This window comes from Amblyomma americanum, chromosome 1 (assembly GCF_052857255.1).
Source record: "Amblyomma americanum isolate KBUSLIRL-KWMA chromosome 1, ASM5285725v1, whole genome shotgun sequence".
Lineage (NCBI taxonomy): Eukaryota > Metazoa > Arthropoda > Arachnida > Ixodida > Ixodidae > Amblyomma > Amblyomma americanum.
In genome coordinates, this window is record NC_135497.1 from 34008448 (window position 1) to 34080536 (window position 72089).

At 48.0% G+C, this 72089-nt stretch overlaps 1 protein-coding gene across 1 annotated transcript; it reads right to left on the bottom strand.

Annotated features, from left to right (window-relative positions):
• Positions 1-7547: 7547 nt before the first annotated feature.
• LOC144126199 (solute carrier organic anion transporter family member 4A1-like) lies at positions 7548-58106 on the bottom strand. The gene is made up of 13 exons (XM_077660251.1): positions 58084-58106; positions 56018-56101; positions 54266-54664; positions 49417-49625; positions 48121-48220; positions 44965-45086; positions 44742-44906; positions 31299-31388; positions 26031-26223; positions 25830-25968; positions 24194-24381; positions 20249-20313; positions 7548-7837 (listed from the first exon to the last, which is right to left on the bottom strand). Exons 1-13 carry the CDS (start codon positions 58104-58106, stop codon positions 7563-7565), a joined length of 2052 nt encoding a protein of 683 aa, XP_077516377.1. The 3' UTR covers positions 7548-7562.
• Between the last annotated feature and the right edge of the window lie 13983 nt (positions 58107-72089).

Genomic DNA, 72089 nt, shown 5'->3' on the forward strand with positions numbered 1-72089 from the left:
TGTGGGACGAGCGTCAGTGGATTCCTTGAACTGTTCTGGGTATGCCTAAGATACCTGTGCGTGCAGTATGAAGGAAAAGTGTACACACAACGAGGCGCCATATGCATTGGTTCGTGTCTGGCTCCTGCACTTTCGAACCTGTACATGGCAAAGGGCGATCGCACCCTCAAACCAGAGCTTGAAGGCTGGAACGTGTTGGCATGCTTCCGCTATGTAGATGATTTATTGCTGTGTTTTAGTGCGGAAAAAGCAGGCCCGGTTCACGCGGAGGCGATGGTTACGCTTTTTAAACGCATATTCGATGGCCTTGATTTCACGTATGAACTACCTGAAAAAGCGATGATGAGATTCCTTGATCTACAAATACAGGAAACCCCTGTCCATACTTGCTGGTGGTATCATACAAAAAGTGAGAAAAGCATCATGAGATATGGTTCCAGCCAGTCCAAGCTTGTCAAAAGGAGTGTTGCCCAATCGTGTATGATGCAGAGCCTTACGAAGTCCTGCGATCACAAAATGAATGAGAGCATCAGCATGCAAATTTGTCGACTGACCGATAGTGGGTTCCCTGACAACATGATCGCGTCAGTGGCCGAAAAAGTGCTAAAATTTCCGACGAGGAAAGGAATGAAGTCGAAAGAGCGGGGTAATAGAGGAGGATTGGTTGTCATACCGTATATTCATAAGGCATCGCACGGATTGAAGAAAGTGTGGAACAAACACCAAGTGAAAGTTGTATTTAGCGCATCAAAAAAGCTGATAACCCTCTGCAACAAGGTGAATGCGAAAGGAAGGAGTGCAAAGCGCAAGGAATGTGACATTGCCCATAGGGAAAGGTTCGTACCATGCCAGATAGACATCATCTATAAGATACCAATATCATGCGGAAAACAATACATTTTGCAATCGCGTAGATGTGTCAACACGAGACTTCTAGAGCATAATTATGACTGCGAAAAAATTAACCTCCCCGGAAATCTGGCGCAACATTGCAGCAGGTGTAAGAAGAAATGCGAACCAATTTTTCCAAGGACCACAATTGCAGGTAACCAGAAAGAAAGGATTGATTGAGAGATATTCGAAGCGTTTTTAATCGAAAAGGCGGAAAATGGAACGTGTGTGAGCACTAGTTCTATTGCACTTGCAAAAACCGAAATTGACATGGTAAGTGCCGATGCTGTGTCGTGGTGATGGTCACGTGTTTGGTGATGGGAAGGTTGCATTTTTCAAAAAACTGACGTTGCGTATATAAACGCATCTTCCGTAAGGAATAAACAGTTGTTAGTTTGCGCTTGTGTCGTGTGTGTGTGTATTGTCTTCTTGTGTCGCTTTTAGCGCATTCCTTCGCATAATGATCAACCAACTGGCCTCGGTAATAGCTTTGCTATGTTCTGATTCTATTGACTACTGTATAGATTTAGTAGAACTCTTCGGCTATTTTAACTATCTTATCCGTATTGCTAATCACATTGTCCTCTTTGTTTCTTAACGCACAGATCTGTTTTTTGCCTATGCATAGTTTCCTGTTCATCGCTTTAAGGTTATCTCCGTTCTTTAATAAACTTCCTTAAGTCGGTTACCTTGCGCTTATTAACTTTGATAGCTCTGCCAGTTCTGTTATGTGTTTGGGGTTCGATGCTTTCATGGTTTGACGTTTCTTAATGAGACCTTTCGTCTCGTTAGCTTCCCGGCATGCTGCGAACCATCCTACCACCTACTTCTACTGCGCACTACGTAATGACAGCTGTGAGATTATTGCTCATTGCCTGAACATTAAAGTCGTCATTTTAACTTAAAGACGAATATCTGTTCTGCAGCGAGGTCCTGATTTCCTCTAGTTTGCCTTTTACTGCTCTTTAATGGACTTCCGCTTCGCTATAGTTTCTTGCGTTCACTCAAGCCAAGGCTAATTCGAGGCATTTCCATCCTGTAATTGCTACAGCGCGTTTTCCTGAAGACCTCCATATCCTGCACGATGCCAGGGTGACCGCATAATACAGTCTATTTCATTTTTGGTCTCACCACAAGGGTTTCTTCGACGTCCACTTCCTGTTTTTTCGTTTGTGGAAGAAGGCATTGATGACCCATAAATTATTTCTCTCTGTGAACCCTACTAATAACTGTCCCCCTGCTATTCCTAGAGCATGTACCACAGCCGCCTACTGTGTGGTCTGCAGCCTGCTTCTTGCTGGGCGAGTAGAATCAAACGAAACAGGAACAGCATCAAGATGCCAAAGGAAAATGTTTAGAGGGAGAAGACCCTGAGAAATGCATCAAATATTGCTCAGTCATTTAGGATCGACGATAGGGTTATCTCCCCGAATGAAGGAGGAAGACAGGACAGCGTAATAGCAAGCAGCTTAGGGATGACCAGTCTTAACTTGAAAAAGGAGGAAGCAAGTATTTCGAAATGCACATCCGCAGGGATACCCCAAATTCCAATCAAACTGATTAATGAACTTCATTTAAGAAGCAAGGCAACGTTATTAAAAGCATTGGAAACAGTCTTAGCAAATAAGCATTCTGGACAGCTGGCGACCGAGTAAAATGAGTTTGATTTATAAAGTGAAAAGAGATGGCATGAACATAAAATATTTCAGACCGATTACGATAATATCTGTTATATACCGCATTTACACGATTGTAAGTCGACTCGAATGTAAGTCGACCCCCCCGCCCCCAAATCGCATGTTCGAAAAAAAACACCGGTGGAGCGCTTCAAAAACGAAAATTTATTGCATAGATGGGCTATTCATCCTCACTTGAGTCATCTTCAGTGGTACTGCTGTCGTCGTCGTCGTCGTGGCCGCTGCGATCCCAGAGCACATCGTCCTCCATGCCCGCACTTCCTAAATGACCGCACCACGACATCGCGTGGAACGGCCGCCCAAGCGGAAATCACCCACCCGCACACAGCCGCCAGGGAGGCTCTCTTCACGCGCCACGCGTTGGCGTAAGTTCCCGCCCTTCTGCCGCCAGCCACTCGTTGTACTCACGCCGGAGCAAGTCCTTGAATGGCTTGTTAATGCCAACGTCTAGCGGCTGCAGCTGCCCCGTCAGACCGCTGGGAATCACCAGCATATCTGTATCTTCTTTTCGGAGCTCTGCCTTCACTTTAGCGGTAAGGTGGCCGCGAAATGAGTCCAGCACGAGGAGGTTCGGATTGCGATTTTTGAGGGATGCCCCTGGCCTCAAAAGCCACACCCGACGGTACCAATAAAAAACTAAGTCGTCCGTCATAAAGCCTTTTTCGCTCACTCGCACACTCACACGTTTTCGGAACATTTCCTTTGGCATAGTTTTTGTTTTGAAGACGATGTACGTTCGGAGCTTTGTGCCATCTGCCAAGCATGATAGCATAACAGTGAACCGAAGTTTCTCGTTTCCTGTTGCGAGAAGCTCAATCTCGCGAGCTCCCCTCACGCTCACTGTTGTGTTGCTCGTCATGTCTAAGTAGACGGGAGTCTGGTCCGCATTGCCGATTTGGCCGAGCAGGTATCGCCGCGAGTCGCGGAGCTTGAGGTAGTGCCTATGGAAGGCGAGAACTTTCTCCTCGTAAGCAGCACGCAGCTTCTGGCATACACTAGTACGCCGACGAAGAGAGAAGCCAGCCCTCTTCATAAATTTCGAAGCCCAAGCCCTGCTGGCTTCGAAGTCTGTACGGAGTATTCCAGCTTCCGCAGCAAAGACCCGGGCTTGTTGCGTGATCATTTCGCATGTCACTGGAAGGGACCAATCACGTATTTCGGTGACATACGCTGCAAGCTTGACCTCCAGCTCCAGAAATCGTCCCGACTTCGACCCGCGGAAACCTTTTCGCTTGGAGTCGCAATCGAAAATTTTGTCTCGCTGCTTCCGCCACTCCCGCACCAACCGTTCAGAAACGTCGAACTTGCGGCCCGCCGCGCAGTTGTTGGTTTCTTCGGCGCAAATGATGGCCTCACTCTTGAACGCTGCAGTGAATGAGCGCTGAATGCTTTTCGAACCTGGAGAGCTCATGGCGAAGCACGCGGCCGGCAGTCGAGTCAAAAGCACCAACTCCAAGCACCACATAACAAAGCGATCGGTGTCGGGGCGTCGGCTCTTCCAGCAAACATCGGCATTCCCCAGAAGCGCCGCTGTTACGTATTGCGCAACCAACTGAAATAGCGGCTCTTCCATCAGCTAGCGAAACTCCCGGGCGCTGGCGCAGACTCCGCGATTGGAACAGCGGGACAGCGGCCCTTCCCGCGAGTGAAATGAAATTGGTTTTGAGGGAAAGGAAGTGGCGCAGTATTTGTCTCAAATATCGGCGGAAACCCAGTTGTAAGGGAAGAGATAAAGGAGGGAGTGAAAGAAGAAAGGAAGGACGAGGTGGCGTAGTGAAGGGCTTCCGAATAATTTCGACCACATTGGGATCTTTAACCTGTTGTACTGACATCGCACAGCACACGGGCGCCTTTGCGTTTCGCTTCCATCGAAACGCTGCCACCGCGGTCGAGTTCTAACCCGGGTACCCTGTTCAGTAGCACTGAACTATCGCGATGGGTAAAGGTGTGCGCAGTAAAAATAAAAAAGGAAAAATCCTGGCCAAAAAGCCCGCGGAATACCTGAATGCTACGCTTGGAGCCGTAGAGCAAACAAAAACTTCTAACATCGCAGTAGCGTCCCTGATAGATTGTTTTTCTTCCTTTTATTGGCAGTTCAAGGTTTCGTTTCGATTGTAAGTTGACCCCCCCCCCCTCCACTTCGGAATTTTAAATTTCATAAAAGGGACGGCTTACAATCGTGTAAATACGTTACAGTTTATATGGCAACCATGAATAGAAAGTACAAAAATACTGGCAGAGCTTCAGAACGGGTCCAGAAGTGGTAGGCGATAGCCTGTTCGTGCTTACCAAATGCATATAAATAGGGCGGAAAACTGGCTCTGTATTTATTCTTCCTGGACATAAGCAGTGCATACGACAAGAACAGAAAACTTCTGTGGAACATTCTGAGAGCAAGGTATTGGTGGTGGAATATTTGATATGCCGAGATAATAAATTTTAAATTACATGGGAATGGATAAGAAGTACAACAACTGTCGAGGCACGCAAAAGATTAAGGCAGGGTTGTTCCCTCTCACCACTGCTGCTCATGCTTTATATGATAAATGTGGAAAGAATGCTACAAGGAAGAATTCTAGTCTATAATCTGTCTTACAGATTAGGCGGAAAGGTCGTTCAACAGCTCCTCACCAATTCAATGTATGTGGACGATATTGCACTTTTAGCAGATAGCCAGGAAGATTTGCAAACTATGGTTAATTCTTGTGGAGAGGAAGGAATTGCTGTAGCCTTGACTTTTAGCGCAGTTTAGTCAGGTCAGATGATTTTCGACGATTCCACTGGTCACGTGCATATAGTACAAGTCCATCAAATGCACAGATTGGCACAATACAAATATCTCGGAGTATGAGTAAACGAAGGACAGATATACATCCACAAGCAACATACTGTTAGGGCGAAAGGGCGAAGAGATGCTGCGGTAATGAAGCATGGGGCATTATTTGGGTACAACATATATGTGATGTGCTGAGAAGTATTTGGAAAGGAATAATGGTGCCGGGGCTTACTTCCGGGAATGCGGTTCTGTGTTTAAGGGCAGTTCAGTCGAGCTCAGAAGTAAATCAGAGAGCTGTTGGAAGATTAGCACTAGGTGCCCACGGGAAAACTGCAAACGAGGCAGCACAGGGGGATATGGGCTGGGCATCGTTCGAAGCACGGGAAGATCAAATTAAAATACTATACGAAGAACGCCTCAGTAACGCCACTGATCACCATCTTTAGTGCGCGCTAACGCGAACCGCTTACACACGAAATCTCGTGGGATGACCAAGAATCAGGAAATAAACGGCAAGGAAAAGGGACTGGTGAGGGGGAGACGGATCCCCACGCTCTTGCCCTTTAAGAAGCGTTCCCACGCTTGCGGGAAGGGGTGGGGGGCGTTTCTTTTTTTGTGGTGGCCCTTCGCTGTTGTGGTCGCGCCCGGCAGCGATTTTGGCTCGCAAGACGGGCGAATTAAAAGGTATGGTCTTCTTTGCGCCTGTTCTTCTCAGGGCTTTTATTTTCAGAACCATGGCTGCCCACCCGCGGATTCCACAATACAGAAATGGTGTTGACTCACAGTGGCAGGAGAAGGACTAGGAAACTAACCAGTAAGTGTGCAAGAAACAAGTCCAGAGAAATAAAGAGCTTTAAGCAACAGGTAAAAACCCCACACGATAAAAACTAGATTATTTTGAAAAACTACCAGGCTGTAGAACTATATAGAAATTGGGAAAGACAGATCAGGAAGGAATTCTTCTATTATAACTCGAGAGGCAGTGCCCTACTCATTGAAGCTAGATGACGGTGTCATAGACCACGAAGCTAGAAAAGGAAATTTTAGCAAGAAGAGGACACGTGTGCAGTGTGTGGAAAATCTGCAGAAGCAATTGAACATCTCATACTCGAATGTGGGGTGTCCATCCGGATGTCAGTGCAGGCACGTTCACTCTCCCTGAGGCCCTAGGGTTTAGAAATAAGAATAGTAATGCAAATAAATCTGCGTTAGACGTTAGCAAAAAGCGATTGCAAATTGGTGGTTCAAAAGCAGAGAGGCGCCATGAAGTTACAATTGCAGGATTAAAAGTTTTATTTAAAGGAAATCGCGAATTTATGGACTAGTTTATTACACCGTTCACACCGTGAAATATAAGGAAGTAAAATAAATCCGAGCATAGTGGCAACTGCCACTACCCAGTTTCAAAGGGGACGCTTCTTTCATCTACGTGACTAAGTCGGGCGGCACGCGGCTAGCAGCCGAAAATGGTCCCGCTACCAATTCGCTAGTTGCAGGTTTCGCGGCGCGCCTCGCGTGGTTTTCCGCCCCTTCAAGGAACCGACTGCCCTTTCTGTGACGCGTTTCCTCCGCGGAAGGCGAATTTATGCGTATTACGATTTATATTGCGGTGATATTGCAACTGCTGCATTCGCTCTGTTGCTGCGGCGTACGAGCTAGTGGCGAGTTGGTCGCGCATGCTTGTCGCTTCCGGAGCAGTACACACCCATCTCTCGCATATTTTTTTTTTATTGGTTTTGGGGAAAGGAAATGACGCAGTATCGGTCTCATATATCGTTGGACACCTGAACCGCGCCATAAGGGAAGGGATAAAGGATGGAGTGAAAGAAGAAAGGAAGAAAGGTGCCGTATTGGAGGGCTCTGGAATAATTTCGACCACCTGGGGATATTTACCGTGCACTGACATCGCACAGCACACGGGCGCCATACCGTTTTTCCTCCATAAAAACGCAGCCGCCGCGGTCGGGTTCGAACCCGGGAACTCCGGATCAGTAGTCGAGCGCCCTAACCATTGAGCCACCGCGGCGGGTAAATATTGCCACCGGCATCTTTATCAGTACAGCGGCAAATGATACTGCGGAGGCCCGCATCTTGTAGTGACCACCCCAGCGCTCCGGCTGTGGTGGTCACTACGCGGAGGCCGTCTTAAACAGCTGACGCTGCATCCTCGGTCAGGCGCTGAGGGGGTCCGTTTATTGTCACGCCATCTTCTCGTTTTCATGAGGAGACATTTCCTGGGTCGTCGAGCGCATGTCCTCGGCCGCCGGCCTGTAGCTGAGGCTGGCGCACGTGAACAGCACCACGGACATCGTCTTGAGCAGAATGAGGAGGGTGGACATGTTGCGACTCAGCGATGCGTTGTTGTACAGCACGCAGTTCCCCGACTCGTTCGCCAGGCCATCGAACACGGAGGACCAGATCTCGCACGCCATGTCCACAGTCTTGCCGAAGATCAGCGGCGCCGGTATGGTGCCTGCATCGGTTGGCCAGAAGGGGTGGCTTCGGCCCTTCGTGTTTGAAGGACGCAACCGAAAGATGGAAATTCATCACTGGTAAAGTGAAAATCGCACCCACGAAAATAATTTATCTCAGCTTAAAAAAGCACCGCCTTCCAGCACAAAGTTAAATCCTGGGCGCTGATGAGAGACCTACCTGCAAGGACCACGAACTCCAAAAATGGAGGCACCCATCTCAGTCACGCAGCGACCTGCACAGCAATGTTCCTGTGCCTCGAGTCGCTCCCTCAGACCAAACGAACTTCATACTCTAAAGGCATGTCCTCAGCTGTGTCTGCCATATTAGCGAAGGCAGAGCTATACAAGGTGATCAAGATTAAGCTTTACAGATTTTTAAAAAATGCCACTGTGGCACGTGAAATGCACCTCTGCAAAGCAGTTATGCGGCCAGGGGGCACATAGTGAAATTATAATTTACTCTGTCAGGCACTTAATTAACCAAAATGAATTAATGAGCTTCTTTGTCACGGCGCCTAGCGCGGATGTTTATATGGAAAACATAGAGGTGATCGCATTTCTACACTACTCCATTTAGTAGAATTCTTCTCGAGCACTCGTGTTCCGATGTATTATTTGCCCCCTAACATTCCACTCATATCGAGTAATTACGTATGCAAGGCAGTGGACACGAAATTTTTGCCTAGTGTGACGCAGCTGCTGCATCGGGTGTTTCTTCCATTTCGATGGCCGAAAGTAAAATGGAAACAGTCGTCAGCATGACCGCTCACTCTACGCCGGTGGCAAACGAAACGCCCGTCGCGCCGGGAGGAGTTTCGCGCCGATCGCCACCGCCTTGACGCGAATTTCTCGGAACGCACGCGTGCTGGAGAATTCTGCCAGATAAAATCGCGTGGGAATGTGGCCGCCTCTTGGTGATCAATATAAAAATGCCCGCTTAGTGCAAATTAATCGATTTTACTCTATTAGGCGCCTGACATTAATTTCACTCTTTGTCCCCCACTGCCGCACCTCCCTATTCTCAAGATATCTGCAAAGGATAATTGTAAATGCAACTTTCCTCGAGGTGCGCGTGTCGGCCTAGGGGAAGCCCGGTGGAAGCTGGCATGGGAAGCCTCGATTCTGGCAGAGGTGGCCTTCGCCAATGAAGCGCAGCTCTCGCTCACAGCAAAGCGCATTGCACGACACAGCATCCGTTTGCTTAACCTGGATTGCAAACTGGTGCTGGCTGCTACGTTTTCCTAAACCATCTCCAGCAAGCGTCAAAATACTCGATTATCAGCTTGGCCGAGCGTACTTAGCTCAGTACGGGCCACATTGCTTAGAGCCAAGGAAACGCTGCTATCGCACGTAGGGCGTTTTTAGTTCGCGAGCACTAAAACCCCCGATCCCAGATTTCGCCGAAGTTTTTCTATCCGAAGCCTCTGTCCGTGAGCGTCACAAGCCGCACCGGTGGCAGCACCTGCCATCGCAGGTGCCATCGCGGCGCATCGCTTAACCACTGCACCACTGCGCTAGGGCGGTATGAGCACTCCCAGTGATCTGTGTAAGTAGATAATGACCAATCCCGCATATATAATAATTAACCTATTAACGCTATCGCGTTATACCCCTAACGTGGTGCTTAATCCGATTTCGCCTGTCTTTGTCCTGCTTGAATTTTTTTCGCCGGCTTAAAAATCAAGCCTCGAGCCGAATCTGAAGGGAAAACCGAAGTGCTAGAGCACCTAATTCGCACTGGACCTAACCACGCTAAATCGCCGCCATTTTCCCCATAATATCAGATTTCACCGATGTTTGTCCGCGCGAAGCCTGTTTACCCGTGGCCCACCTGCGCAGCGGGTTGTAGGCATCCTGCCAGCAGGCTTTATGGCCAACTGTGCGATACTTTTTATGGCAAAACACTCTACGGCCGCGAGTGGGCTTCCAACCCACGACCACTGAATGAGGAGGAGGAAGTGAACTTTATTAAAGACGAGGTTTTAGACGTGGGTTTGGGTGGTGTTCCCCTCGCCGTGGTCGGTGGCCTCCTCTTCTGGGCCGGACGCCAGGTGGCCGACCGACGATGTCAGGCACTACCGCATCGCCTCAGCCGAACAACCCGCGTGCTTAACTGCCATTCTCTATAGCGCTGTGCTCTGGATGTCGTCGTATTCATCAACTTTCGTCCGTGCACAATGGATCCAGAACATAGAGCTATCGCATTGCCAGCTTAAACCACGCCTAGAACCGAAAGCAAAATGAAAATCGAGGTGCGAGCGCACCGATAGTCGGATACAACTCAAGTCTGCAGTCAAGCTCCGCCCACATTCAGGATCGCCGCAATGATTTCCTCCACGACAAAAAAGTAGTAAAGTGCGAAAATTTTTCAGGTACCTAAACACGGAGCTAATCACAAGAAAAAATCGAAGCATTAAAATTCTCATCCCTCCGGCTTGTTTGGCATAGTCGAGCATTAAAAAGCTGATTTCGTTTACTGTTCTAATTGGAGAGCGGAGTAATACAGGGCACCGTGGCCGTAGCCCGCTGTTACCAACTGCTGTTTTTTTTTTGTTGTATCATACTATAATTCGCATTTGGCTTAACCACGATAAGTCGTCCGTCATTTTTAATTTTTTCTTTTACAGCGTGGCACCTGACAGCGTGGCAAAAATGGTAGGGTAGGCAAAAAAAAACGTAGTTAACCCGAGCAGGACACGCGAAAGCACTTGAGGCAACACCGGCTCAAAGGCAACCGCATGCTATATCAAGCTCTAAGTTCAAGGTGAAGACCAAAGGTTAAAGGTTGAGGCTTCACCCCGGGTTTTTCAGCTTTGCCAGTGAAGTAGTGCTTTCACACTAAAAAAGAGGTAAAGCTCCACGCCGCGTTGCTTCCGTTATCCCAGGGGAGAGAGAGAGAGGGGGGGAGACGTTATACAAAACCGGTTTCGAGATTTGCATGCCACTGCCATGATTCTACAGCTTGGGCTTGACCGAAAAGAGAGTATTGGGGACCCAAACTTAGGGGCTGCTATTCGCCCTGCGTACAGCAGCCTTGTGGTGTGGGCTCGTGAGAGCTTCAGAATAAGGGGTTTTATGATCCTACAGCTGGCAACTCGCCGTCTAAACAGCGTAGTGTCAAGTTGAGTCTGCGAAAGCTTTCCACGCTTCGCTGGGTGAGGGTGTCCATCCAGGAGAATGGTGCCGGTGGACAGCGAAGGACCCTCGGACGGACAAGGTTGCCGTTCGGGGAAAGAAAGGGATCGGCCATAAGGCCATTCACTCCTCCGTGATGGCCCGTGTTCTACAGAGCTCAGAACGCCGTTGTTCTGAGCCCCTGCCCGCGGCGTCCTCATGTCCTTTAAGGCGCGCTCACATTGGCGGGAAAACGCGCAACGCAGAACTTGTTTCGCGCGCCGCTTCCCGCACAAGCCGGTTTTTCTCCCGCAGACAGCCTGCTGTGCCGTCCCGCAGAGCGATGGGTCCGGAATCTATTTTTCCCGTGCCGCTGACGAGAGCAGCCAATGCGCGCCGACCGTTCCTTGACGTCGGTCCCAGTTCAGTGATCCCGTCGGCGGAGGCGGAGACTGCGCGCGTGCCGGGCACTCGGCTGTTGCTTTTGCCACCATGAACATGCGACTTGAGGATTTTGAGCGGTTCGTGGAATGTATTCGACCCTACCCTTTTTCTCTATGACAAGACGCATTGTGATTATAAGGACATGGATGGCAAGAACAACCGATGGGAATTAATCGGACTGGAGTTCGGCCTGACTGGTAAGTTTATTTTGTTGTGTAGTGTCTAGTATCCGGTGTCGATCCAGGTGTATGTCGGCATGAGGAAAATATTTTTTGCAGCTTCCGAGGCATCAGCAAAATTTAGGAATGCCAGGGACCGTTGGCTTAAGATTGTCAGCGACACTGACGCCACATGTCGGAGTGGGGCACCTGGCAACGGCGGCAACGGCGCGAAAAAGTGGGCGCTCTTCTCCCTGATCGACGGCATGCTGCGAAGCACGCCGCACTACGCCAGCAGGTTAGTATATTCACACCTTTGTCGGCATGTTTTACCCTTTCAGTGTGAATCTTTTTTCTGAATGGTGCACAGCCACAGTTCTCCAAAATGCCTCCGCTACCCTTTTCGCAGTGGGAAGGAGAACTGCACTTTCGCAACCCCAATATCATTGAAAGGCTAGCTAGAATTGGGCACCGCCTCCGGGTCCCTTTGTGCTTGCGGCACTTTGCTTAGATACGCGTCCGCGTACGGTGGTATATATGCATACGCCATGGTTCAGAACATAATGTGAGGTGTGATTTTGAAACATTCTTTGATATCTCCCGCCGAATATTGAAAATTCCATGTTCTCAGTTCGCGTAATCTGAAAGTTTACGTCTGGGATAGTTAGAAGCCTTAAGCATGTTGCCTCACATACAGTGCTGTAAACACTTATGCTTACATTTTTGCGCCTCAGGATCACGACAAACGTACCAAAGAAAACCGGGTATGTATGGTTATGAACTTCAGCTGTGATTTGCATGCATGCTTGAGCACCAAATGTTCTAGTCTGGAGTCTGTTATGCAGGCAATCACCAGGGCTGAGTCAGCCAAGTGGCAGCGGGTTTGCTACCCCAGAAAGGTAGGCATGTATGTTTTGCTGGCAAACGTATGCAATTACGTCAAGCTTCTTATTGTATTTTGAGCAGCGTTGAGGCAAGGTGAGAGGGCACTTCATTGTTTCATGCAGAACTTACACAAGCCAGAGCTCTCCAGGCATGGAGCTTCTCGAAATGTAAGTACACACTCAATAAGCAGGTGTGTACTGTGTTAAACACTACACAGTACAGATTTGGAAATTTTTGTAGCTTAGAATGATAAACAATACATTTGTGCTTCTCATTATGTTTTCAATTAGTGTTGATACAAGGAAAGTACAAAGAATGTCATGTCTCAATACATTTATGTGATGCAGTGCTGTTATAAACAGCCTGAGCCCCGCAGAAACACAACTTCTCGGATTGTAAGTAGACACATCCATGCGTAAGTCAATATCATGCTGCAAGTTCAGTGAACTCATTTTATACAATCCAGGTACGACGACACAGTTGTCAATCCAGATGACGACAGCAGGTAAGCACCTACCATCCTTTTTACTGATATTTGCGTGATCTATATCAGAAAGTTCGGAAGTGCACTGTTTGTCACGCAGCCCAGCACCTGCTCAAGCTAGGTGTGCAGGGCCTGGTAGCCCTTGACCAGCTGAAAACCGGGGGCCACCGACTCTTAGCCCGGCACCAACTGAGACGGAGGCACTTGGGCGATACACAGCGCCAACCAGGCAGACATGCAAGCAAACTTTGTCGTGTAGCCATTCTTGACTTGTTTTTGTGCTTTTTCTTCTCAAGGCTGTCCAAAGGCACACTTTCAGGAGGGCCACCTTCACGGTATGTACTTGCAAGTTTCATGCTTCCTAACATAAGAGAGGTAAAAAAAATGGTGTGAAACAATGCAGTTTTCATCATTTTGCAGAAGGAGCAAGAAGGCGGAGGACAATTTTGAAGATTGTGTCAAGGCGACCCTTGATAAATGTGCCGGCAGTCTTGCTAGCATTACAAGAAATCAAAGGAATGAAGTACAATGTGACGACGAAAGTGACGCCACGGGCCGCTTAGTCACCGTGAAGATTCGTGCTCTACCACCAAGGCAGAGATCGCAAGCTATATTTCAGATATCCAAAATTTTTTACGAAGCTGAGCAAGAAACTCTAGAGTAAAGTAATTTGCCTTGATTTCGAGGGGGAAAAAAGCTTACAATTGTTTGAACTCAAGAGTATGATGCCTGCATTAATTTTAAAGAACATCTTTTAGAGCAGATGCAGCATTATCCTGCTTGTTTTACCTTCTGTCCTGCACGGTTGACAATCGCTTCTTGCTATGGAACTTTGCCATCCGTGACAAAATATTGTGGCAGTCTGTCGTGCACATCCATAGCAGACCTGCAATACAACATCGGAGCAGCTCAACATATAATGCATAAAAATGTTGGTTGACGCAGGCTTTCCATGTTTACCTTGCAGAGTGGCATCCTTGTCTACTTATCCCTGTCATTGCTAGAAGGTCATTGCCGTCTGTCCTCCATAAGCCAGGAGTTTCGCTTCCTTGACAGTCCTCACTGTCGGCATAGCCAGGTGGGCTGTAGGCAGATCTTGCCAATGCGCTCTCCGACATCATAAAGTTATGTAGCACCACACATGCCTTGCAAATGTTTTTTGTTGTTTCCTCTTATGTCCTAAAAGGCCTCCTTAATATTCGCCATCTTGCAGCCATTATACCAAACGAATTTTCAATGACCCGGTGAGCCCGGCTTAAACGGTAGTTGAAGGTTGCTCTCCGCTGGTGCTAATCGCGTCCAGATGGGCTTAATATGTGCTTCTGCAGGTCTAGAAAGGACGACATGAGGCATATTATTTTAAAGACTCTTGCCACTCCAAATCATTTTAAATTTTAACAATAGGGTAAAGGAACAATGAGAAATAAAGTGAATAATGGCTGTGTTTGACAAAAGGCTTTCTGTTAGGATGGTGCATTGCAAAATGCATTGTGTCACCCCGAATGGCTTGTATCGTATACTTGATTTCAAAATAAAGTGAGCATGGTTGCAATAAGTACTACAGCTTTTGAGTAAAAATTTGTTGCCGGTTACTAAAACAAAAAAAGATATTTTAATGTGGACTTCAAGGATCCCAAGGGGAACCGTCTCTTTAAATGTGGATAATGCTGTTTGGTCCTATTTGACCAGGGTATTTTACCGAGATATTTGCCCTAAAATGGAAAACAAATAACAGAAATACTTTCTGGGCAACAACATCAACTTCAATGAGCATCATGCAATTACTGGGTGTAAAATGCATAATGATATTCAAAAACAGGCTCACCACGACGGGCATAGGGACGCATGAGGAATGTTTTCAAAGGGAAGACTTCATCGCCTACAATCACGTGAATAGGGAATGACACCTGCCGACCCGACAGTGGTGGGGGATGGAACACGACACAAGTCTTCGCTAAGAGTTTTGAGCAAATCTGACCGCAAACATACACCAGAATCCCCTTCACCACCATAGTGGCAAAGATCGACATATGTGAATCTGATACAAAGAGGCATAAGAGAAGGAAATCAGTGAGCTAATAATAATGAATGCTATAATAGCTCGATGAGAAATGCACGTTAAATCTCTGCAAAATAAATGACGTCACTATGAGACAATATTTCACGCAGGCATTGATAAAAATAATAAGTGCATGTTATCAGTACGTTATGCAGTAAATAAGCACTTTTAGCACTTTATATATTTTACACAATGGACCCTATTTCTTACCTTACAGTCTCAGAAGAATCATTACAAGTGCCCATTGCCACATATGAATTATAACTATATGTTCTGACAATCATAGACCTTAGAAGCCTGGCATTCTTAATTATATTGCCAATAAGTATGAGCAGCTAAGTATGAAGACCAAAAGATGCAAACTGGAAAACCACCGACTTGCGGCTGCAGTCAAGGAATGTTTCTTTGACAACCACTAAAACAATGCAAAAAACGAAAAGCAACACGGATTTCTTTTTCGACAGTGAGGGCGCCTGTCTAAAGCATATTTACAGTTACAGTAATTTGATCACTAACCAAACTGGCATCGGTGCAGTCCTGAGGAAAAAAAACAAACAATATGAAGTAAGAGTTTAAAACCAATATCATTTTCTGGCAGCCTGTTCACGCATGCTGTTTAATGCAAGGAATAATGAAGCTGCAGTAACTTCAACTGTGACCAATTTTGTCCTTTAATCCCTTCCATTTTTTTCATACCCTTTCAAACAAACACGTTGGCAAACACTTCCTCAACTTCCAATGAGGATCTTGGTCTGGGCTAGTTGGTTCATTGTTTTTGGGACAGACAGAACGGGCGCTGCGCCCATCCTGTCTTCCGTCTTCCTCTCGTTCTTGCTCTATGGCGCTCTGTCGCAAAAACTTTCTCTACAGATGCTCATGGTCTTTTGCTGCATTTCTTACAGCATTCAGTCTGCTTTGCCATTAATGTTTAGCATTGGTGCAACCAAAAGAGCAAAGCACTGAGGCGTACACGGCTAGAATTAAGTTGAAACCAGGTGAAGATAATTTTACCTGTAATGTGCATCACAGCAGGCCAAAAGAACGACACTGAAAGTTTTTTTGTAGTTAAGATTCCTTGACCCAGAGTTATTTGGGCATTCAATGTTTACATATTTGCCGTCAAAGCTTCCAATGCAATTTGGAAAATTCCAATACTGTTCCATGTCGAATGCAATCTGAAACAGACACAAATTTCGAAGCCTTTAACTGGCTTAGGAAACAATTTCATGGAAGTGGGGAGCGGGAGCAGTGTATATAGTAATGAACAACGAAAGTTATGCAGGCATAAAAATCCTCAGCTCTGCTTCCTCTTTGTTCAGCTAAAATCAGTTTCTTTCAGAAGCATGAATAATTTAACGAGCTTCAAACATTTACACATACGTCTTGCAAAACAAAATAATTCATAGAAAAATTAATTAAAAGACCTCTGAAGATGCGGGGTTTCACTGCGTAATCACAGTACAAAACCCACAGGATGACTGGAGTAAAAGAGGCACTCAGTGTAGTACTGACCATTCCATTACACTTGCACTACATGTCACGGCAACATGTATTACGGTTTAGTAAGTTGTGCGGTTCGTTGGAGAAAAGAGATATTTGTTTACCAAAATTTGTTCCTTCTTAATTTCAGATTAAGTGTTATGCTGCGTTGTCACCGCAGGGTGGAATAAAGAGTAACGTGAAAAATTATAGTCGTCCATGCAGTGAGCTAGCACTGAACAGCTTTATATTCCCAGGAATGGGGTGGCAAGGTTCATATGGATGTCACAACACATCATCTGTGGCCTCCATTTTATGTTCTCACACTCCTATGCAAGTGCTGTTTTTTCAGAAAACTAATTTCTCTCACCTTTCTCCATTCTATCTCAGTCTGAGGAAAAGGAACGTATGTATGTCACAGATTCTTCCATATTGCAGCTGTGGTTTCTCTTATGAGAACTGAAGCTGTAGATCGGCCAATTAAAAAGTTGTATGACAAGCTGCGGAATGTGTCCCCATTTGCAAGAAACCTGGAAAACAATCACATATGTAATAGAGATTGAGCAGCAATATATCCAACCGGCATATTTTGTAAAAAACCAAAACTAATTAAAAATTAAAACAACAAGGTGTCTAGTTGTACTGCATTGAAAGATCAAAAATTTAAATTTTGCTCTACAAATTTGAAAATTGCGGTAGGCCACATACAATATTTCCTCTTCCACTTTCATGAAAGAAAAGACTGCTTCACCTTGGTGTTCCATGGCCTGCCAACGGCGGAAAACAAAATTTTTTATACTGAAGATTAAAACCATTATTATCGTGCTTCATGCATTCTTCCAGTCAAAACACACCTTGCACCTAATAAGCAGTAACTTGCAGTTTCTGCACCTTATACTTGTTTTACTTCACATTTCAGAAATAGGCTCTAATAAAATGGTTGCATCAGACACAAACGTGGACCACACGATGGGTTGCAAATAATTATTCGAAAAATACTCGCTCGTGGCGGCGCCACAAAACAGGAAGCCTTCTGCTCCATCAGCTCTGGATCATGGGTTGAAATTCCAGTCACGCGAGACGTAGCCAAAAATATTAATTTTCTTATGCTGTGCGCAATGTAATTAATCTCCAGATGCTTATTTAATAAGCACTATCCATGAAGCAGCTTCAGCAAATAAATCTGCGGTAAGCCCTTAACCATTTTAATTAATTGGATATGATTAGCCATGGACACCCACCGTAGTATCATTGCCAGACGATCGTGGGCCGAAATCGGATCTCTGAACGCAGTCACCTGACGGCTGAGGCTGTGCTCGACGAAACCCAGCAAAGTGTCGAAGGTGCTGGGAGGCATCCGAAGGTAGCTAAAAGGCGACCGGCAATATGTCAGTTGTATCCCATACGACGAGCACAATTTACGAATGCATCATAAGAAACAGTACTTACCCGCGGAAGTAGGCCTCGTCTTCCGCCCGCAGCAGTGGCAGCAATAGGCGCGCCTGCCCTTCTTGCTCTCGACGGCGAAACATGGGTCGCACCCAAAATCGGCGCTTCTGCACATTCCGTGCACGGCGACGGTGCAGAAGCAGCGAACAAACAAGTACGTTTACCGTAGCCAACAGCTCATCGTTCGAACCAGCCACCCTCGAGACAAAAAGGGCGACGAGAGGAGAGCTAGCAGACGATAAAGACGACGATGCGGGAAAAGGGCGCGCTTTCCCATCTTATCTGGTGTCACGTGACTACCCATTTCTCTTCCACACGACCAGCGCTTACTAACAACAAATGCGTTTTATTCAAAACGCAGGTACTCTTCGTTAACTCTTATCCCAAACTGTTCCCAATCCAGGCCTCGCAACATCTTCTGTAAACAGGCGCTGAATAGCATTGGCGAGATCGTGTCTCCCTGCTTGACACCCTTCCTTATTGGAATTTTATAGCTGACTTTATGAAGGACTATGGTAGCTGTGCAGTCGTTAATATATATATATATATATATATATATATATATATATATATATATATATATATATATATATATATATATATATATATATATATATATATATATATATATATATTCCAGTATCTTCACCTAACACTCATCTACACCCTGATTCCGCAATCCTATACATGACTTCTGTGGTTTCCACTCAGTCAAATGCTTTCTCGTAATCATTGTACGCTATATATAGGTGTTGGTTCAAATCCGCGCATTTCTCTATGACCTGACTGATACTGTGAATTTGGTATATTGTCCAGTATCCTTTACGAAAGCCTGTCTGATAATTTTGTTGATTGAAGTCTAAGGTTGCCCTGACTCTATTTGCAATTACATTAGTAAATAACATGTAGACAACGGACAGTAAGCTGATCGGTCTGTAATTTTTCAAGATTTTGACGTTTCCTTTCTTATAAATTAACATAATGTTGGCGTTGTTCCAAGCTTCTGGTGCGCTCGAGGGCATAAGGCATGGCGTACACAGGTGGCAATTTATTCTAGCACCATTTCCCCACCGTCCTTCCAAGAGATCTGCTGTAACCTGATCCTCACCAGCTGATTTCCCCCTTTTCATTGCTCCTAAAGCTTTCTTTACTTTCTCTCTCGTTACTGGCGGGATGTCGCATTGCTGTGCGTTAATCCCTCTATCATTTATGTCCTGATCACACTGACTACTGTATAGATTTTGTAGAACTCTTCAGCCATACCAACCGATGACACATCAGGCCCCTGAGATTGTGGTTTACTTTTTAAGAAGTGAGAAAAAACTCTAAACGGCGCTTGCGGTCCTCAAAGGCTCACCTTCTCACTGTCAGGAGGCCCGAGACTGCTTACGGCATCTTACCCAGCGGCCTCCTCGTATACCTTGTATATACGTCGACCTGAGTGTTCGCCACACTGTCCGTCATGTTTTTGTTCCCAATTTTAGAGGTAAAAATGCTGAAATATGCAGGTTTTATTTTTTAAAGTTCTCTCACGTTGTTTCATCTTGTTGCAACAGACTTACTCCTTGTGAGCACCGACTATGTACAACAGATGCGAATGGAAGGCTGACGTTAAGGGCAGCTGCGTCCGTACTGTTCAGAGCTGCTTCAAGTCGTTCAGGTGTAAAGTGCCATGGTTTTGCACTGCAGCTGGAGCAAGAGCAGCTGCGTGCGTACTGTTCAGTGGTGCTTCAAGTCATTCAGGTGCAAAGTGCAAAGTGCCATGGCTTTGCACTGCAGCTGCAGCAAGAGCAGCTGCGTCCGTACTGTTCAGTGCTGCTTCAAGTCGTTCAGGTGCAAAGTGCAAAGCCACGGCACTGCGAAGAACTTAAAGCGCGTGCAGAAGCGAACCGCACAGCTAGAGGCGTACTACGTCGCCACTGCCATTGGAATTGGACGGGAAACACGCGTGAGTGAACGGTTCGACATCCACAAATATCGTTGACTGTTCCCCACACGCACTCGCTGCCAGGTAAAGCCTGGCTCGTGCGCGGCCTGCGACGAGTGCAGCGATGTGGTTAAAGTGTTCTCGCTGCTCTCCACTTTGGCCTGGACACTGAAGTGAAAGCAGACATTTTGCAGTAGCCTTCACATGATCAGGACGCCACTGATCAGCAGTTTCTGAACATAAGTTTGCGCCCTGAGCAGAACACTGCCGGCACTTTCAATAGTTTCAGCGTTTCTAGAAGACCCTGGGGCGCCCAGCAGATTGGGCCCAGACGTTTGTTTGGGTGGTCGTTCCCGTTTTTTCAGCGCCACACAAGACAGGCGCAGCAGTTTCGCTCAGTAAGTGACGTACCCAAGAGGCGGATCATGGCCCACTGTATTCCCAGGGCAAATGATTTCTGTTTGGCCGTGACGCACCTGCGGAGAGAACGCTTGGTCAAGGCATGGTAGGGTATCATTTCGCCGTTGTGAGACGCTCGGCAAAGGCAGCATTTGCAACGCGATTGTTTGTCGCTATACAGCTCTAACTACTATTGAGTTGCAAATGTGTGCATTGTAACGATCACAGCCTGCTTGCGCGGTGATGCGGAGCCGTTGCTGCCGCCGAATGGGCTCGTCAGTGACTTTTGTTGCCCACATTAACTAGCCCGAGTGCACAGCACCGGAGAAAGCGTTAACTAACAGATAGACAGCGTGTTCTGCGTTTGACGTCCAAGGAGAGACCGCGGACATGCAGGACGCCGCTGCACCCGAAGCTGTGCGGCCGTTAACGGTGCATGCATGCAGTTACACAGCCACAGTGCGGGTCCCGCACTCACGTCTCGCAGTCGCCTTTCGGTGAGCGTCGTAAGCAGCGGCCTGGGAGGACTGCCACAGGTGTCATTCAAGCACCGTGTGCTCTCGGTACGCGAAGGGTTACGAGCGGCGGGTGCGGTGAGCCACTGCATCGCGTGTATCTATCTCACAGGACCCACCCGCCGCCGTTGTGTATAAGTTATCGATGACGCTGGGATGCAGTTGGCGCCCCCCTCCTCTCTTTAGGTGCAACACGCCTTCCACACTCACAGGGGTTAGTCTCCGCGCCTGCCCGGCATACGTGACCTGGGCATCCCTTCTGGGAGGGTCAACATCCAACATAGCGGCGGCACACAGACAAATACATGGACTCAACTGGCAACCTTTTCAGGCTTCTGTTGGATATACGGAGCCTCTCCCAGGACTGCACCCCACAAACGAACCGTCGCCAGGTCGGGATGCGCCTGTACCCATCCGGTGGGTACCCGACGGTGGGTTTCGAACCTGCCACCTCCCGCAGCCGATGCAGACGACCAAACTACTAAGCCACGGCCGCGTGCAGAAGCAAACTCTATATTTGTATCTCCAAGTGATGAAAAGACGTCTATTGTGCACAGGCTTAGGTACATTATTGTAGCCCTGCATGCGACGCCATGCAGTCGTCATGTCATACATTCTGCATGACGACCGTTGAATAATGTAGCGATGGCCTGCTGGTGAAGCTCCCGGTTCTTAGGTGGCCCCGCCCCGAACAATCTACACACATTATGTATATATATATATATATATATATATATATATATATATATATATATATATATATATATATATATATATGTGTGTGTGTGTGTGTGTGTGTGTGTGTGTGTGTGTGTGTGTGTGTGTGTGTGTGTGTGTGTGTGTGTGTGTGTGTGTGTGTGTGTGTGTGTGTGTGTGTGTGTGTGTGTGTGTGTGTGTGTGTGTGTGTGTGTGTGTGTGTGTGTGTGTGTGTGTGTGTGTGTGTGTGTGTGTGTGTGTGTGTGTGTGTGTGTGTGTGTGTGTGTGTGTGTGTGTGTGTGTGTGTGTGTGTGTGTGTGTGTGTGTGTGTGTGTGTGTGTGTGTGTGTGTGTGTGTGTGTGTGTGTGTGTGTGTGTGTGTGTGTGTGTGTGTGTGTGTGTGTGTGTGTGTGTGTGTGTGTGTGTGTGTGTGTGTGTGTGTGTGTGTGTGTGTGTGTGTGTGTGTGTGTGTGTGTGTGTGTGTGTGTGTGTGTGTGTGTGTGTGTGTGTGTGTGGAGGGAGCCAACAGTCACAACCTAAAAAGTTTGAAAAATAATAAGCCCCTGCCTGCACCACTTACGTATAACAGACTTAATTGAATTTGAAGATAAATGAAAAGGCCTGAGGGCAATCGTATAATTTTACCACCCGTAGGTGGGGGAAATAGAAAAAAATGAGAGGGGGAAGGGTAAAAGCTACATAGCGACCCACAGCCGGAGGAGTGGACCCAGGAAGACCCCCTGACCCAACGTTACTAGACTAGCTAGTCTAGTAACGTTACCCTGACCTCCCCTGGGACGTAGCAGAGAGGATGGGTAAAACGGATAGGTTGTATGATTGTCGGGAAAGGAGTGGTGGGTATAGGGATGGGAATGGGGGCAGCGAGTATTTTTCTCTCATCCTTCGAATGTCTTGACTCCACTGCTGGCCTGCCTGGCCAGGACAGGGAGGGCGTCAAGATTGCCCAATGGTGCGGCCCCACTGACGGCATGCCCGACCACCCATCAAACGCAACGGGCTCCGACCGCGGAGAGAACCTAACCCGGGGTCAGCTACCTCGGGCCCCTCCACGACATTCAAGGTTTCTTTCGGACCTGCCAGCTACTAACCATCGAGTGCTTTTCGCGGTTTTTCAGACACCGGAAGTATGTGTGGTGTGATCCGGCTAAAAGAGGCTTAGGTCGTCAGTCTATCGGCCCTCCGGCCCTCGGCACCATGACCTAACACTTCCGGGAAAACGCACCTGTGCGTCCAACCATGCACTTATTTTTTCCCCTAGCTTCCTCCGCTCCTACTGAGGAGGGAGTGTTCAAGGCTGGACTGACAGGGCCACAAACCAAGAACGTGGCATAGGGTGAGATGACCTGGGCCTACTCCGCCGGTACTCCACAACATCGACGGTTTTCGCACTAGTCATACTACGCCCCCTACCTTGGCTCCCCGCAGTGACCCCAATGGCCCCGCGGTCAGCCGTGAAGCTGCCCCCCCCCCCCCAACAACATCGCTTTCGAGGAGCCTGGCTGCTGTAAACCCCCGCGCGGACCTGGCCTCCCCGTAACCAGAAACCAGCGTGTCGGTCGCCAAATGTGCACGCCCCGCATGCAGAGGCGAGTAGCATGTATTTGAAACCCTTTTGACTTTTTACATGCCATCCGTGCCGGATTTCGTGGGTCCATCCTGGTGTACCTTGGACCGCACGAGCGCGCCTTGCCCTCACAGTCGCCTGGGAGTCGCTGACACTCCCCTGGGGTTTCGCATCCCCAGAGGATGGGCCCCGGCCAACCCGTCTCCACCGCTGGCGTTGCATCGGAACCAAGCCTAGTATCCGAAACTACACCGACCCGTATCCGGTGGCAGAGAGGGCGGGGGGGGGGGGGGGGCACGAGCAGCCCACAACATATATTAGTGTGGGCATAGAAAAAATAAAGAAAAATAATGTTGTCCGGCCCGCACCGAGCAGGCCACTAGAGTCGGATACAACTCAAGAGCGAAGCAGCGAACGCCCCTCAAAGGAGCTCCTCCAGCCAATGGCGTCAACCGATTCTACCCCTTGGCTGATACCCTTGGACCTGCTAGCGTTAAATCGCTGAGGGTGGAAGATGAAAGCGGAATACTTATGGCTTAATCGGGTTAACCACGGCATCATGAGGATCGGTTCATGCATTTGGCTTCAAGGCCTCCTTTGAGGGCAATTTGCCGCTTCGTTCTTGATTTATATCTGACTATATTAGATCTAGCCCGGTGCAGTCAGACCCAGGCAAGGTACTCGTTTTTCGAAAGAATTGAAACTGTAGTTAGCAGCGCTGCTTCGTAACGGGCTTAAGGTTGCGCTTCTACAGCAGTCTTTCACTCTACATTTTGGATTCGTTGTATGGTCTCAGCCAAACCATAAAGCATCATGAAACAAGATTTTCTTTTTTCCCGGGGGTGTAATACTTGTGAAATGTTCTAGCTGCAGTCTGTAAAAAAACCGGTGCATCTATTTCTGGGGTACTATCATTTACCCTATTTACTTACTTGGCTCTTCATGTTACCCCAAACAACCTTTTCTGTGGGGTGCATTGTTGCTCTCGCTGCATCGTGTTCTGCATGCCATTTGGAATGCTCTGTCTGCAACTCCGGAAGCATTACAAGACGGAGTCTCCGCGGGGTGACATTTGAGGCCGGAAATTTTCTCGCCGCCACTGAAGTGGCCTATTACGTTCAGAACCTGGCATGATGGGACGTGGGTTGCGCACGCTGCTTACCTAATGGTGACGCTTATGCCGGGTGCGCTGATGTAGAAGGTGCTGAATAGGCAGATGAAGGTGCCAAGCGTGTAGAAGAGGTAGGCGGAGCATTCCTGTGTGCAGCGCACCCTCTCGGCCGCCACCACAAACTCGGTCGAGCTGTTGTCGCTTGACTCTGTCGGGATGCAATCACAGTTGCCGTACACCTACAAAATAAGCACCATGCAGTCGCGTCAGAAGAAAACGAAACACGACCCCGTGACCTAATCGCGCCAGTGTTCGGGGTAATAGGGAAGTAAAAGGCCTATAGCATACATGCACATAAATGCGACGTTGGCACGCTCATACGGAGTCACAGTATGACAAGTTTTACTCGGCTCAACGTCATTGCATTTTCATCTCAGAAGCGTGCTCCGTTTATCTGTGTCCACAAATATGCAGGAAAACAAAAGTCACGAAAAAGTTTAACTACTTGGCGGTGTAAGAGTGTAACCACCAGCTGAAAGGCGTAATGCGCACTTCCCTGCGCGAACTGCGCAGTGTACAGCCCAGCGCCAGGCGGTATGCCTTCGGGCAGCAAGAGCATAGAGAGTTTTAGCACCGCCAAAAAAAGTTAACACGGCAACTACTGTAATTGCGAGGGTACGGCAAATGTGGCTAGGCAAGCCTAGCAACGGTAGCAACGGAAACGCGTTATTTTATTTGCAGTACGGCTCGCTCGCTGTGCTAAAACTCTATTGTTTTCCGTGCTTTCCGTATTTCTAAAACTTCTGTACGTCTACCTGAACGTGAGAGCGTACGTGTACAACTTTAAGCAGTATGCAGCATCAGCGGCGGTCACTGCGTGAGCCGAATTGGTAAGAACGGCGTCGCCGAGTTCTCTCGGGCTTCCATGCGCATCACACGCTTGTCCACATTTTAAATTATGAGATGGTAATCAGAAGGAGAATTTAGACAAAAATGGGCGGAGACCTTCGCAAAAAAAGATATTCGCAATAGATTAAAAGTCGGCGACGAGCACCGGCGAGCAAATCGACTGCACGTGTGACGGGTGAAGAAAACCTGCTTGTCACATCGGGGCTGCCACGAATGTTCAAACCCAAAGAAGAAGAAAAAGAACCTGTCCTTCCCTCCGGGTCTCTGTGCAGTCCAGTGTTCATAGGTTATTTCCCTCCCCCCATTTTTTGGAGGGCCCAGTAAATTTTCATCAAATGCTCATGCAACGCACGCTGTGCAAAAATAGTTTTGTGAAATTATTATTAGTCTATCTACCTTTACTTACCCGTTTGCAAAGTTAGGCAAGAAGCACGCGATTGCTTTCATGGTAAGTAGCTGTTCCCAGTGCTTTCTCCAAAAGGACAGCTTCAAAAGTGGAAGCTATTCAAGCCCCCCCCCCCCCCCCCCCCCTCCCCAGCTGCTGGAAACCAGCAAGGTTGTTTAGAACGTGCTAAAGCTCCACCTACCGGCACTTCCAAGCAAAAAGTAACGCATTGGCTGGCTGCTATTCTTCTCTTCAAGATGAAAATTTTAGATGTGCACAAAGCTCAAGGTCAAGCTAGTTTGTAGATTACTGCTCTAAAGTAGAAGCTGTGAAAGTGCTTTTGCGAGCTATAAATCGTCAAAGTTACGCGCGTGAATGAGAATCGACCCTCACCGTGACGGCCTCCTCATTTTGGGCGGCGTTTCGGCAGCCGGCCAAACACGGAGACATGTACATCTTGAAGTCCCGGCCGCAGATGGGGTTGAAGGTGAGCGGGCAGCCGCACTCGCTGGTGCACTTGGGTGTCAGCACACTGTGCACGACGGGTGGAACGATCAACCCGCGGGGGCGACCACTCGCCGCGCGCGTACTCACAGCTTCTTCGTGATGTCGATGCCCTCGTAGTGCAGGTTGGGGCAGGAGACGAGCAGCATGAAGAAGACGAACCACGTGACCACGGAGACGACGATGCACATGCGTATGATGTTGGCGCAGCTCAGGTCGAGCTTGGAGACCACGTAGCCGCCCAGGAAGCAGCCCAGGCTGGCACTCGGGATAGCGATCATGCCTGCGGGAGCCTAGCGCTTGGGTCCGCCCGCTATTCCAGCGTGTATCGTCAAGAACTAGTGAGCCAGGAACAGATGTGAGCGGTGAAGTCACCCGTTCTGTACTACACTGAAGCTGTTTTGCAAAGCACACAATAAGCACAAAATACATCAAAGGCACGCGATGCATGCCGTAGTGACATTTCTTGAGGGAGAAAAATTGAGTAGAGTTTGAGTTTGCATGTGACGCTTGATATCGAGCTCAATGATCGGTCGTTCCGTAACCGCTACACCTGGCTTCTTTTGGCGTAAACAGGGGAGACAAGGAAGCAAAATAGCGGGCAGAGGAGCGAAGCAACAAGCTAAACGGGCCATAAAAGGGCACAGGCAGTGGAGTCATGCGTAAGAAGAAACTCGCGCTCAGTACAGCGAACACAGAAGGAGTGCCACTCACTGAATTATATTCAGTCATCGAGCGGTAAAGCCTTTTTTTCTGAGTCCTGTGATTGACGCTAAAGTAGACTCAGTCATTGCAGGATTAGACAATAGTGCTAGCTCGATGCCGATGCTCTGAAAATCAAGTCAGTAACGTATGTGCAGAACTTTTGTCACGATGCCTTAGCCACATTTTCAGCATCTGCTTGTCACATGGGTGATTATTCAAGCAAATGCAGCTGGCCAAAGTTACAGCTCTGCACAAAAAGAAAGGAAAAAAACGGCATATTAACTGCAGACCCATATCAGTGCTGCAAGTTTTTTATACAATTTTAAGTTTTATAAATAAGCACGTTATAGAGAAATGAGCTCCATTTGGTTTCCGGAAACCCCGATCAACAGAACTTGACCTATTGATCCTGAATCCCCTCGAAGAAAAAAAACTAGCCTTAAGCATTTACGTTGACTTTTAAAAAGCGTTCGATCGCATCAATCACAGTAAATTCTCGAAAAGTTGCAGAGATGTGGCTTCCGTGGTACCGCTCTCTTACCTTTAAAGTCATATTTGGCCAGCTGCCGACCGTTTGTTCAGCGTGGGACATATTTCTCTGATATAAAGCCAATCTTCTCTGGTGACCCCAGGGTAACTGCTTCTGGTCCTTTTTATTTACTGAATATGCGAACGATATGGTCAACATAGGCGACGTAGCCAAATTTGTTATTTATGCAGACGATATGACATTACTGTTTTCCACTACTTCGCCTAATCAACTAATCAACCATGCGAACACGGCACTCATAAGTATCGAGGAATGGCCTTGACAAAACCGGTAAAATTAAATGCCAATAAAATGAAACCTATTCTCTCTCGTCCAAAAAATAGAAATGTATTAATCGATGAAGACATCCGGCATAACAATAAAACGGTAAAAATTTTAGGAGATGTCATAGGATGCTCAAGAGGATCACACTACATACACACAAGTTGTCACGAGTCATTGGCTTGACTATACAACAGATCCCTACTAAAACTTCCCTTCCCTACTAAAACTAAATTTCTTATTTACCATGCACAGTTCTACTCGCACATAAAATATTGTCACTTGGTCTGGAGAACGACAACCCTAAGTAATATACATAAAATGTATAGCCTGCATAAAAATGCTAAGAAATATTTCTAACGTTCCTTAGGACCATCCATCTCTTCCGCTTTTTCAGAAACATAACATAATGACCATATAAGATATGTACGCTTATCACTTAGATTTGGCTTATAAAAACGACATTAAAAACAATGTCGATATTTCGAGTGAACTGGCTTCCCTACAGTCAAAAGTAGCACATTATCCCGCCCATGACCCACACAAATGGAATCAAGTGCTATGTCGGACAAATTATGGCAAACATACGGTACGATATAACCTTCCAAACTAGCCGCCGCGGGGTTGTCAGTGGTTATTGTGTTCGGCTGCTGACCCGAAAGACGCGAGTTCGATCCCGGCAGTGACGGTTGCATTTCGATGGAGGCGAAGCACTAAAGACCCGTGTACTGTCCGATGTCAGTGCCCGTGGAGGAACCTCAGGTGGTCGAAATTACCGGAGCCCTCCTCTACGGCGTCCCTCATAACCCGAGTCGCTTTAAGCCGATTCACACGACGGACCGTTCGCCCGCGGCCCGTGCATCACGTGTTCGTGCGTCACCGAATTGAGAGGCGTGCTGTCGGCCCGCGGACTGGACAACCATGGAAATTCAAGTGCCTCTCCCCTCGCGGAAATTAGCGGCGGCCCGCGAAGATGCGTTCGCTAGCTTTCGCAACCACCGCCCTTGCCCATATTTCAGCTGCCGCATTTAGCCGAGTGGCTATATTGAGAAGCTGCACTGCGTTCGCTACCATGACGAAGCGATCGAATGAGCTCGCAAGACGGTCCAGGCCATTGAGGAATTTGACAAAGGGCCGCTCCTGCACCATTCAATCGCAGTCATGGGTCGGTAGGAAAAAACCAGTTTGACCAGCGTTGCCAAACACTTCAATATAATCTGGTAACAGTGGTACACCCAGCGCGTCGTCTGCTCTTTTGGTCCGTCGCGTCCGCTTGACGTCATCGGATCGCAGGCCAGTTTTTAGTGGCGCATGAACACGTGATGCGCGGGCCGCCGGCGAACGGACCGTCGTGTGAATCGTCCTTTTGGGACTTTAAATCTCATAAAATCCAAATCACCTTAAAAACTTGCTGTATTTACTGTATAAACAGGGCCTTGCACCCGAAAGAGCGTCGAAAGATATCCGATTAGTTTTATCTGCGACTGTATCTGTTCTTGATATGCTCTTATGAAGACTGCTTGCCCGTGCTCTTGATATGTTTCTGCTAGGAAATGTTTTGTTTGTTTTATTTGCCGCGATCCTGATTTTCTTTCACTTTCTCTTCTGTTTCTGTAAAACCTGCATTTTGTTGTTTAATAAGTGGCATTGTATTGCATTTTCGGGGTGCGAAAGTTTGACACGGGTTCAAAGCTTCAAACCTTCACCTTGAGTCTCAATATTTTGCTGGTACTGGGAGCAAAATCGGTTCAGTGCTTTATTTTTTTTTCCCACAAGCTGCGACTTCGCTTTTCCTCTCAACTATCGCATTTCTGCGCATATATACCGCGCAAACGTTGCCATTTTCGTCCTGTGATTCTTGCACAGACAACCATGATTGTGATATGTCGTCGAGTGCACCTTCACTTTCTCACAGACGCTCACCGTTCTGCTGATGCCTTTTCATTTTGCATTTTTTTCTTCCGGAGCGGGAGCGCGTTAAGCAGATCGCTCGGCTTTTAGAGCGAAAGCTCTACCTCACGACCAAAGGTGCAAAAGCCGGGCCATCGCTGAAGCCTTGATGTTGAATAAAGAAATAAAACGTTGCCGCGACTGGGATTAGAACCCGCGGCGGCGCGAACACATCAGCTTCGCTCGCCACTGCACGAGGGCACTATATATGCTGTCGCCGCAGCCGAACACGCCTCGTGTTAAACTGCAGCACACTCACGCGCTGTGCATTGCACATTATCGTCTGCAACAACTTCCATCTGCAGCGCGACCAGATCATTCAGCTTAACCTCGATCAGAGCTTACTTGTCCTGGCTCTAATATCGTCTCTAGGCGTGCCGACGACCCGACAGAGCAAATACATGAGCCAGCCAGACTAAACACAAGTTTTCGCATGCGTACTCGGTTTAACAACGTTAAAGCGCTACAATTTTTTTTCTCCTTGCCGCCACCATCACCATTATGTAAAATAAAATAGATGTTTTACAGCGTGTGGCCTGCACACCAGGTCTCCGGCGCTTATGTGGAAACACATAGCATTTTTATCGGTTGACTTGGAATTTTTACAGTTTCACTAGAGAGGTAAGTATAATGTCTCAACTGGAGATTCCACGTATGCGCTTATGTCTTGGCCTCGCAGTGAAGAAGGCCGCGCACGAGCTCGACCCGTGCACTACTCTCCCGGCTTAATACCAACGAAGAACGCGTCGCATCTCTCTCCGCGTTCTCACAAGCGCTGGCAGCGCCGCACTCAAAACAACGGAATACATGTCACAAATAAAATGCGGCTTTCAAGTGTCGGATGTTTCTGCGTCACGAAACGGCGGCTCATTCCACGCTAGATGTTCAATACATGCGTGTAGATTGTGGCCGTTTTTCTCGCCATTAATGATTTAGATCCGCTCACGTTCCCAGCGCAAAAATGCAATGACCTGAAAACATTTACGGCATGGGCCAAATTTTTGTTCCAGACCCTCCGGACACGTCGTTTGAAGCGATGGGGCCGCTACGAGAAACGCCTCGGGTGAAAGTGTGGCGGGGCGGCGGTGGGCGCAGCTGGCAAAGGACAGGGAGACATGGGAGAGGCCTTTCTTTGCCCTGCATTGGGCGTATTCAAGCTGATGATGATTATAAAGATTATGATGATGATGACGACGATGATGATGATGATGTCTCTCACCCATGCTGCGTGGTTAACATGCGGTCGTCGCAGCTGGCAAAGGACAGGGAGACATGGAAGAAGCCTTTCTTTGCCCTGCAGTGGTCGTATTCAGGCTGATGATGATGATAAAGATTATGATGATGCTGATGATTATGATGATGATGATGATGGTGGTGGTGATGATGATGATGATGATTATGATTATTATGATGATGATGTCTCTCACCCATGATGCGTGGTTAACATGCGGTCGTCGCAGCTGGCAAAGGACAGGGAGACATGGGAGAGGCCTTTGCCCTGCAGTGGGTGTAGTCAGGCAGATGATGATGATGATGATGATGATGATGATGATGATGATGATCCGTCCAAGCCCGGCATCGTTTCGCAAGGTCACACGAGCACGACACACGGTGTGACTCCCGAAGTACAGTCGTGATTAATATGAGAGGAAATAATGTTCGAGTATTCATTTATTGATTACTCCTTAATTATGCGTGACAAGCACCGTTTTTTTCGGTTTTCTGACTAGTTTTGCTCGTGGCGTCCACTATCTAAAAGTCGCTGTCTAATATAGTGCAGAAATAACCAGAAAATCCGCAATTTCGCGCAAACGGCTTTTCCCCCATAATATTGCTCGCGGCTGTACAGCCGACCGTGAAGCGATGTGCGAACACTCCCTGGACGCGCTTACCCAGCAGCAGGGCTGCCGAGGCCGCGGTCATGCCGAACTGGTTCTCGAACAGCTTGGTGGCGAAGTTGGAGTAGCCAGAGCCAATCATCGCTGTTAAAGAAAGAGAAAAAGGGCCGAATAGCGCGAGCACACATGACCACGGGACGATGAGAGAAACAACACGACACGGAACAACGCTATCCGAACAAATGGCGTTACGTTTCGCTGACGTTACTGGCATGCACGTGCACGATCAAAAAGTGACCGAAGAAGTAAAAATTCAATGAATCCTAAACTAGAAACAGTGCCATGACGAGATTTTCGCAGAAAACAATCGCGAGGATTTTTTTATACCGAAGAACTTTACTGACACTAATTCATTACATTTGCAACCGAGAGGTCACGCTTCAGTTGCGTCATAGAAAATATCATTATCATCAACAGAAACTGTAGAGTAAGATTTCGACATAGTTGTAGAGCAGCAGCCTTTTTAGGGGCTCCAAAAAGGCTCAGAAAGAGGGAGTAAGTAAAGGACATCAATGATATAGCTTACATAGCTATGCAGGGAGGGATAGCGCCAGCGAAGTGGCTTGAAATGAAGGAGCACGTAGAAGCAAAGGCTATAGCAATGTATGCTTCCTCTGAACGGCTCCTTAGACAGCTCAAGGTTCGATTATTCCATGGCACAGTTGGGAAGGGTGCAATGGGCAAGCTGGTGACCGAAAAGCGTAGGAATGCTGATTACCTTACATGACAGCGAGTACACAAACAACGTGAGCAGCATGTATAGGTGCAATGGAACACTGCGAAGAAATACTACCGGTGCACTTGTGAATAGGCAGCAAGAGGAACGCCACAAACGAAGCCTTGATCGAGTGCCTATAGATATAAAGACAACAAATTAATATAAGGGGAAAAGAGAGGTGCTCATACTGGAAGATATGAACGCCCACACACAAGAATTAGATAGCTGTCTGGATAATAACGGAAATTGATGTTGAAAATTCTGAACAGCATGGCTCAACAAAGGAGAGCAATATGAGGGACTAATCACTTGAGAATCGGGCCCTAAACCCTCCTGCGCTCACTGCTGCGTGAAGATTTATTTGCAAGGATGGCCGTCGCTCCATCGCTGCGTTCAGCGCGCCTCCATTCGCTCGCACAGGGAGAAAGGTTCGTCGTGGCTACCACTGCGCTTGGACCGCCCAAATGTCGCGCACACCGCCACTCTTAAACGATGCGGAATGCGTACTGCGAGAGCTGGCGGCGCATAGACATGGATGAGCATATCTCAGGATTTGTTTCACTGATGTCAGGGCAAGCTAGGCATATGCGCACACTCATCATGCAGACGTGTTTCGCGTCTGTTCTTCCACTCTTTTCTCTTGCGTTCCATCGACGGCCTTGTAATGTGCACATTAATAGTGCGAGAGGAAAATGGTAAGGTATGAATAAGGTTTAACGTCCGGCACCTTCAGATGAGCTAACAGACAGAGGCAAGTGGAGGGTTCTAGATACGGATCATTGCATGTTTCCGCTTCAAAACGTGGGAAGGTGAAAGAAAGGGCTGTTGAACAGCAGCTTGACAAGCTCCCACCCCCCCTTGATTACGTAGGCAACAGCATATCCTACAAAATATAAATATACACATCGGCATGCACAAACACTGCCATCCCAAACAGCGAAACAAGACGATCCCATCGATGGGAAGTTAAATACAAGCGCGGGTTAATTTCACTTTGACAGTACTCTAAAGTATTAAAGGACTACAGGCACCGAATTTTTAACGTGAGAACATCAAGGAGCTCGTGAGGCGGAAAAGCCAGCGTCGATCGCCACAGTCTGAGGATTCGCCGCATCCTTTGTGGTCCCAGGAGCACTCGCGGTGGAGGCCTTATTGCGCGCATGCGCAGTTGCTCCGTCAACGCACGGAACCGGCATTTCTCCCCGCGCGTGTTGCCAATAAGCGGCGAATCGTGTTAAGCACTTGTTCCTTTTCGCTGTCATCTTTCATGCACCTCTGTGATTTCATGCTTGTATGCATTTTGTCAGCCCACGTGAATCCGCATGTTAGTATTGGTTAGATATGCCCTTTTTCTCTCCTTGTTTGTTGGTTTGGTTCACGCTTTCTCGTGCAGCCTGTCTCTGGATATCAGCGGCTATATAATATGCGCGCATAGCCTCATTTGTTGGTTATTAAAATCAAAAGTTGCGCTTCTATCTTGTCTCTACTTTTTTTCTGTGGACGACAGTTTAGCGCACAGCTCTTCAAAAAAGATCATGGACCAACCTGACCGTCAGAAAGTCTTACTTAAACCAGGATATGACAAGGGAAAGTTGTTCGCTCGGCAGTGAAGCGCTGCATCTGCGAAATCTGCCACGCTGAGGTGCAGAAATTCCTAAATACGCACAGTATGTGGGCGTTGCGCGATGTCAGTGCACATTAAAGAACAATTCTTATCTCTTAAACACTTAATTACGAAATAAAGCTCCAGTGATAAGTTTGACATTCAAGTCCAACTGATTAAATTCATTGCTGCCATTACTGCTGTCCCTCTTGTCCATATTTTTAATCTTTGCCTGTCAAGTGGAGTATTTCCAGCACAACTTCAGTGCGAAAAGGTTTGTGTTCTACACGAAAAACGTGATAAAAATAATTAAGCAAATTACAAAACAATTTTTATATTACCAATTTTTCTTTCGAAAATACTTGAAAACGACGTCCACTCACGTCTAGTTTTATTTCCAGATGCCTTAACTAGGTTAAAAAATAGTGCGAAAGCATTCGCAAATCACCAAGGTCAAATTTTGGCAATGGCTCGGGTCAAATTTGGAAGCCACCACGGTGTAGGGCACGCTCAATTATTGTTGGACATCGATTTTGGTCCAAATCTGCGAAGTTCGAATGTCGGGGCTGGGTGACCCAAATTTTGGGGGTGACCCAAGCAAAATTTGTAGGCCGCCGTCGTGTTGGGTGGGGTCAAATTCGGAGGCGGCCGGGCAAAATTTGAAGGTAACTGTGTGTTACACGGTTTTTTTTAACTTTCAACTTAACATGGCGTTGCTGTTGCTGGCAACGGCAGGCAGAAGAAGGGTGCAAGTGACAAGATAATTGGTCGGTGTTGGTGAGCATATAAGTCTGTGCATAGATCAATTCGTGCATTATCGCACTAAGTCGATGATGCCATGTTGGCTGAAAACAATGCACCACTGTTCTTCCAGCATTCTGTAGCACAACATTCAAAGCACACATGCGAGCATGTGAAGAAAACAATATATTTGTAATGCAATAGCGACGTGTGCAAGAAATAAACGATACACATCTTTGCATTTCTACCAAGAACCTGAATAATTTGAAGACGTGAGATGAAGAATTTATTTGAAAAATAATTATTCTTGAATCAGCTTGGAGATTTATGCAAAATGCAGGTGTACAATTCTTTAACTAAGTGAGCTTCATGGCAATTTTTGATAAACAATTGCTATTCAGTTTTCGCTATCATGCATGTGCTCCTCGAGCGGTCTCAGTCGTTGCCCCCGTCTGTCATTTCCCAGGTACTATTTGGCGCAAGCAAATCGGGGCTTTATGCGAAGTAAATACACTTATTTGCATCCCGATCTTCCATACTGCACTATCAGCACACAGATTACGGACTAGCAAGCTTCTTAATATTGAGCTTGATGACTCTTAGTTCGTACGTGCATGTCTGCACCTCCATTCGATGTCATCTTATTTCTCACCCAGACGCAAGGATTGCAACCAGGGGTAAGTCGGACTAGATACGACGATACGTTGGGGTGGTGGTGCGAACTTTATTAGCCGTCAATGTAAAAGGCGGGGGGCAGAGCCCCATCGTGGCCTATGGGAGGGGCCCGCGCAGCGGGTTCCTGCCTTACAAATGGTGTGCAGTCCCTGGAGGGCCATCCTGTTATTGGCACTGGTGATGGTGCGTCGTTGGTCCTGTGGAGCTGAGATTGACATCAGCTGCTCTAGTGAGTGCCACCTGCTGGGGGGAGGGGGGGGAGGTAAGTGGAACCGGTGAGCAATACATATAGCAGATCGCATAGTTGGCAGGAGGCAGAGAAGAGGTCGGGAAAACGTCCGTTAGTGACTATCGGGTAAGGTAGTGTGCGAGTTTATAGCCTCCACCAGAAAGTTCATTGCGTGGCAGATAGCGAAGGGTGAGGAGGTGCATTGTATGTAGGAGCGATAGTGTTGCATAATGTCTCTGAAGTTTAGCAGGCACTCCCCTTCGATGGAGGAGGCGGGGTGCTCCTCTCCCTCCCGGAAGGTAAGATCTCGAGCGAGGACGTGCTCCTCCTCGTTTCCGGGTAGCCCGCGTGTGCTGACGCCGATATGAGCGTTACGGTTCTGGTGGTGATCCAGCGCCTGAGTATGGCGCTGGCTGGTGGAGAAATGCGTCCTGTGCTTAAATTTTCGATGGCTGTTTGAGAATCAGATATAATTTTTGGTGGCGGCCGAGGGGGAGATTGCTAGAGCGATAGCCGCCTCTTCAGCCGTGGTTATGAATGAGGTAAGAATGCTTCCTGTGGTCATGAGGTTGCCGTCACTGCGAACAGCCGCTATGGCTGCCTGTGCGACTGATGCGTAGAGTGAGGCATCAGTGTATGCCACATTGAGATCCCCTCCGTAGGTCCTGTACAGCGCCAGGGCCAGGGCCTCCCTGCACTTTGATCGCGTTCTGGGCGCATGTGTTTAGGAAGGAGGGGTATGTTGAGTGCAGTCTGCGTGGGAGCGGTGATTGGGTTAGTTCCGGGTATTGCGCCGACGGGTAATAGGTGAAGAGACTGCAGCAGAGCTTGTCCCGTTTAAGCCTGGCTAGGTCTGCCGTTTTGGTGGCTTAACAGAGTTCCTCGAAAGTGTTATGTATATATGCCTAGTCGAAGGAGGCGCTCTGTGGAAACACTTGGGGGAAGACGTAAAGCGGTGCGCGTGCTACTCCTAAAGAGGCCATCTAAGCGTTCTCTATCTTTCGCTAAGAGGTGGTAGGCACGGCAATGCGGATGTGATCCTGCCGATGGTGTAAGCCTGTGTTAGTCGAAGTGCGATTCCCGTAGGCCCGATTTCCTGTGTTCCACACGTTTGATGAACCTGAATTCCTGTTGTGTGTGCTTTTGGAGTTTAGAAATAACTGGGGTCAGTTTGTAAATAACTGGGGCATTTTTTGCGCGAGTTTTGACCGCTGAGAAAAGGCGCTCGAAGTTTAGGAGGCCCCGTTTAGGAGGGCTATAAATGTGGAGAATAGGCTGTAATTTTGGGCGAGTGTGAACGAGCTCAGTGCAGATGTGATGAATATCGCGGCTGTGCACCACTGCGGGGAACGTACAGTACTCACGGATTGAAATAGGACATTCGGAGCGCTAGCCTTGCAGTGCCACGCAGGCATGTGGTAAACCACAGGCCGGCTGATTGGCTACCGGAAGGAACAATTCTGCTTTGTAGATGTTCTCCCTCTCACGCCATACCACAATGCACCACCTTGGTTCCATGAGCGTCTACGGGCGGCGCTCCATGAAGCGACGGCCACGCGCTCCGAATGTCCTATTTCAATCCGTGAGTACTGTACATGTCGGGGACAAAAGTCCCCAGGACGCGTCATCGGGAACCGAAACCGATAGCTCTGTGATTAGCCGCTGGCTGGAGACCACACTTGTCGAGGTGAAAGTCGGACTCACGTGCTAGTGATAGCAGGTGACCGCTAACAAACATGGCAGCTATTAGCCAAAATCGCTTGTCACGTGTCCTGGAGAATTTGTCCCCCATAGCACATCTAACGAGAATTGCTACGTTGTGTGGCATTTCCAGTGAGTTCAGGCAAGGCGTACATCCCAGAAAGGCAACGCGATTAATGGGTTACTGTAGCGCAACCACGACCGGGCCCGAAGCACGCTGCAGCAACAGTTGGAGGATCCCTTTTTTCCTCCCGAAACTGCGGCAGCTCCACTGCCAGACCGAGCGCAAGGGTATAGAGGGCGCCATCATGCTGGAAGGGACGGGAGTTCATGTTGCGTTAAGGTGGGATGAGCATGAATTTGGCTCAACCACCCCCGAAATTCGGCCTTGGCCGATTTGGACCAAACTCGATGCACAACAATAACCGACCGCGTCAAACACGATGGTGACCTCCAAATTTGGCACGGGCCAACCCAAAAATTTGGCTCACTAACACCCCGAAATTTGACCCTGGCCGATTTGGACCAAACTCGGTGTACAACAGTAAATGACTGTGCCCGACACGATGGCGAGCCACAAATTTGGTCCGAGCCATTTCCAAAATTTGACCTTCGTGATTTGGGAATGCTTCGCACTATGCATTCTGAACTACTTAAAACACTGACAATTTTTTATTAAGGGTATTTTTTTGTAGTTCGTGCCCTGAAACTGTGTCGTAAGCGCAAACACAAACACACTGAACACCTCTCACAAACTTATGTCGCCCATCTGGCGTCTTTAACACTACTACATAGCACAATGACATTTTTTGCATTTTGTCGCCGCAAAAATGTGGATACTACAGTAGGAATAACACCTGCAACTCAAGCTAAGGAGCTGAATGATCTTGCCTCTGTGCCACCACAGCCAGTAAACAACCATTTCTCTGTCTTTAAAAGTCTTGTGCCTTGTTTGAAGCAATTAGGTGAATATAACCAGGCGCATGCATTTTATATTCCTTTCGTTACCATTGCAGTTGGCTGCATCTTCGGAATTATTTGTAGCTGTGCTCTAGAATTACACCTATTTCACCTTGTCACGACGCAGGTATGGCACGTCTTGGTAAAGAGTGAGGAGTACAGCCGAATTGGAGCAGAAGAATGTGCCGAAAAAGGAGAAAGACTCTCAAAAGGGCGCGCGCGAGTTTCGGGTTTCTCGGCCTAAGCGAGAGAGGAATGGTTTGTTTTTCGAAGTCGCTCTGAAACACGAGACGACGACAGGACGGCTCGGGTGGACTGGCGCTGTGCATTTTTTTTCCTTCCTGCTCTCTAGCAGAGCGGCTAATAGCGACGCGTGTGTTTTAAATTGTGTTTGTCTCTTCTCGTTGTAATATCTTCTAGTTAGCCACGGCAGCTTACAGCGAGGCGTGTGTTTGATACCGTGTACTTTTCTTTTGCGTTGTGACATCTTACTTCAGAAAGATGGCGGGAAAGTCATCTATTTGCTAAGGAGTAAGTTTTGGCGGGAGAATAGTCTATTGGCTGAGGATGTAGTTTTGGCGAGAATGCAACGAGATGTGTGCGCGCGAAGGAGAGCGCAGGAGATTGGTGTGTGGCAGCCGTACATATCGGTCGTGTGCAGCCGGTGGTGGTCCCGGGGTCGCGGAGTTGAAGACGGGAGTTCGTTGAGCGGCGACCGGACAGGTTGGCCGTGTGGTGGCCGACGGCGGTCCGGAGTCGCGGGAGTTTTAAGTTTTGTTTTAGTTAAAGTGGAGAGGCCGAAACATTTCGTTGCGCACATATTGTAATAAATAACTTCTTGAGGAGGACCTGCACACCTGTCTGAAACTAAACAGTCGTGAAGTACGTCCTCAGGGTCACTCACTAGACCCGCCCTCTACCACTCCACGCCAACATCAGGATGACATCAACATCTAGCCGACGAGAGAGAGAGAGAGAGAAAAATTCGTGACTCCGTGCCACTTAAGGGCACTGAGTGCAGAGCGCCAGTTATATTAGAAATGCCTATTGTTCTTTGATTGTAGTGCTTTATCCTTAATCTCGTCTTTTCTGTAGCACAAGAATACCTGAATCATGACCGTTAATGTGCAACAATGCGCTTATTTTGTTCATATTTTTATTTTTTTCCCCAGAGACGAAATGTCATGTTTCGACTAAATGAAGTAAGGGATTTTTTAGCGCTTATAAACATAAACAGAGGAAAGCATCCCTTTGCCTGGCCGGCGCGCCTTTGTTTGCGCACAGGCTGTTTCATGAGGCAAATTTCAAAAACACTATTATTGCTTAGACATTCTCTGCACTGTCGATTTCCCGGCAGTATAGGCGCTGTAGTTTCACACCCCGTATTTTTCACGAATAGCGCAGAATTGCAACACAGCGCGTTTTTAACTGCGACGCGAGTTCTACACGCATGGTGAGCAGCTGGTGTTCGAAAATAAGGCCTAAAGCAATGTTTTAGCGCGACCCTTGGGATTTAGTTAATTCGATGCGCGTGTTTTTTTTCCTTTATTTTTTCTCAGACAGTGCCTAAGAGGAGGCCAAGGCTAAAGGCTAAGAGCCTGACGAGGCCTTGGCCTCTTGTACATGCGGTTGCATCGATGAACAAATCTCGCAGATACATATGGGTCAGTACAACGATTGCGATAAAAAAAAAACATACAAGTTTTCAAAAGGCAGAAAAAAAATATACTACCCCATACATCAGTCCGAAACAATTCAACCATGCAGTACAAAACAAGACTTCTGGTTACGCTCGCAAGTGGGCACAAAAAGCAAAGGCAACATTATGCATCAAATGCGAAACCCGCAATAAAACGTCAGAACCATATACACCACGAAAGGAGAAAAAAAAAACAGAATCTCAAATAATGTGGTTTTGGAACAATGTAAAACGCAATACATGTACAGTGGCAATACAATTTTCATGCACACACCCCGAAAAAATCTAGAATATGGTTATTCAACCTTAAAGCAAGTCAATGAGCCGTGTATGAAATTCCGGAGTTAACCGAGATGCTTCTACATTCACTTTAAAAAATAGCAAAGGATTTGCTGAAGTTGACGTTTATTTTAGAGCGGTTCAACAGTTTAGTGGACTGAAAAGTTATCGTTTGCCTACCGTAATTGGTTTGTATCTTTGGCGATCTCGTTTTAAGATCGCGGATCGGGTATGTGCTCATATGTTCTATCGGAGGGACATGCAGTTTATTTCGGTAGATCCACTGCAGTAGTTTGAAGTAATAGATCAAGTTTGCTTTTAGCATACTGTATTTAATGAAAGAGGCCTGGTTCGCAGGTTACGTCTATCGCCTTTGTAATTCTCACACAAGCGTAGTATCTTTTCTTGAGCAACAATTAACTCATTATAGTTATAGATTGTGGTGGTGCCCCAAACTAATATTCCATAACTCAATCTGGAGTAAAAAAGGGAATAATATAAGATCTGTTTTAAATTTGTGGGTGTATAAGGTTCCGGATTTTGTAGATGCTGCCAGTTATTGGCGCCAGTTCAGCTGTTAATTTATTAACGTGTGTGGTCCATGAAAGATGTTCACTGAACCATATGCCCAAAAATTTTTGTTCTTTTACCTGCTCTATCAAATTTCCGTCATAGGTTATATTTATTGTTGTGTAGTCTCGCCTATTTATGGGCTTGAAAACTACGTACTTTGTTTTGCTTGTGTTTAACCTCAGTTTGTTGTTTGAAAGCCACCGTGATAATTTACCTAGGTACTCATTAGCAGCCTTTTCCAAGCTTTCTTTGCTTCCTCCTGTGAAAAACACATTCGTATCATCCGCATATAAAACTATATCAGAAAACCCATTTATTGAAGTAATATAATTTATAAAGCGCACCTAAGATGGATCCCTGGGGCACACCGTATAGAATTCGCACTTTACTGGATGATACACCATTCATGTCAACATACTGGCAGCGTTCACTTAGATGATTTTTTAATAAATTCAATGCTACGCCTCGTACGCCACTCAGGTGCATCCTTTCTGTCGTAGTACAGGTATCCAACACGCGAGCGGCATGGCTGCGCTCTTCGGATGGCCTCCGAGACACGCATCGACCGGAGCAAAGCGGCCCAACTGCACAGAGCCGGTGCTTCTGCCGCGCTTCGCGGACGATCCCTGTACATAACGCGATTGGAACGCGTCGGGGCGTGATACACAAAACGGCCTTAAAGTGTCAGCGCAGTTTTATACGTTTCTAAATGCGATAGCATACACAGGCGAACTTGCGGCGGTTTTTTTTTGCGTGCAAGCTATCCCGAATCACGAGCACACAGAGGTAAACGTTATGTAAAATGTGCCAAACACTGATTTAACTTTCATTCACACGGCGCGAAGTCGAACACGGAAAAGAGGAGAGACACCACAAAGCGCTGACTTTAACACCAACTCGCCCAGCAACTGATTTTAAGCAAGTGCTATAACTCTATGCGCTAAAAGATATCATGATATTTGCACCATGCACCGCACGCCTGGCGCCCATATGGTACGAAGCTATTTTGGGGGTTGCTTTAATAACTCGCAAGGAATGTTTAGGAAATTAGGATTTTTTTTGTCGTACTTTGCCGTGGTCTGCTGCAGGGTTCTGCACGAGGTCAATTAAGGGTTCTTTGTTCTAAGATTCCCGCATGATATTTTTCTTACAAGACCACTTCACTATTCACGACTTTGAGCCGATAATCCTACGAAACACTGGCGAGAAAAATTCAAACATGACGCCACACCGAGCGCCTTTCCTCATCGGCTGAGGCAGAAAGAAAGGAAACCACCCACAAGCGAATGAGGGAGGCTACACCTAATATGTGTATAATTAAAACGAAATTGTTCCGAAAAAAACGCCTTGCCTACTCTCGCATGCAGGATTCTAAAAAATGAAGCTTCGTTTTATGCATTGTCATGAGGCAGATAATCCTGGCAGGAACAGATGACACATTTCGGCAATAGCTCGCAGATATTGCCACGTTCTGTTTGTTCGGAGATCGTAAATGCTTTTTTTTTAATTCACGTCCGCTTTCATGACATTTTAATGTACCAGCACAGATGTATTAATAGCAGAACATAATGTCGATACTGACTGTAATTAGCCCGCCGCGGTGGTTCCGTGGTTACGGTGCTCGGCTGCTGACCAGAAACATGCGGGTTCGATCCCGGCTGCGGCGGTCGCATTTCGATGGAGGCGAAATGCCAGAGGCCCGTGTGCTGTGCGATGCCAGTGCACGTTAAAGACACCAGGTGTTCGAAATTTCCATAGAAGCCCACGGCGCCAGTGGCTCGTTTCCCCCTTTCGCCGGGAGCTGCCGTCTCCGTGGGAAGTCGAGAAGGTGTAGAATAATGGAATCCGTCGCGTTCTTCGGACACTGTCCAAAGCCGTGGTAAATGGGGAGTGAGACCACGAGCGGCCTTGTCAGGGCCGACGACCTTCTTCCGAGGGACGAGCTCTACGTGGTAGCTAGGTCATTATTAAAGTCGGCGACTTCTCAAACGACCCTGCCGTCCAGCTGAGCGAGGGGTTTCTTTCAAAACGAAAGCTTTATTGGCCGCAAACTCACGATTTCGCCGTGGCGGTACTCCACGAAGGCACGTGACGTCACAACGCGCGCCTCGCCGCGGAAGGTTACTGTGCTTCGCGCGCTCGCCGCGCCATCTGGCATGACGTCACACCGCGCCGCCGCCGCCGTTTGGTAGGACGTGACGCCGCGTTCCTCGTCGTTGCGCTCACCTCCGCTTGCTTCGACAGCTGCGTCGCATGCGCGATGTCACAGGATTGAAAAGGAGATCTGCCTTGCGCCGCAACCACAGTTGAGGCGACAGTATGGACGGCGACAATTCTGATGAGCTGGAGGAGGCCTGGAATCGACAGCGGAACGAGATGAAGAGGAAACAGACGAACAGCGCGCCGAACGACTGGCTAAACGCCGCCGTGAATATGCCGCCGCGAGACAGGCACGTTTGACGCCCGGTGTCTCGACCGCTAGCAGCAGCGACAGCAGCCGGAGGAGAGACCCGAGTCCTGCTTCACTGAAGACGGCCCGTGATGAACGATGGAATGCGACCAAGAGACTTCAGCAGCGGGCTCAAGAAACCGAAGAACAACGTGCCGTTAGCCTAGAGAATAGGCGTAAGAGTGACGCGACCCCTTCGATCCTCGGATAGCCTCGGTGCTGAAATCAAACATGGACCTACAGGTCATACTGGACGTTTATGTCTCTGCTTCATACGTTGTGGAACATGTGAACAAGGCCAACCGGGGAGTTTCACACTTGCTTTCGCTACAGATATCCTGGCATAGCCGAGCAAAGCCGCTGCCATTTTTTTTAGTATTAGCGGAGACAGCAAAGCCAATGCGGGGGCACCTTGACGGGTGGCAGATGTAGCGAGCTGCGTACGTGAAACCGCGCGCCCTGCACATTCCTGCACGCCCACTTGATTGGTCGAAATTGGGCGAGAGCTGGTACAGTGAAGCTCCGACCAATTACCGAAGGGTTTAAAACCAGCTGCAAACAAAGAGAAGGAGCGCGCCGTGCAGCAGTCTTGGTCGCTTTTAAACAGCCTTTATTTTAAATCGCCTTTGTCTCATACTGCCGTGTATTTCGATCCCGTCCTTAACAAATCAGTTTTGTTGTTAAGAAGTTGGAAGTTGGAGCGGGCAAAGACACGAAGTTGTCTTCGTACTGCTAACCGCCGTGTGTACGACCACCGGCAAGCGTGCCGTCATCATTCATCGCTCACGACGAGCATCCGACCAGCCCAGAGTGTTGCGAAAGTTTAACTTCTTCACTATACGGCGTCCCTCATAGCCTGACTCGCTTTGGGATGTTAACACACCCATAAAGCATAAAACCATGACTGCAATTGTCTGGGTGGGCACATAAACAGCCAAGTTTTGGTCTGATCATATTCAACAATCGTATGCTCTCATGTGCGGCACTGCAATGTAAGCTGCAGAGACAAGTGAGTTATGTGCTTTTAAAAACGTACCTCTTGCATGTGCGGCCAGGTGGTGAAGGCAGCTTTATGTTTTTCTCATTGCATTTGACAATTGTGTTCCCTGATTTTGATTTCTATTTGTACGCAGCTTTGCCTACCACGGCGGCAGCTGCAGAAATTGAAAGCGACGAGGTAGCAGCGACAAGTGAGTTTTATGACTTTACATGGCGTGCCTGCAGTGTGGCAGGCCGGACATGAGAGGCAGTTTTGTTTTTCTGTTTGCATTTCATAACGGTGCGCACTGATTATAATTGTGCTTCGTACACAGCTTTGCCTGCTACATGGCGCCACGGAGGAATGAGCACAAGGCGAGGCAGACAGCGTCCACCTCGGTGGCTGCACCTATGAAGAACCTGCGCTGCCAAGGTGGCACTGCAATTGTTCCATTCGGCGACTCAAAACTGCTTTTGTCAGCCGCTTTGACCGCTGCAAACGCGAGAACACATTCTGCGCGATTAGATACCCGCGTTTGCCTGACAGCATTCCTTGCCTAGCTTCTCTCGGCGTAGCCCAGATAGCTGACGCACGGCACGTGCGCCTTCGACAGAGCGCGGAGGCTCACGCCAATAAGCGCCTGAAGGTGGCGCGGAAAAGTACTAAGAGTACTACCCAAAACTTCTCGCTCTTCTCCCTAGGCAGTGTGTTATGGCGCTGGAGTCGGCACCGCAAACTTCAGCGCAAGTTCCCCGTACCGCCAGTCACAGAGCGAGGGTTTGCCCACCATCTACGCGGCTGCCAGGACGGAACCTGCAAGGTGGCGCTCACTTTCGACGGTGGCGGCCAGGCTGATGAAGACGAACGTGTTGTTCCTGAGCAGGTGGTAGACAGCCTTGGGCATGTCGGAGAGCCGCAGCCGGACCGCGTCGTGCTCGGCTTCCAAGGCGCGCGTGTCCACCTCGACGCGCTTCTGGGCCAACATCTCAGCGGTGCCTGCGCGCGCAGCGTTTGTGTGAGCGCCTGCAGTCGGCGGCCGCAGCGCGCCACCGACCGGGCAGCGTCTTGGGGAAGCCGGAGATGGGCACGCTGACAAGGATCGCCGAGCAGCCGGTGATGAGGAAGCCGATCCACCAAGCACCGATCCACACGTTGCTCGAAGGCGACAGGCCGAGGCTGCGGCCGATAAGCGCGCGTACACTCACAGTGTAAATGACGCCGCGTGTTGGTTTCTGGCGACGCTGCATAACTTTGCCGCCAGATTTTAATGCGATAGCATTTAGGTTGCCGTCTCACAAAAAGGTCCCGCTTCTGTCCCGAAATTTACGGATTGGTCGAGAGAGGTCATGTGACCTTGTGACGTCAAATCAACGTGCCCACCGAATTGTGAGCAAAATGACTACCGTGGCGGGTGGCAGTTAATGATTTGGCGAGGGAGGCCACGCGACCTTGCGACGTCATCACAACTTAGCCACCATTGCGCGTGGCAAATTACCCACCATGACACGCAAACAATGATTAATTAAATTAAAATAAACTGAACGTAGTTTCCACCTGCCCACAGCGGCGCTGCGCATGAGCCGTACGGGAGCTCGGGAAGAACAACCTTGGTCTCAAAAGGCCCGCCGGTGGCTGTGTTTGAAACAGGTATACCCGCCAGAGCTAGGAGTGGTGCCCCGCTTACCCTCTGCTCACTGCACCAGTAGTGGTATGAAGACTCCGCGCTATCTATGAATGCGATTGATGGGTTATTACGTCATAAACACCAAACGACTACCAGCGGACCAATCATACTGCCAGATTTGCAAATCTGAGAAGCCTCAAAATTCGAAAGTTGGCACCCTTCAAAAACTTCAAAGGAACTCCAAAATTTTGCAAGAAGAGCCACCACAGAAAACGAATTAAGGTGAATTAGTGAAGATTAGTGGGTGGAATAAGATGGATTAGTGGACCGGATAATGAAAATCATATATGATTATCCAGTGAAAGGTACTGGAACATTTGATGACTCATTCACGCCATATAAGGAAAATGGAACAGGTTCCAACTTGAGTTTCGGCGGGAATATCGCAAGAAGATTATTTGACACTCATTGTAGGCACCATACGAGGCAACCTGTATGCTTTCGCATTTTTTTCTGTAATACCCCTGTCACACGGGCACCGCAAAGGCCTTTGAGACTCAGGTCCTTATGTTTAAAGGCGTAAGGAGTGCAGCTACACGGCACAAATTTGTGTCTTTGCGGCTAAGGGCCTTGGAGTTGAAGGCACGCGCCCGAGAACTTTGGAGCCCAAAAGCGCGGCCTTTGAGAACCTATGATCACAGTGTCGTCCAACGCCAACTAGTAAAAGCAAAGAAAAAATATATGCAGGCAGCATTGTTTGAAAGCATGATCTTTAAAAATACGAAAGGTTTGTCTGGTTTTGCTTTTTAGACGATTGTTTATAATACATGCCCAGATTTGAAGACCATATAATTATTGCAGCAACACCGAGTGCCCCTGGTGGCCAAGGCAATACACACAACCTGCTGCTGCTGCTGATGAGAGTAGCTGTTGCAGTTCTTTTAAGGAAGCAATAACAATGAAAAAACATCTGAACTCAATGAATGGACAGAATATTCCACTTTAATTTTAAAGCACTCACTTCAGCCACCTCAAGCACAGCAGCGGGCGCTAAGCCTCAACGACTGTTTCATGTTTGGGCTGCGCCGTGTAGCTGCGTCACCGCTGCTTTGAGCTTTCACTCTTTTGCTGAAAAGAGGTGCCTTGCTGAAAAGGCCTTCGAGGAATGCCGTAATAACTCTCCGAAGTTTTTTAACGTGTCCAAAGGGGTAATGATATCGTATCATGCAAGTGCTTACTTCACTGACAGGTGCGTTGGGCGGACGACGCGAATAGTGCACCACCTTCAGTCCCACAGCATCTATATCATACTTTGCACGACTCGGGTCAACTAACGTGACACGCACCGTAGAGATCGGATGCTGACACACGCGCCACAGGCTGCACATGAGGCGTATTTTCGCGCGCGCGGAGCGGCAGGTTAACCCTGCTGCCTTGCCACCTTCACCAAGCTTCGCGCTGTAATTGTCTCTTTTTCGTGCCCCGCGTCTGACACCCTTTTTCCACTTGGTTTGCATAGTTAATGCTCGTGCAGGCGAATCGCCCTCTGCCGTGCACTGAATCTTCCCGTTTTTTTTTCTTCTTACCGTCTCATTCAGTTTTGCAATGCAGGGTACGTTGCCGTTCGACTCCAGCATTAAGTTTTTCGTTAAATGCCAGCAGCCAGTCAGTCATGCTCAGGCATCCAACTCCAAGACGAGAGCGCAGACCAACTTTATGCAACTTTATAAGACTACGAGCCCGCCATCGAGTGGCCGCGAGAAGACGTTCCGCAGCATTGGCGCGCTAGACCAGCTGGGCTTTGCAGGGCTGCGCACAAAACCACGTGACGGTGCTGCCGGCCTTCGCCGGTCCGGCAGCACCGGCAGCTCTATTCAATGCACGAAGCCCGCTCCACACCACGTCACCTGTCCGCTGTCTAAAATTGGCATTCAGCCTAGATAAAGTCCAAATATGCCTAGATAGGAAAAGAAATCAATCCTCGACTGGGAGTCCAACCCGCGGTGGCGCGAACGTATGTTTCACAGGAGGCTGAGCAAGAAGACCCCTAGGCTACCGCCACAGCCGAATGCGCCTAGTGTTCAGCACCACACACTCGAGGTGTGCACTGCAGAGCGTCGTCTTCGTCAGCTTTCATCTGCTCCGTCCGGCGGCACTGCCCGCTCATTGTCGTCGTCTTGTACATAGCTCAAGTCAGTGCTTTCGCACAGGTTCCCCAGACTAAATTAGAACCACCCCCGAAATTTGACCCTGGCCGATTTGGACCATACTCGATGTCAAACCGTATATAATTCACCGTACCCGACACGATGTTGACCTCCGAATTGGGCCCGGGCCTCTGCCAAAATGCTATCGCTCGACCTTTGGGTATAGCCGTGTTTAAACACTGCCTAACCTTTTTTTCTGCTTCACCTGATGCTGGAGTTTCGGTGAAAATGAGCTCACTGGCAGCGCTGTCGAATCACCTGGGAAAACGGCCCACGTGGGCCAGGCTTTGCGGTAGCACCGACGTGGAGTGGGAGCGACAGCGTTTGTCTAGTGCATCGCAAACCGGTGCCAACCGCGGGCTATGGCTGTCAAATGTACCTCCTGGGGTCAACGGTGATGTCGGTGTAGACGTTGAGCAGCATGCCGCCCAAGATGAAGCCCACGGCTGGCCCGATGATGGCTGCTGTGTAGTAGATGCCTGCGGCAGAAAAGTGAGGAAGCTGTCCGCCGAAGCCGTTAAGAAGTTTACACGAGCGATCATGTTACCGCGGAAAGCTACAGCTGTTGTATGTGCTTCGTGTCTTCACTCTTGACGAGAACAGGTGGAAAGAATGGCTGGGGTTCAACGCGCTTTGAGCCTAGTTATACGAGCAAAAGCTCTGGTTTGCATGGTGAGACACGGTTCGCTCGGTTTGAATGTTTTATTATCGCACATCAAAGGCTTCATCACTGTCTCACTGTAGTTTGACTAAGCTTGACGTCTCCGATACAACGGTCGGACCAGCGTGCTCCTTATCTATGGCGACTGTGAGATCACAGCCGCGGGATGCAGGATCTTATGCACCAGCCAGCGTCACCTGACACACTGGCGTCATAATCACGTGATGCCCACTGTTTCAAATGCAATGTCAAGGCCAAGACCAAGAGCCGTGGTCAGGTACCCAATTAATGGTCATAGTCGCATGATGATCATGTGGTCATGCTACCATAGCCTGGGCTATACAACCACGCAGTCAAGTACGGTTCGACCTTGTGAGGCGCATTAGGTCATTGAATCCTCCACAACGAAATCGGATCCGCCGCGGTGGCTCAGTGGTTAGGGCGCTCGGCTACTGATCCGGAGTTCCCGGGTTCGAACCCAACCGCGGCTGCTGCGTTTTTATGGAGGCGAAACGCTAAGGCGCCCGTGTTCTGTGCGATGTCAGTGCACGTTAAAGATCCCCAGGTGGTCGAAATTATCCTGGAGCCCTCCACTACGGCACCTATATCTTCCTTTCTTCTTTCACTCCCTCCTTTATCACTTCCCTTACAGCGCGGTTCAAGTGACCAACGATATATGAGACAGATACTGCGTCATTTCCTTTCCCAAAAAACCAATTATTATTACTATTACAACGAAATCGAAAGTTGCACCCCAAGGAGCAGAGCTCTCGCTCCAAAAGGAGTAGATCTGCGAACAAAAAATGACACCCCGGGCGCAGTTCTGCAATAATTATGCTGTTTCAAGCATGACTCCTATAGAACAAGCTTCTGCTTTCTACGCCCGTAGAATGTCGGAGCACACTGTGCCAGTTCCGAGAGTACATTACCCATCACACGCAGCATGAGCGGCAATGGTGAGGTGCTTTTAGCAAATCAACATGGCAACCGATACGGCGTGAGAGGGAGTCGTACCGATGTACCAGCTGGACTTTCGAGCCGTCAGGTTATCGTCCAGGTACGCAATGGCGAGTGTGTAGAAGGGCACGGTGGAGCAGCCGTGGACCAGGTTGGCCACCATGAAGACGAAGCGGTAATTTCGGAGCGCGCGGCTGCCCTCGGGGTTGATGATGGTCGCCTTGTCTTCCTCGAAAGGGCACAGGTCCTTCACCTCCTGGCTGTACCTGGTGGCGAACAAACCGGTACCACAGAGCGGCTCGACAACTTCGCGTATGCTCACCGTCAAGTCAGGAGCCGGCAGTGCCTAGTGTGATAATCCAGTTGTTACTGACAAAGCGTTCAAAAGCGCCGTGCTTTCTCTGTCGAGAAAGCGGCCCGAGCTTGCCAGAGTGGAATACCTCAGCTATGATCAGGCAAGTGGCTTCCGCACCTATATTGACGGCAGGCCCAAAACAAGTCGGCCTAATGTCGCTAGGCAAAAGGTTCACTTTGCTTTCTAATAACACCATTAGATTGGAAGTTTTATCACAAGCTGGATGCGATATGTGGAAGTCGGACAAGGAGGTTTTCGTGTAGATCGCAGCGCTGTAAGAGCTAGCCCAGTGAGCAGAAGCAGCTTTCATTGAGATGCGGGGAGAAGTGTAATGAGTGAGTTCCGATAAAATTTAGTGATTCCGCCTGTGTCGTGATCCGCGTGCCTGTCAGCGGTAGATTCGCAGCGTCACCTATTAAAGAGAAGTGCTCTGATCGCGTCGTCCGCAAGAAAAATTTGCCATATATGTAGCAGATAAGAAGGTGCTCTCTTGAGAATTTGCCTGGCCACGTGGATTCACCAAACGCACTGCGGGATGCACGTCTGTGTAAACACGTCAAGCGGGCCACGATCTATTAGCTGTGATGGGTTAGCATTCGGCGTGAAAATCCTCCACTCTGGTAGAGTGCTGCGACGAATCGTTGTAAAGATAGAGTCGTGATGGACCCATGTTTGCATTCGAAGTAACAAAATAAACCTCATAGCGGCCCAGAGTTATACTAGCATCAATGGCCGTGCATAAAGCAGTCGTATTCCTCAGAGCGCAGTGATTTATTTGGTTTGACAGTGCAGAGCTTCGCCGACTGGCGCACACGTAGATATCGGAACACTTCTTTTCTGGATGCCCACGCATCGCGCAAGGAGAGCGCATCTCGGCGATGATTCTACGAGTGCGACGCGGACTTTCCCTCAGCGACGCTGCAGCATATATGCTCATGCAACGTGCCGCTTTCGTACAGCCGCGTCGCGAGATGCTCAAAGGGGATCAAGGCACTCCTGTAGCCGCGTGGCAGTGCGCGCACTCACCGCAGAACAATGGTGCGCCTCCCTGCATGCATCCAGCAGGTGGGCCTGACGGCCCACTTTCTCGCTGCCAAGTAGTGTGCGCGTGTTGTGAACCTTCGGACGATATGCTGCCGGGTGGCAACACCGGCCGCTCGGGCAATGCGCGATTGATTAGCGGCAGGACGCCGCGTGTATACAGTGTTTCGATGTTGTAAATACGGGCACTGGTCACTCGCGCACGGTTAAAATGGCCGCAGGCCTGTTCCCCTGTTTTATCTTCTTGTAAACTAGCGTATAGATGAGCTCTCACTTTTTCTCTATCGCTCCCCTCTGTACGTCTCCCTGCTGTCCTCTTCTTCGGGTGATTAATATATCGGACAGCGATTGTTATTATCTTCTCTTTCATTTTTGCATTTTTGAAATAATCGGTTCCGCCTTTCGCAGTGCAAGAAATATGGTGACGCCCAGGGACGCCCTCAGTTGGCACAGTTCCAACAGGTAGGCAGTAATATTTACTACCCTTAGCAAAATTTACCTCCAGAACGAAGTGACAAGAAATGCCTGTACCAATTAACATTTTCACACTCGAGTTAGTGATTTGGGATCAACTTCTTTTGCCACAACTATTCGCCCGCTTTCGGGAGGAAATGAAAATAGTTTAGCTCTCCATGCGAAGGGAAACAACAGCTAGAAGCAGTCATTAAAGCAGGCAGTCCAGTCTGCGAAACAATAGCCTCATACACGAAGCACAGCTGGTGTTCGGGTATACCGGTCGCATTTCTATTATTTTAGACCAGAGCAGGGTGATTTCGTTTCGCGGTGCTTTTGCAACAATCTGCGGCAAGCCCTAATTAAAGCATATGCAACGAAGTTGACATCGCGTTTTTAGCCACATGAGGAGGGCCGAACGGCGTGTACTTAGAACGCAATGCTTCGCAATCGCAAATAATTTATTATTTGTTTATTTCACACGAACAGTAAAGGGGAGGTTTCCGTAAGAGAAGAAAATTGTTTTTTTTTCGTTTTTTACGCATGGGTTAACTCGATTTGCCGTAAATGGCAGCTGCACATTATGATCTGCAAAGAGGCACGTATGACATCTGGCAGAAATGTTGTCTGATGTGTTGCAGTTGTCCATACGCGAATATTCTGGTCAATCAAGCTGTCGTACATTTTCTATTCAAGGTACAGTAGCGGATATCCTGCGAGGTATTAAGCAGCAGTATTTGTTTATCGATGCTGCAATCACAAGAAGGGATTCGTGCAAGGTAGGCATACAAAGATCAAAATACAAGTACAATATTCAGAAAGCAATACAAATGCCACAAATCAATAATACATAAACAAAGCGAAGCAGCGAAAAGAAGAGAAGAATCAATGGAATAAGTTCAACAAAACATTAGTCATGGCAAATTGACACGAACACAACCAACCTCGAGCGAATAAATAATACTCACCACAAAGAACACCAAGTCGATAATAATAGTAAATTCAGAACAAGGGGGGATTCAGGAACGCAATACAACAGATATGTAGTAATTAACACTCAGGGTTCCGACGAATGATGTCAGAGATTGCTGTAGAACTTCCTTGTTAGTAACCGAATTCCTTTCAGTTACTGTCCTAAAAAAATGAATATTTAGAGCAGTTACTGCGCTGGCGAAAAGGGGCGATTGTGACGTTGTCTTGCAGTGTAACCTGAAGAGAAAGATGGTAGTCCACTAAGGTTAATCTTAAAATTATATTTGACTAATTGATATAAGAAATTCACTCCAGAAATGCGATTCCTTTCGCTTATAGATATTAGACCTGCCCTAATTAGCAAGTCACTCACTGATAAACAGCCATGCATAGCTAGTGTAAACAAAGCGACCTGCTTTGTTTTGAGCTTTTTTCAAATTTTTTTAGTGTTTGTTTTGGTAAACGGATCCAAAATTAGCGCCGCATAATCTAATATTGGAAGGACAATCAATCTGTAAGCAAGAAGCAGGACTCGGGGTGTGGACAGTTTTAATGCACTCCTGAAAAAAAGTTTGGTTTGCATTCTTTAAAACCTGATCAATCATTTATTACCCCTTAATGGCCCCTAAGTGGAGTATTACATAAGAGGGGGGGGGGGGATCGATAACACATATATCAATGGTCAGTAACAGAAAAACGAGAACAGGCACTACAATACAATGATGCAATAACAATACAAGGATTGCATAAATTGTAACTAAGCCAAATTCATGAGTTTACTCCAGTCAAGGTTATCAGTGAGCTATAGTCCTATATATTTGTAGTGCCGAACTTTATAGAGAATTTTATTAGCAAAAGAATAATGGAATATAAAGGGATTTTTGTTGCCAATGATTCTCATGTGCTATACCGTTTTTTGGAAGTTAATTGGCATCTGCCAGGCATCACACCATGCGATAATTTTTTGGAATGCTTCGTTAAGTTTTATCGGACCTATTTTTAATTTCAGAGTGGAGTACACAATCATTCGCGTAAAGTTTAATATGAAGTGGAATGTCTTTCACGACGTCATAAATTTAAATGATAAACAAGAGCGGCCCAAGTACCGAATCCTGAGGTGAGGGCAACGATCAAGAAGATGTAACAGCAGCAGTTACTACGCTTTTACTATTTCTTTTTCGAAATGTGTGTAGTGCGATGCGTTGCGCGTGCATCGTTGGTCACTCGCCTAAAAATTTCAATGCGCCGACGTTGCAGATCAGTCGTAGCAGGGACAATTCCAAGGCAGGATGTGCTCGGGTGGCTGCAGGTAAGCACTTTCTCACTATTCTCCACGAGCTCCCGTGGGGAATAGCGCCTCCGGCCCTTGGGGGGGGGGGGGGGGGGGGGGCTCTAACCTCGAGGTGCATGTTCCCGCCCGCGAAGCAGTGCGAAGGACGAGGCGATTGTACAGGCCGCCTCCTAAATCCTGGAAAATGCGGGCGGGCCACCCGGACGCTCGGACATGTCCCGACGCACTCCTGGTAGCACTAACCCGGTGGCTCGTTTCCTTGACGGCCGCGCAAGCCCGACGAAGGGTTTAAAAAGGCGGGCTCCGTCCGTCGAGTCAGTGCACAGACTCTCGGGTGCATTCGGACGCGGCCCTACTGCAACGCGTCGCCCGCAACTCCGATCGCCTCCGTGACACCAGGACGTGTAACTTGTTTGCCTGGAACTATTCCAGGCAAACATCTTTGCTTTGCGCTTTTTCTTGCAACATCATTTTTTTTTGCCAGAGAGCGCAACATTTTTGCGCTCTCTTGCTTTTCATTCTTTTTGCCTGTATATGTTTCTACACAACTCGTATCCTTCTGCATCTTTGCGTGGAGTTAATTGTAATTATTCCTGTTGTTCAGTGCAATTGATGTTTGTGCCGCATTGTTCTGTTCTTCTAAAATTGCAAGTTTTCGTCTCGTATAATTATTCCGCTTGTTTCATGTGCGCAAACTGCAGTGCCTCCAACTCCACCTTTCGATCCACACGGCGCACAGATCAACCGGCCAAATGAAATGGCTGACCCACAAAGCTCCCATAAAATGCGCTCACTTGTACTGGGGCGCCACGAAGTGCGGCAGGGTGAAAAGGAAGGAGCCGACGCCCATGAAGAAGACGCCGTTGGCCATGATGCGCGGCTTGTGCATCTCGCTCCCGAAGAAGGTGACCGGCGTCATGAGCATCAGCGAGCCCACGTTGTACATGGACACGATGAGGCCGGCCTCGACGCTCCGCAGGTGGAAGCGCCGCTCGAGCGTGGGCAGCGACACGTTGATGAAGCCGCTGATGACCATGCCCTGCACGAAGCCGGCCACGCAGAAGCACACCAGCACCCACTCGGCCGACGCGAACCTCTGCAGTGGGGCCGGATGCCAACCCCACCAGCCGCAGTGTGTGTCCGCTTCGCTCCCCTCCCGCGCCTGCCTACTCCGCAGCATGGCGTCGGACGTCCTGCACGAAAGCGATGTCTGCCCTGAACAAGACATTTCATGGGGCGCAAGGTAGCCACCCATTTCAATCGCGTGTCTGCTGCGGCTGACTTGCCTGGCTCATGAGGCAACATAGTTGACGCGGTCACCACAACACACGACAGCAGTTCAGTACGCGCCGTTGGCTCCGCTCTACAGTACTCGCGTCCTGTGTGCAGACTGCTCACGTGTTTTGCCGGTAAACGACTGCAGCGCTGTCTGACGCTAAAAGAGCAATAACGCAAGTCAAAATAGATGACGCAATTCGCCTCCTTATGAGTCCTGTGAGCTCCACTTAACAACAAACTTAATCCTTACACGCTGTTTCGGGCGCACTATAGTCGTCTGTGTAGATCTCATGGCTGCCCGTTTCGGTCAGTGGAATATAGCAGCTCTATCAATCTGACCTTTTCATGTGATGTGCTGGCACGTCATTCCACTCTTTTTTCTGCCGGGAAGCGTTTCAGTGTACACAAAGAGTTTCTGTTGTTGGTTTGTGTGGCCGTCTGCGTATTTTTGGTCATAAAGTCTGCACAATCAGCGCAGATATTCGTGACATCTAGATCTTCAACGCTAGTGCAGAGAGTTTCATCGCATTTTCTGAGCAACGTTGCCCGAAACAAAAGTGTGTGAGCTTGCGCCACCTGTTCAAAATTGCACTTCGCTCTATTCCAGGTGAGAAAATTCACAGTAAGCGGAGATCTGTGTTGCAGTACCACGCAAGAGGGATCACTGCTTCCTCCTGGCATATTTTTAATCGACATCATTAGATTTTTCTACGGACCATCCCTGCGTCTCGGGAACGTTTGTGGAGACGCTGCAGCAATGCCTCATTTAGCTACAAAGCAGTGCTTTACAAACAGTTGCATCAGCTGTCGAGGGCGATAGACGCACGCCCGAGGCATAACGAACGCTAAAGATACATTGCATGGCTCGCAAATGTTCAGTGGAACACGTTCACAAAACCATACCCGGTACGCGCAGTGCTCAAACGGCACAGCGTAAACAGTACTGCCCTTATCGGAGGCCGTCAAACTCCGTGCGTCATCCCGTGTCTGCTGCCTTGGAGGCTCTCGTAGTTCAAACCACCAGGGTTTCCCTAAGATTCAGGTAGACGCGAATACAGACAGCATACGAACACAAACTGTGGTAGTTTACTTCGTGCCGCACTTGTAAACACAACTCGTGGTCCTCGTGGTTAATCCTAGTTAGGCATACGTGGGCGAGAGGGGCCAGTATTGTGACCGCGGCCGTTCCTCGCCACACGTATGTGTTGTGGTTGCTGGATGTCACCTCTGTTTGACGTCGGCAGCGGGCGTGAGAAATGAACACTCACCCACAGTGCTGCTTCGACCGGCCTTCCTCCTCTTCCTCCACCACGCGCGGTTCACCGCAGCGCGGCAGCACAGAGGCCCACACCCTGCAGGCGGCGCACACCAGCGCCACTGAGAGCTTTGCTGGTCATGGAGCTTTCCTTCGGGTTTCATGCGACTACAGGGCCAGCCAGTACGAGAGGCACCAGCGTAGACTGGCAGACAGAAAGCTGCAATTCTGCCGTGAAAGAACTCTTTCACGTAGTCTCATAGTCTTATGAGAACATCGCAAGTCCTCGAATCATGTTAGGTATTTCACTGCCAAAAATATGGCTTCCGGTTTTCTCAGCTACTTCTTCACCTGTCCAGCGCCTGCATATCGAGCATAGGTGCAAGACGACAGGCAAGATTGAACCACTGCTTGCTCGCAGGGTACGTGGTGTTATGATCGTACTTCTGGCCATGCGGGGCGGAGCAAGAGACATTCGAGAACTGTCAAAAAAGCCGACAACCTCGCTACGGCTGCATACCGGATGCCATTTGTCTCGGAAAAAAAAAGGTTCCCTCTATCGCAACTGCTGGCCACTTCGACGGGGCATGGAAGACTGATGCCTGCGCGACTGTGGCAGACTCTCCCACGGGCTACAAATGAGCACTGGAAAGCGATGCGGGGTCAAGCCCTGGCTTATCCTCGACAGCGGCGCCAGTTGGCTTTCCCTGAAAGCCGCCGGCACAGCTCTGCCAGCGTAATTCACCGTCTCGAGAAGATCCAGGGGTCAGCGGAGTCAAGCCATCATGTTTTGACATCGGCATTCAACTCTAAAGGGGAAGCGGACACCGCGTACTTTTCCGCGTAGACTTGCCCGTGCACTGATGAGAAACACGTGCGGCCACCTGCAAACCGTGGGTACGCGCCCCGTGGAGATTCCTCTGTCTGCCCGACGTAGATGGCGCCCTCCTCTCAAGATCAACACGTTACGGGGGCGTGTTCCCTGGGGAGAGAGTGCGTGATCTGGCACAGTGAACTTGGGCACGCCTTCCTCAGCAAACCCGGCCTCCATCTGGGGATTTCAGGGAAGGAAAACCCTATAAAACTCGGTGCAGAGTACAGCCAAAGAGCAACATCTCATCGAAGGCGGCCTCACGTCGAGAGCTTCCTCTCGTCGAGACCCTTTTACTGAAAACCACTCTCAGTTGCTGTACGTGTACGTGACGCAAATAGTTGCATAAAGTTTTCCTTGCCTTCCTCGTAACCCAGTCTCCGATCATCCTCGTCCCCATCTCTGGTCCGGCCATGCTACCCGAGTCGCAACAGTGGCAAGACAGTTGTTGAAAAGCCCAGTGCTACGTTCACACTTGGGCATTGAGTGGCGGGAGCGAGTGGAATCCGCCGCCGCGACAGAAATTCTGCCGAAGTACCCAGCGGAAAGCCCGATCGAACCGAGGCCGATTTCTGCCGCCGGAAAAATTGCTTCAATAGAACGGCGAGTAGGAAGTTGCATTGTCGCAACGCCAAACATGGCAGCGCCTTTCTAAGCAGGACACTTCGCTATGATGGCTACCATACCCTCGTTTCGGACCCAATTTATCGTTAAGGCGCGCTCACACTTGTGAATTCGGCGGCGACAGAGAGCGAATTCCACTGCCGCCGAAATGCTGCCTCGTTCACACTTCCCGGCCACCACGTCGCCGCTCGTCGTCTGTATGTCGTCTGCTCGTGGCGTACAGATACGATAGGAAAAGAGGTTAATCGACGCTCTGTACGTACCATAAGCGTATGCAAGCTTACGTACGATAAACGCGTGTATTTTGAGGGCATTACGCCAATTCTCACCTTCCCACTTTTAGTTCGGAGCATGCAAGCAGAGACGCAACGATTAGTTCTAAAGCCCATTGATATTGAAAGTAGTGCATTTCTGCGCACTTCCCGCCGCGCTGTGGACTCTCGGACATCCTCCTCGCCCAACTCTCCGCTTGGCGCTTTTCTGAACGACGATTGGCCCCTCCGGCCGTCGCCCAGACAACGCGCGGGAAAGGGTCGTTTTCTTGTGTTTTTGTTTTTCGTCGGCGCCATACGCAGGCCACGTGCCTCTGCTGCTGGTCCAGCTCCATTGAGTTACGCGCTGACTATTCGAACTCTACATTTAGTGCCGCGTCATGTCCGGTTGCGGTGCATTTCAGTGCACAAGCCGGAGTGAAAATGGCGTCGTGCTGTTAGCGATTGCTCGAGGAAAAAATGACATCAGACGAAGAAAAAAGTTGATCCACAACGTCGCCCTTTACCACGCGCTCTGCCGGCAAGCAATGCATGGGAGCCAACACACCGTACACCCATCTCTGTGGCCGCAGTACCTCCTCCCAAATCGCATGTCTACACACTCCTCTCGTCCAGGGATTCGCAAGAAAGAAAATGTGTCATGCAAATGCTCGCAAGCGCCGGAGAGAAATGTGCAATCGAAATTAACGAGGGTGTACTCAGCATAAAGTAAACCTACTCGTATAAAGTCCTCAGAATTCGCCACGAAATTTAAAGTTTCAACATTTATTTCAGCTCCATCAAGACCTCGCCCGGCAGCGAAATTTTGCACAAATGGCCACGAAACTGCGTGAACTTACACTGAAAGTTTTAGGAAAATCCCCGAGGGTACAAAAAACGCTGGAGGTACCCTTTAACGCTATCGCGTTAAATTTGGTGGACACACTTAAGCGACAGCATTAATGTGCTTACGCCCAGATATGTGGAAGTGGACATTCTCGATTTTAATTTATAGGTCCCTGGGCGCCCTCATATCACTCCTGTCAACAGTGGTGCAGCGGTTAAGCGATGCGCAACTGCCCTGCGATGGCAGGTGCTGCTATCGATAGGGCTTGTGTAACCCAAGTTTCTCTTCCCGAGCAACCTTTCTCGGCGAATCATTAATTTAGCTACCATCTAACTCGGTGGTCAGTTTGCTCGCAATCCGGTGGGCAGGTTGTGATGAGGCCGCAAGGTCACGTGACCTAGGTTGCCCTCATGGGTTGCTTCTCTGGTCATTTTTCGCTCATAACGTTGGAAATGCACTGAAGACAGCAACAGATGAAGGGAGAACTTACATTCGATGACCATCACCGTAATCAGAAACGTACGCCTTTTCTCTTTCAGTAGAGGCGATCGAAAGGGCCTTGTTAATTTTAAAGGCTTACATTTTAGTTGTTGTTGTTACCCTCACACAATGGCACATGCCAACATAGGGGTATTGGCCAAGAATTGGGGGGCACAGAGAGTTTTTCAGATGTATTTATTTTTATTTATTTCAGACACCCTCATGGCCCACAGGGGATTGTCGAGGGGAGCGGTGCACACATTTAAATGAAATTCTTGCGAAAGGAGACAACGCATACAGTGAAAAAATTTAAAAAATACTGGAAAATATACACAATTCAAAAACCCGGAACATGAAGTGAGTTAAAAATGACACAAATAGCAAGAAACGCTCAATCACACAAAGTAAAGTGATGCAAATTGCAAAACGCCACCATTAGCACAAATATTAACGCAGCAAAACTGGGGAAAAATACACAAGAATGATATTTCCTGGACGAAAATAAAATGAATGCTAAGGAAGGAAGAAGTTAACAAAAAGGAACAGCGAAATGAAACGGGAAATGCATAACGCACGCAGGAGATCGACACTGAGGTTTATAGCCGAGTGGTTAAGTGATAATGATAATTGTAAGAATAATACATACCATCATCACATTGTACATATCATCATCATCAATTGTACATACCATCACCATCCCGTGGCTGCGCCTGTGGCACGCGCCCGGGTTCGCTTTTGGAATAAACACCAGGCACGGCCGTCTTGCCGTCTCGGTCTAGCCTTCCACAGACATCTTACCGTCTCGGCCTGGCCTTCCTTCACAATACCATTGAAAAATAAAAGTTACCAAGGTAACCGATTCGATTGCATTAAAAATTTTGGGCGGCGGTAAAAAAAGATTTGTAGCTGTACCTAAGTATGATGGCTCCAAACGACAATATGACTGGGTTGCTCAAACGAAGGCCAAGCTGTTGTAATGGCTTCTCTAAAAGCCGTCTTCTCATCATAGTGTAGCGGCGACAAAACAACCAAAAATGGTCCATGGTTTCGTGCTCACCACAAAATACGCAGACGAGATTAAGCGCCAACCCGGACCTGTGCAAATAAAAATTTAAGGGTGGGATCCGGCAGCTTAGCCTTGGTAGAGATACCTCAAGCTGCCGTGCATGACATGATTTCCTGATCCACGAATACCTCAGGTGCAGGTAATCATCAGATAGGAAAAGAGATCCAGTTGTCATTCTTAACAAATTTGTCTCCGGAACATCGCTGCTGTGATGTACGCTGTAGCCGGAACGATAGGTAGCACGGGCCATTGAGAAACGCCTTTGCCAGGCAGTCAGCAACTTCATTGGCTGTCACACTGCTATGAACTGGCACCCATATCATGTGAACAAGGCTCAAATGCGGAGGCAGTAATGAATGGAAGGTGTTCAAGATTAGCGAATCCACGGCGGAAGCAAGGGACGAACACAAAGAGAGTCTGTAATGACAGCCATTGAAGAGAAGGATGGCTCTAGTTTTCGAAGAGCAAGCACCACCACCAGAAACTTCGCTTGCAAAATTGGGGGGGTAGTCGGCAGGCCGCACAGAAAAAGACCAATCTAGAAGCGGGCAATATATTCCCACCCCTGCCTTTTCATCACATTAGGAGGCGTCAGTAGCTATCTTTGAGCTAATAGGTAGGCTTTGTAAATGATCTTCTAATAATCCGTTTAAAATGCGGGGTGGTAAATGCTTTAAGTTTTTCGGGAAAATGTCATCATAGACAATTTCTACTGAGGACCCACTGTTTTTTGACGGAAGGATGTTATACAGGAGAACATTTAAAGGATCAAGCAAATTTTGTACCATAACTACCGGCGGGGTATGAAATCTAGGCCAGTGGATTCAAAAAGGAAGTCGGCTGGCAACAGAAACAGACAAGGAGCGGTGTAAATTTGATTCATATATCCTCAAGTACGTACGAAGAGTTAAGAATCGGAATCTAGATAATCAAAGAGGAGTACGGGCTTCAAGATAAAGCACGTTATTGGCCACAAATTTGGGGAGGCCAAGGCACAACCGAAGCGCTTCCCGCTCCAAAAGAACGAGCGGGAGAATTTTGTAAACAGCTGTACCAGAAAACAGCACAGATCCAAACTCTAAAATTAGTCGGACATGCAAAACATAAATCAGCAAAACTGCATCTCTCCGCATTCCAGACCGGGGATTACTTAATCTACGCAACATGCCCGCAGCACGAGCCCCTTTCAGCTGTGACATGGTCAATGTGGGAGCGCCATGTGAGGCTGTCATAAATTACACCAAGATATTTTAATGACTAAACTTGGGGAATATTTTGTCACTAGTAAATGAGACAGGTGAACAGGATCTTTCATTTGAAAAACAGGTACAGCGCACTTGTTTACATTTAAGGTGAGTGTTAAGTCGCACAACCAACTTTCAAGCAAATTCAGGCACGATTGCAGGCGCACATAAGGAGATTGAATGTCAGCGGCAGCAGTGAAAAATGCAATGTCATCCGCCTAGACGTACATGCGAATGTGATGATGGCTGAGATTAGAGCTCATTAGAATATTAAAGAGCACAGGCGACAGGACTGCCTCTTGTGGAACACCTCTGGATTGTTTATATCTTCCAGAATTGACACCATTTAGTGTACAAAAAAACTGTCTGTTTTCGAGGAATGCAGATATGCATGCAATTAAGTAATTCGAAAACTGCAGAGTATGCAATCTTTGCAATAATATGTAGTGTTCCACGCTGTCATAAGCTTTGACTACATCTAATGTCACCAACGCAGCGTGCATTTTTTTGGGCCGCGCAAGAAGAATACGACTCTCAAGGTCGGTGTGAGCATTCAATATGGAACATTTTTGACGGAAACCAATTTGACAGGGACTAAGGATATTATTGCGGTCCACAAACTCCGAAATGCGTTGGAGTATGACTCTTTCAATTAACTTAACCACGTTTGATGTCAATGAAATGGGTCTAATATTATCCAGAGAATAGCCGTCACCATTGTTTTTAGGTAAATGGATCACTTTGGCGACTTTCCACTCAGGAGTCCATGCATGTTTGATAGAAAAATTAGCCAGCTGCAATAAGTATGTAGGGGACTCCTCAAAGGGGATCCTTAACATTTTTTATGTTACCCTATCAGGGCCAGGAGAAGAAGTTGGTAACCTCAACACTACCGGGGAAAGCTCGGGAAAGGTAACAGGGGGGACATGCTGAATCTGGTCCACTGACGCCACAAACGCGCAGCTCAAAAGAAGTACAGACGAGAAACGCTGCTCTAATCCTTTGGAAATTGTCTCAATTGTTTCTATTGCTTCTTGCGGGTTCAGAACACATGAGGGTGAATTTTCTGAAACCGGAATCTTTTTCCGCGATCTTAAGAATCCGAAAAATGCGCGACGATTTTCCTATTTTGTTAGGAAATCGAGATTCTCGGAGTCATAATTGTCTTTAGCTTGTGAGATTGTGCGTTTAAAAGTAGCCGCAATGAACTTATAATCATGCCAAGTTTTCGGGCACTGATTGTGTAGGAGCTTCTTCCATGCAGCCTTTCTGCGTCTGTAATCCTGCGAACAATCTGCATTCCACCATCTAGCTCAAGTGTTCCTTCTTGATGCCCGTACCAAAAATTCGGACTTCTTTCGGCATTTCTCAATAGCGAAGCATATGCCTTTTGCTGTATGCTCTTCAGCAGAATTAACCGCTGAAGCAAGAGTAGAGCGCAAAGTGGGCTGAAACTGGTCATATTTTATATATGACCTCAACTGAGAGCACGCCGCAGTTAAGCGGCAATTAACATGAAAAACAATAGGTATGTGATCGCTAGATGTTCCACAGTCCACAGCCGACCAATTGAGTACAGGAACACAATGCAGTTTGTTAGCTGTCTTCCTAGCATGCGAACAAGAACCCCCTCCCCCTCTGACAGCGTGATGCACTTCGTCGTCGACGGCTTCCAACGCCACCCGAGAACACCAGGAGGCATTATGTTGCAAGGAAGCGTTGCTTTGCAACAAATATGCTCTAATACAATATGTTTACTGCACATTGAAATAAATGAGGAAAAAAACAGACACGTACCAAATGTTTCTAGGCGAGACAGGACTTTCTCTTCATGCCGCCAAATGTAGCGAACCATGGTCAATAATTTTTGTCTTTAAGAGACGCACTTTTCACAGCAAATATTCTTACAAAAAATGTTAATTATTGAAATACTACAGTTTAAAAGCTTCATTTTTCGCATTATGACAAACAGAAACGTTTCATTGGTGTAGTCTGCTATTGCGGGACGCGACCTATGCCCATGCATAGCATATGTTCGTACCGCGAAAAAGTCACCAGATCCTCCGCTTTTCTATGAGAAACTAGTTTGCTCAAAGAGTGCCGTCTTGACACGTCCTGACGTGTGCTTACAGATTTTGCCAAGAAAAAAATGAATTAGGAAGCGAAACCTCTCCTACAACAAGTAAGTGACCGGCGTGTTCATCCTGACAACTGCAACATGCGGGCATTTGCATGAATTAATTCATGAAGTGGAAGTCGTTCCTGCACGCAAAGCGCGGCCACCGCCAGTCTTCGAAATGAATAAAACGCAATCCTTGGCAAGTACGGCTATCATAAATTGCGCTTGACGAAGTGCTTAATTCTGCGCTTTTAAAGTGTCTCCGAGACTCCTACGAGAAATGTGCAGAGTGGTAACATCAGCGGCCTGTTGCAGAATGAGCAGAAAAGCAGACAAGCACTCAATTTGTTCATGGCGAGAGAGGTCTTTTTCTTCGTTGCCGCCAAGCATAGGCTACCGTGGGAAAATTTTTTTTTTTCGTTTAACAGACACGCGTTTTAGAGCAAATATTCGTGAAAAAAATCGTTAATTCTTGAAATTCCATATTTAGGAGCTTTTTTGTATTGTGAAAAACAAACGTTTCATTGGTCTAGTCTGTTCATGCTGTGAGAAACTTACCCGAGCCCCGTTTTTCTATGAGTGACTGGTTTTCGCGCACTGCCGGCTCTCGGCATGTCCCAGCTGGCGCAGCGCTTACAGATTTTGCCCAGAAAAACATCAATTAGATAGCGCAAGCCTCTCTGACCCCAAGTGTAAGTGGCGGCCGTGTTCATGCTGACGAGTGCAACAAGCGGGTATTTGTGTGAATTAATTCATAAAGTGGAAGTCGTTCCTGAATGCAATGCGCGGCCATAGCCAGTCAGCAGTTACACATTCAATCGCAATCCGAAAAACCTGACGTAATAGCGATCCAAGAACCCAGAATGTCTCGACTAAGACTGCCAGGGTACCGGACAGTTCTGCCATGTCACATCGCAGAACAACCTTTAATTAACCACTACGATGGTACATAGAAACCTTACCGTGGTTAACCACGAGATTTAAAACGTAGAGCTCGATTGTATATTAATCGAAATTCTACCTAGCAAAAGAAACTCCTCTTCTCTGTTCATACTGAACGCATACAGCCACCCCAGGGCACAGGCTGGACCAGCGAAAGCCGCTGTACTCAAAGCCCTACAAATCGCAGGCCAAAACCCAACCCTAATTGTGGGCGACTTCAACGCTCAACACGTGCAATGGGGACACGCAAAAACATCCAGGAAAGGCACGACACTAATGGGTTTTATCCAGGAAAGAGGGATAACCCAATACACGGACCCCATGCAACCTACCAGGACAGGCAACACGTGCCCAGACCTCGCGATAGGCAAAAATCTTCCAGACTTAAGCTGGACCAGCACCAGACAAAACCTGGGAAGTGACCATTATATCATAACGTCTAAAATCGTCGTTGGCAATCTCAAACCCAAACCCAGAAAAAGCAGAGCCACAGACTGGAACAAACATAGGACAATCCGCGACCAAAATCAAAAACCGATTACAGACCTACAACAGTGGACACAAACCCTCTTACGGATATGGTAAAGGCCGCTAAAGAACTAGTACATGACCTAGGCGTAAATACGATTGACAGCCGACTTACACACATGTGGGAGGCAAGGCAAAGCCTAGAAAAAAGATGGCTTAAGCAAAAATACAACAAAAAGCTTAGAAACAGGATAGTCACACTCACGAAAGAAATTCACTACCACTCCGAAGAACTCGCGAGACAGCAGTGGAACCATATCTGCGAAAATGTAAAATTGGCCCCGCCGCGGTGGCTCAGTGGTTAGGGCGCTCGACTACTGATCCGGAGTTCCCGCGTTCGAACCCGACCGCGGCGGCTGCGTTTTTATGGAGGAAAAACGCTAAGGCGCCCGTGTGCTGTGCGATGTCAGCGCACGTTAAAGATCCCCAGGTGGTCGAAATTATTCTGGAGCCCTCCACTACGGCACTTATTCTTCCTTTCTTCCACTCCCTCCTTTATCCCTTCCCTTACGGCGCGGTTCGGGTGTCCAAAGATATATCAGACAGATACTGCGCTATTTCCTTTCCCCAAAAACCAATTATAATTATTATAAAATGTAAATGGCAATCTAGGTACGAGAGAGACGTGGAATCTTCTGCGGCATTTCCTTGATCCGGAATCGAACAAAGCTACGACTCAAAAGAAAATCACCAAAATTTTAAACATAAACCCAGGCACGGATCAAGATATTATGAACACGCTACAGCAGAAGTGATTCTGCACAACCCGAGAGACGAAGTCCCTACCCGATTATAAAGGACAACCTAACTCCATGCTGGACGCTGACATAACAATGGCGGAAATCAGAGCAGCCCTCCTTAAGATACGCACGACATCCGCCCCGGGAGAGGACGGCATAAGACACTCAGAAACCTAGACGACGCTTCTGTCACACCCCTATGGACTTTGCAAACGAGTATTGGTGGGAGGGAAAACTCCCAGCGTCTTGGAAACATGCTATCGTTAACTTCATCCCAAAACCGGGCAAAAGCTCGCGCTCGAAAACCTCAGACCTATCTCGCTTACTTCTTGCATAGGAAAACTGATAGAGCACGTCATACTAGACAGACTGCAGTCCCACATGCACAGAGAGAATTTATATCCAAACACTATGGTCGGCTTTAGAATCACATCTATCAGCACAGGATACGATGTTCAGACTAGCAAACGAAGTCCTATCTCAGGAGCAAGAAAGGAGCACAAAGGCAATTCTAGCTCTAGATTTAACCAAAAAATTTTATAACGTCAAACACAAAGCAATCCTAGATTCTCTTTCACCATTGAATGTAGGCGAAAGAACATTTAACTACATTAAGGACTTTCTCCCTCATAGAACGGCTAAAATTCAAACTGGCAGAATCAAATCCGACACCTTATGTTTAGGAGACAGAGGAACGCCGCAAGTTTCTGTCCTGTCCCCTTTCTTATTCAATATAACCCTCATCAAAGTGGAAGACGAATTCGCCAAAATCCCAGACCTAGAACACTCTTTGTACGCGGACGATATCACCCTTTGGACCACCAAGGGGAGTATCGGCACGATACAAGACACGCTACAACAAGCGGCAGATGTAGTAGTAGAGGAGGCACAAGCCGCGGTACTTGCGTGTTCCCCGAAAAAATCGTCAAAGAAAGAATAAAGCGCCTAAGATCAAAATCTACGCGGAAGGGGCAGCCATCCTAGAAGTTGGAAACACTAAGAATATTGGGAATGCTGATACAGTCAAACCAAAAAATGACACACTAATTAAAAAGCTGACAAACACCGTCAACCAAATCTCCCTCATCAGACGCATCGCGAATAGGCGAGGAGGCGATAAAGAAGCCGAGACCAGGAAACTAATCCAAGCCTTAGTTCTTAGCAGAGTCATCTACTCTACACCATACGCCACGCTCACAGTCAGAGAAAGAGACCACCTGGATGCTTTAATTAGACAATCCTACAAAATTGCGCTCAACCCCCCCGTCTTACCCCAAATGAAAAAACTACTACCTTTAGAAATTCATAACAGCTTGGCGGAAATGATGGAAGCACACCTCACCGCACAATACTAAAGACTATCAGGCACTGAAATGGGACGTTTCATCCTAACGAAGGCAGGAATACAATATGAAGGAATCCGTGCCCACACCTTACCAATTCCAAGACACGTGCACGAACACTTAATAGTCCATCCTCAGCCCAAAAACATGCATCCACACTACGATACGGGCAGAAGAAAGGCTAGGGCAGAAAAACTTCACGAAAGATTTTCAGTTCAGAAAGACACGTCGCATGTGGATGTGGCAGAATAGGACAGAGACGCCTTTTCTCTGGCAGTTGTCGACGGTAGAGGTATCTCCCATCGCATCGACGACAATCGATAAAACAAAATTTCTGGAGGAGGGCGAGGAAGCTGCCATAGCTTTAGCCATTACCTCCACCGCTGCCAAACACATCATCAGCGACTCTAAAACTGCAATTCTAAATTTTACCAAAGGAAGGGCCCACTCCGTAGCCATCAAAATATTACAAAAAATCTCCAATACCGGCCAGATAACATTGATCTGGGTCCCCGCCCATTCGGGCCATCCTGGAAACGAGGCAGCGCACCAATTTGCCCGAGGATTCGTGGTTAACCGGGAGGTGTGCTGCCCCGAGCTCCGGTCGGCCAAGGAGCGAGTGACGACCTACAAATAAATTACTGCCCACTTCAAGAAAGAAAGACATATCTTCCCAGAACCACATAGACCTCTAAGTAAAACACAACTCAGCTGGCGGCAGCTCCAAACAGACACTTTCTTTAATCCGTACATGTACTCTATATGGTTCCCAGTTCAGTTTAGCCTCGTCTGTTTTCTCTGTGGACACCACAAGACAGACGCACCACACATCCTATACTCATGTAATCAAGACAAGCCGTCGAACAGTCTGCAGCTCTCTACCCAATCGCTGTGGGAGGCCGCGCTGCTCAGCTCGGACCCGGAGGTTCAACTCCGAGTCACGGAACGGGCCGAAGAGGTCGCCGAACGACATCGTCGGTCGGCCACCTGGCGTCCGGCCTAGAAGAGGAGCCCACCGCGGGGAGGGGAACGTCACCCCAACCCGCGCCTAAGACTTCTTCTTTAATAAAGTTTACCTCCTCCTCCTCTTGCACTATGCAAAGTACAGATCGAAAACATCAGCGTTTCTATAAGCGAAAACCGCACGTAACAACTGTCTTACTTTACCGCGTTCCCTGCAACATTTCTTAAGCGCCACGTACATTCGTGATCCATGTTATTTCTTTAGTATTGCTTTACGCTTGCAGTACACCAAATTAGTAAATTATGGATGTCCATATTTCAGGCTTAATGTCCCGAAGAAAAATATTTAGAATATAATGTATCATGCAGTCATATATTATGCATTGTCTAAGATACGTCCTTAATCAAACGTCTACTACAATATTCTAGAAGGAGTTGCAGTGGCAAGAGCTATGCGAGTTTCAATGGGAGGCGCTGAAGAAAAAAAAAGCAGTTGGCCGCGTGTGGCGCTGCCATCGAATACTGGAGGGGAAAAGCCGGCCGTCTGCGTTGCTGCGTCGTTGCATTCAGCGAGTTTGAGCGTTGTCGTTGGGGAAGGGTGGCACTTTAAGCTCGTTGGGATAATAAAAGCGGGTAGGCGTTTCCCTCGGAGACAAAAAATATTCCAAAAGTCTACAAAACCGGGGTACCACTCCACACCCAGCCGACCGCGAACATTTCGCCTGAGTGGGGCACCCTGAGGATGCATTGCCAACCAAAGGCACATAGAGCAAAAAATCAGGGAAAGTGCACTGCAGAGCAAGTAGGCGGCCAGCGAACGCGGGCAAAGTTGACGAACAATTGCAAGCGATGAGCAGTGAAGCTCGAGGAGGAGGTGAAAGAAGATTGGCTAAATGATCGAAGCGGACTCATGAAACCACTCGGCAATAGCACGAAACGACGGTAAAGCAAGAATGAAAGGGTGTGGACGAAGAGCAAAAGGAACAAACAGAGGTGTTGGAGAAGATAAAGTGAAACATTTGGATCGGTTTTATGGGGTTCAACCTGGGGTTTAACCTCGTAACCCGAGTCGCTATTGGGGAAGTGAATCGGGTTACGAAGGACGCCGTAGCCACTCTCCTCCATCTAGATGCGACCGCTGTGGCCGGGATCCAACCCGAATCTTTCGGGTCAGCAGCTGCCGTGCGCGCCCTACAACCACTGATCAGTCATCACGGCGGCGAAAGAAAAGGGGAGCGAGAAAAACAAATACAATAAATCAAGTGCTCATTAAGCGGGAAAATAAGGCAATGAATAAAACTATGGGAAGAGACAAACAGATTAGATACCTAAGTCCACCGACGCGGACAGATTTATTTCACTTTCTGTGAGAATGAGAGAGGGCTCGCTGATGTGGCAAAAGTAAGTTGAATGGTTTCAGTTATTTCTTTGGTAGGGCAGCCACTATTCATGATCACTGAGCAGCTCTCAGAGACTGGCAGGCAGCCGCAATCCCTGCAATGACACCATAAAGGCGTCCGCCACGGTACCTTTGAATCACTCTTTCCATATCGCTTAATGCACCAGTAAAAAGTGGCAACGGGGCAGTTTTCTGCATATATGTATCATGTGAACATAACAGCTGTTTTTTTTATTAGTGAATATGTCCCACCTGAGAATGTACGTCCAAGCCCGAAATGAATGCTCTATTAAAAGCAGAAGTTCGTTGCGTTGTTAACTGCACCAATTAGCATTTTATAATTCTAAAATTGCATTTGTTTGGCTTGTGGTTACGTTAACGTTAAATTTAAATTTCAAAAACAGTCATTTCTAAGATTATAGGCGGGAGCGACATGGAACTCAATTATAAGGTCTTCATTAATCAATCAGTAGTGAAAAACAAATCTTCGAGAAGCCAGTATTAGAAGAGCCAGTAACATTATGGGTTGGTGATTATAATTAATGGCGCAACCTATTTAAGTGAACTTGAACAAAGAATAAGCACCGACACTATGGGTAGAAAATATCGCACTAAAAGGCGATTTGCATGAATGCACGGCCTTCATTAAATAGTGGGCGTCGTACTCCCATGCAGCTGATGCTACATCCGCCAGTTCCATCAGCCATGAAATGTCCAACAATGGAAGGGTAGCTGTAAAATCTCTTAATAGCGTTATAAAGACGCTGTGAGCGCATGATATTTTCGTAGCATTATAAAATTTTCACTAATAGAACTACAGACAGAACGGTGGTGCATCATTGCGTAGTAAAAACTCAAGGATCCGGTGTCGTTGTGAACCTCAACGAGTGAGCGAAAAAATACAAGACATTTACAGACTCATCGCTCAAGCGCATCCCATTTCGTCTGGAAGATATTCCCCCCACGACCTTTTTGAAAAAAAAAAACAAAAAACAATGAAACACAACCCCGGAAAAACCAAGATTCGCAGTTTCCTTTTTTCAAATAGAACAAACTTGCAGCCAAAAGTTGTAGGATATGGTTTTACCATTCCAAGGGCTGCCCAGGGTATCCTACGGAGGTGGCGTACGTCGAAGGGGGAGTTAATTTTTTAGCATTGTTCCTCTTCAACACAAAATAAAACCTAATTGCGGCATCGAGACAGTGATATAATGGTTTCACATAACGCAACGCAAAGATTAAGCTGCTTAGTTGCCTGTAAGCAAGCAAAATCAATTCCTCCAGTGACAGGAAGGAGCGCCGGGCAAATTTTAGAGGTAGCGGCCGCCATCCCTTGCCTCACGTTGGCGCCGTCACTGAAACACAGCCACTGATTTCCCTTTGAAAGGTTACAAAAAATAATAATTGTTCGTTCGTTTTTTGCATCTTCATTGGCAGCCAAGCGGTTGTGCATTAAACAAATTGGATACTTCGGTGATAACGCCGTAAAAAAAACAGCGCTACTGTCCTGTCGGCCCCGATCGTAGCCGCGCAGCGCGCGTACCGAAGACGCGCTGTTTCTGCTCCAGAAGTCTACGCCAGAGCCACGCCGCGCCGCGGCAACCGCTCCTAAGTCACGAATATAGTCCGACGGAACGCAAGCGAGCGGGCGCACGCTGCGTTGCGTTGGTGAAACAGCTCCGTCTGTAGTTCAACGCACTGCAGCGGCCAACGTAACCTGCGGCTGCCAGCGTTTGGCTGCCGGCGCCCGGCGCCGTCGTCCGCGTCGACCCATAATGCATCGCGGGGAGAAAAATGGCGGATGCCAGTGCGAGCAGCGTGAGTGGCGCGAGCTGCCCAAATATTGAAATTGTGCCGGATATCGTTGTGGAATGGTTTATCGAAGCCATCAAACAACACCCTTGTGTATACGACACCAAACGGCTGGATTTCAGATATTACCAGGGCAAAGAGAACGCCTGGCAACAGAGGGCGAAGCACCGGTCTCTCCACGGGCGAGTTGTTCCCATGGAGAGAGCGATCTTTCGCGCATACATCGAGCGCCTGCGTTTACGCCGCAAGCAGTAGACTAGTAACACGAGAGCAAGTTTCTGTCACGCGGATAACACCCTAGCCATGTTTCATATAGTAGCCGCAATGCCGTGGATGGAACCAAACGGATGAGGCGATGCGTTTTGCATCACTTCCTTGTTTGATCGGCCTCTGGATGCTCTGGACGTGTGGGATGGGCACATTCGTTGTGAAAGGACGCTTGTGCGCTTGCGTGGTTTGTGTGTTCGCACTTGTGTAGTGCCTGTGCCTTGTCGTAATTAATTGACCATATGAAAATATGCTTTCATTTCGCGTAATTTATGGGTTGGTCGAGTGGCCATATGTGCGCTCATCCGTTTCGAACTTTCATCTTGATTTGCACAGAGTATAGGCAAGTTAGCAATGTAAATTCATTACAACGTGTTGCAATGGTCAGACATACGATCAGGCACGGTGGTTGTGCAGTCCCCGAGGCATTCGTCAGTCGAAGCGAGCAGCGGTCGCAAACGTACAGGGTCGTCCACCCTGAACACGCGATTGCGTGGCTAAACTCTGGAGGGCCACGGCGTCCGACACAGCCACTCATCGCAGCCGAGTGGCGCAGAAGTTGGACCTGGGCGTGGCGCTTCGCGTCATC

Coding starts and splice junctions, on each gene's coding strand:
- LOC144126199 (XM_077660251.1), bottom strand. CDS start 58,106: ATGGAGCTGGACCAGCAGCAGAG. Junction 56,102..58,083: donor GAGCTGGACCAGCAGCAGAG/GCACGTGGCCTG, acceptor CGCCGCCTGCAG/GGTGTGGGCCTCTGTGCTGC. Junction 31,389..44,741: donor CCTGGCCGCCACCGTCGAAA/GTGAGCGCCACC, acceptor TTTCTTTAACAG/CGATGATTGGCTCTGGCTAC.